The following is a 72089-nucleotide window of genomic DNA, read 5'->3' on the forward strand; positions in this document are numbered from 1 at the left end:
TTGTTCTTTTATTCCTTTTGTTCTTTCAGACAAATTTTATTATTTTTTATAGTTCAGTAAAATAGTATTTTGGTAGTTTGATTGATATGGCAATGAAGAAGTAAATTAATTTAGGCAGAATTGTCATTATTATTATATTAACTTGGCTACCCATGAGCAATCAATATTTTTCCAATTCTTTAGATTTAACTTTATTTAGTAAAAAAGCATTTTATAATTGTGTTCACATAATTCCTGTGTTTGTCTTGGCAAATAGATTCCCAAGTGTTTCATATTGTTGAGTTATTTTAAATGGAATTCTTCTTTCTATCTCTTACTTCTAGACTTTGTTGGTAATATATGAAAATGCTAATGATTTATGTGAGTTTGTTTTGTATCCTGCAAATTTACTAAAATTATTAATTATTTCAAATAGTTTTTCAGTTGATTCTCTAGGATTCTCTAAGTAAACTATTATCTTATCCTCAAAGAGTAATAATTTAGTTTCTTCATTGCCTTTATTAACCTCTTCAATTTCTTTTTCTTCTCTTGTTGTTAAGGCTAACATTTCTAGTACAGTATTAAATAATAGTGATGATAATGGACATCCTTGCTTTACCCTGAACTTGTTAATTGGAAGTAGACAAAAGTACAATGACTTGCCATTCAATGCTATATCAAAAGTCTTCAAGACAAGACCAAATGACCACTTATGAAGCTTTTATTTAGACTTAAGTTGAGTAGATGGCCTTGTAGATCTCTTTCAACACTAAGGTTCAATGTTTTTATAATTCATCAAGTACAAGTCATGGCAGTCTGACTTCATTTCCATTTTTTACAAAGTTATAAGATCATAGGATCATAAATCTAGAAATAGAAAGGACCTCAGAAGTCATCTAGTTCAACTCTATCATTTCACAAGTGAGGAAACTGATGCCCATAGAGCTTGAGGGATTTGACCAAGATCTACTTCTCATATTTACTAAATGACAGAGGGGATATTTGAACCTGGGTCTTGTGGAGAGGAAATAAGACTGACAGTTTGTGGGGGAAGGGGCCAACTGGGAGTGGCAGTGGTGTCTTGTGACTAGCACTTCCTTCCTGCTGGGAGTGGCAGTGGGGTCTTGTGACTAGTACTTCCTTCCTGCTGGGAGTGGCAGTTGGATCTTGTGACTAGCACTTCCTTCCTGCCAGGTGGGACTTGCTTCCTAGTGTTGGAGGAGAGAGGAGCTTATTCAGACCATTCTGGTGTGGTGTGCCGCCTTTTTCTTGGTTCAGCCTGAAGATTCAAGCCCAATCTCTTCTGAAGGTTAGAATTGTTCTTGTTTGCTTTCTGTCTACTGCTAAGGTTCTAAAAAAACAAAAGAGGACTGATATAGAGGAGACAGAACTGGGAAAACCCTCCGCCAGCCTCTAGGGCCTAGCCCTATACTCTGAAGCTAAAGATAAACTCCAATTCCAACTGGATTATTAAACTTTATATTATTTTAATTCGCAGTCAGATAAGTGGACTATCTTTTCTGGTCATAGAGGGAACTGAACTTCAGTTTCAGTCATTCAAAGACAAACAGACCTCATTGGACTCCTGCTGTTTCCTCTCAGCTGGGGGCATCTCCCTCCCTTGCCTCACAGGCTATATACCCTCTCTTCCTTTAACTCTCCTTCATACCCTGCTACAAACCTCCCATTTATCCCCCATTTTTCCAATCCCATTTCCTTTCCCAATAAATATTACAGTCTTCTGACTCAAAACCTAGTTCTTTGTTCCCTGAACCACATTGCCAAAAAGTCAACAAATATTTATCAAGCACTGACTATATGCCATTTATTCAACTAAGCACTAAAAACACAAAGAAAAACAAAAACATAGAGGCAAGTAGGTGGTTCAAATTAGATTGAGAACCAAGTCCAGAGATGGGAGGTCTTGGGTTCAAATCTGCCCTCAGACATTTTCTAGCTATATGTCCTTGGGAATGTAACTCAACCTCCATTGCCTAGCTCTTATCGGTTTTCTGTCTTGGAATCAATACACAGTACAGAGAAGGTGTGAAGAGAGAGTTAGATCCTCAATTTATTTTTAATGTATAATAAATCAGAAAACTTTAATTTAGGCAAACTGGGAGGCTATGATTGATTCTAGTGAAGTGAGAGAGAGAGAGAGAGAGAGAGAGAGAGAGAGAGAGAGAGAGAGAGAGAGAGAGAGAGAGACAGAAAGTGACAGGAAAAAGGACTATAAAAGATAGATCAAAAGGACAAGATTCATTCTTTGCTTCCTTGATTCTTCAAAAAGGACTCTTTCTCAGTTTGTGCTTTCTGTGGGACAATCTCTTCAGTGTCAGCTCTGGTGAGATTCTTAGTGGTCTTAGCCTCATGTGCTCTGAGGGCTCTCAGAAGTTTTTCAGTATTTCCAGGCTCTTCATATTTCAGCTTCTTAATTAGGACTTTGGATTCTGGTGAGACTCACTTTGGGATCTGCATTTGTGGTCTAGGATTAGGGTATTTGTAGCTGGGTGATTTTTTCCTACCTCCTTCCTATATTTCATATATCTACCCAGTTGTAAACAAAAGCTACTAACAGTTTTTCTGACGTAAGGGTTAATATTTTATCAATGGCCACCACAATCTTACAAAGGTATGGGTTTGAAAAGAAAAGGAAAAGCAGTCCTTGTTCTACAGGAACTCAATTTTATTTATTTTTTTATTCAAAGATAGTTTATTTTTCCAATTACATGCAATACAATTTTCAATATACATTTTCCAAAATTATAAAATCCAAATTCTCCCCACCCCCTCCTCTCCCTCTTCTCAGAGATGGTAAGCAGTTTGAGCTGGGTAATACACATATTTTGCAAAACATAGTCTCTTATTGGTCATTGTTATGAGAGAATTCTCATACAAAACCAAAATCCCAAAATAAAGTCATAAATAAATGTGAAAAAAAATAAGCTTTAATTTGCCATCTACAACCAACTCTGATAGTTCTTTCTCTGGAGGTAGATAGCAATCTTTGTTATTTATCCTTCATAATTGTCTTGGGCCATACATTGCTGAAAGTAGCTAAGTCTTTCACAGATTCTCCTCATACAATATTGCTGTTACTGTGAGCAGTGTTTTCCTGGTTCTGCTTATTTCACTCTGCATCAGTTCATGTAGATCTTTTTCAGCATTTTTCTTAAATTGTCCTGTTAATCATTTCTTAAGCAAAATAGTATTCCATCACCAACATATACCATAATTTGTTCAGCCATACTCCCATTGATGGACATCCCTATAATTTCCAATTAAAAAAAAAAAAAAACCTTTCATCTTAGAATTGCATTGGTTCCCAGGCAGAAGAGTGGTAAGGGCTAGGCAATGGGAGTTAAGTGACTTGCCCAGGGTCACATAGCTAGGAAGTGTCTGAGGCCAGATTTGAACCTGGGACCTCCCATCTCTAGGCCTGGCTCTCAATCCACTGAGCCATACAGCTACCCCCTAATTTCCAATATTTTGCCATCTCAAAAAGAGCAGCTGTAAATATTTTTGTACAAATAGGACCTTTTCCATTTTTTATGATCTATTTATCATATAGACCAGTAGTGATATTATAAGAACAAAGGGTATACACAGTTTTATAGCCCTTTGAGCATAAGGAACTCATATTTTAATGAAAGAAAAAATACATTATAAATAGCTACAAACACACTGTGAATAAGGAAATGGACAAAAGCAAGGGAAACATGAAATTTGAAGAAGATGCTTCTTGAGGGGCAAATGGAATATTCAGGACCTGCGGGGGATGGGAGAGTTCCATTAAGGTTCAAAAAAGCTGTTGGAGCTAGAAAGATTTCTGGTCTTCTTATCTAGGACTCTGAGAGAACTAAATAAGAGAGATATTCTTCTCAAACCCTTTTGCCTGAACTGAATTGAATGAAGTTTTCTTGCCCAACTGAAGACAACCCTTGGAATAGAGACTATATTTAGTGGAACTGAAAGCCCTATTCCTTGAAGAGATTTTCCTTGGCCAAGCCTTCAAGAATTGTACTTAGAAAGGAAATAGTAGGGACCTTTCCTCTTACCCTCTCCCCTCTCCCTTCCATTCAAAATAAATTAGATAATTTGAATTATAACAGAATTGATTCCGTCTATGCCAAGAGGGGAGGGGGTATTTTCAATCCATCAAGTTTAGAAGGAAAACTGTGGGTAATAAACTTAACCTCTGGTCTGACTGATTGACTCCATTAAAGTTGCTCAGCTTAGTGGAGGAAGAGGAAGTATCACACGGAACTCAGTCCTAAAAAACAGTTGCTCTCTGGTTCCTTCATCTTTTAAGTTCCCCTCACTATTGCAATTTGGCACCCCAGAAAAGCCAGAATCTATCCTAGGCAATTGAAAGAAGGTCGTCAGTTGGAACCCCAAAACAAGGGTAGCCATATTTTGAAGGGCTAGGACAGAGGAGTTTGAACAAGAAAGCATGATGCTACAATTGATCTTTTGGGCATCTGTACTAATGGCAATTATGATTTACTGGGTGTATTGTATTATTTACAACACGGTGACCAGTGTCATGATGGACACAGTACAACTTGTAGCCAACACAACGTCATTCCTTACCATGATACCAATCTCAAACACCATAGTTTGGAAGGTGGTGACCAAAGTATACATGATCCTCATGGCCATAGAGACCCTTTCTTACTTAAGGACCATTTTAAAGAAGCTAACACCTAGGAAAGCTGCACAGATACTTGTATTGGACAACAAATTAGAAGACTTGTTCCAGAAAATGTGCAGTGAATACTTGGCTAAAAGAGAAATGGACAACGCTAGGGAAGGGTCTGAAACACATAAAGATATGGTTGGGGACACAGTTGCTTCAGGGAAAGATACAGACAAGACAAATGACACTATGGCTAAGGACAAGGTTTCTGACAAGGCAGAGCACAATACCAGATAACACATCAACTGAGGTCACAGGGGCTCACAAAATCCTGACTTGTGATGTGACAAAAATTACTGATGGAGACTCTAAAGTACACAAGTCTTTCACCACCCAAGACTTGGACTCCCTAAAAAAATGATTTCCAAAATTCATAAACGAGCCCTATAAATGTGTTAAAGAGCTGAAACATGCCTTCAAAATCTTTGAATCTGATTTTGACAATATTGATTTGGTTATTATTATTATTTCCTTATTCACAACACACGATAAATATAGAATATACAGAAAGTAATTTCAAAGACAAAGTACCTAGTATTTCCCTAGTAATAAGGGAACCTAATTCCTCTTGTATTGGCTATACGTTTAGTGACCTAGTTAGTCTTCCTTAAAGTATTTGCCATATTCCCTCATGTTATGCTTCTATAGACAAGGAGAAGTGGTTTAGATCATGATACAATTAGGCAGATTTGGAATTGATTAAATGTCTAGATCAGCATTTCTCAAATGTTTTGGACTTTTTACACTCAGATATTACACTCAAAGAACCTAAAAAGTTTTTACTTATGTGTATTATGTCTATCTATATTGTCAAATTATTAAAATAATTATTGATTACTTATAAACTTATCACCTATTAAATACTAAGCTTAATACTAATAAACTCATTAAGCTTATTACATATTAATGTATTTTAGGGGAAAATAATTTTATTTTCAAAAATTAGTGCAAAGGGGGGGTTATTGTTTTAAATGTCTTCAATATCTAAACTAATAGAAGACAGCTGGATTCTCCAGCTTACTTTTACATTCAATCTGTTGTAATAGATTATTTTTGGTTGAAGTATATGAAGAAAATCCTGGCCTTAAATAGATATGCAGTTGGAAATGGGAGAGAATTTCAATAAACAAATAATATCTTGGTATTACTATGAAAATAGTTCTGACCTTGGGGACCTTGAAGGATGTTAGAGAACCCCAGGTTCCACAAACTATCCTTTGAGAACTGCTACTCGAGACCCAGAGAATAATCTTTAATGAGTTGATGTCAAAGTAGGAGTGCCTTGGGGACCTGTTTTTGACCTGCTTATGTTAATCAGTTTTACCTGTGTATTTGATGAAGTTCTCAGTGTCATGTTTATCAAATCTGAAGTTAACAGCAAGTTGAGTGGCATTGCTTGAAAGCTAGTTATTAAATTTTATTTTTAAGACCCTATTTTCTGTCTTAGAATCAATACTGTGTACATTGGTTCCAAGACTGAAGAGTTGTAAAGGCAAGACAATGGGAGTTAAGTGACTTAGCCAGGGTCACAAGTCTAGGAAGTGTCTGAGGCTAGATTTGAACCCAGGACCTCCCATCTTCAGGCTTGACATTCAATCCACTGAACCATCTAGATGCCCCCTAGTTGTTATATTTTCAATGTAAATATTTATACCACAGCAAGTTGCAAACAACACATATTTTTTTTTCTGATAGAAGTAGTTGTTAAACAAATAACAGCACCCTTCCCCCACCACATAGTCCCTTTGTGCTCTCTTCTAGTCAGATCATATCTGGAGTATTATGTCCATTTCCACAAGGATGGATGCTGATCAAATACATAAAAGGGGTTCACAACATTCCCAAATACGGCATGAACCAATGGCAATTGAGAAATGTTCAACAAAATAAATTACAATGCAATAAACATAAATAATGTTAATATGTGATTTCTAATGTATAACCTACAGTATTTTATGTAATGTTTAGTGGCTCCTGTTTCTATTTGAATTTGATGCCACTGCTGTAGATAACCCTGTCCTAAAAACCTTGAGGGATCTTTTTTATAATCTATTTCAGGGAGGGAAAGGGGATTTTTTAAAAAAGAAAACAAAATCAGTGATAATGTTATCATTATTGCCATTATTATGATAAAAATTATGATTAAATATTATGATAAAAATGTATCTACTATGTATTGGGTACTGAGCTAAATGCTTTACAAATATTATATCATTTTTCCCTCAGAACAATACTGTATGCTAGGTGTTTTTATTATCCCTAATTTAAAGATGGGAAAACTGAGATAGGTAGAGAATAAATATTTTTGCCTAATTTCTGGCAGATAAATGTCTGAGCAAGATCTGATTCCAGGTCTTCCTAGATCAAAATGCAGGGCTCTATCCACTGGGCCACCTCACTGTACTTCTTGAGGGGCATTACTACTGTCTCATGATTCATGCCAGAGAGGTGGTCTTAGTTTTCAAATTGTGAGGTTCCCTTTTCACTGGTAAAAATAAAGCATTGCAGAAATGTTGGTGAATTCATCCTATTTTTCTTTCTGTCTGTTCTGACTTCTTCACTGAAATGGCCAAAGAAAACGAACCAAGTTCCTTAAGTAAACATAATTAAGTCTGTTTTATTTGCCACTGAGTGCAGTGAATTTATCTAGCTTTTGTAGATCCTTTTCGATTCTCATCTCTTTAAATGCAAACTCTTCCACTTATTGCTTCTATGATTTTGGACAAATTACTTAACCTTTCTGGACCCTAATTCTTCCTCTATAAAATTAAAAAGTTGGAGTAGATGACCTCAAGTCCCTTCTAGATAAATTATCTTATTATTTATGTTCTTTGGGGAGTTGGCAGTTTGTGTGAAATTGGGGGTGTTGAAGAATTCTGTCATCCATTTGGGATTGTTTGCACAGGAGGGGAAGGAGTGCTTCTGTCTGGTGTAGCTGTTTATCTTGAGAGGGTGGATTGACATCCAGGTGGCTGTCTCAAAGGTGGATAGAGTGTTTTCTCTGCCAGAAACTCTAGGATATGTTTTGACTTAGAGCCAATTTCTGAAGGAGATTCTCCCTCTATTTTTTTTTTCTGTAATGGATAATGCCAGGTTTGCAGTTTTCTAGTGGCTTACTTTAGCATCCAGTGAGAACAGCAGTTCTACTCAAGCCTTCCTTTTCTCTCCTCTCCTCACCCTTTCCCAGCATCCTAAGCACACCCTTACATCAGGTTCTGTCTGTTAAGTTGTATCAGGGAAGAAGAGTGAGGTCCCTAATAAATCCAATCGGATAGCTTCCAGAGTTTTATCTTTACCTCTCAACGACAAGAGGGCAAGGGAAGGTGTACCCACAGAATATGTTTCTTGAGAGTAGGTTCTGTTTCTTTTTCGTTTGCTTCCTCTCAGACAAGCACAGAGTATTGCATGTAGTAGAGACACTTACCTACTACTAATGGAAATGAACCCACAAAATAATAACTGATGTTAACCTTCAGGTTTGCACAGTGTCCTACATAGATGATCTCAAATGATTTTTAAAGTAACTCTCCAAGCTAACTGTTCTTATGATTCTATTTCAGATGAGGAAAGTGGGTTTCAGAGAGGTTCACACTACCAGTAATCACCTGAGGAGAGATTCTAGAAAAGGGCTATAATGTTTGTTCAGTCATTCTAGTAGAATCTGACTCATTATGATCCGTTTGGGGTTTTCATGCAAAGATACTATACATATATATATATATATATATATATATATATATATATATATAATCCTTATGTCCCATTTTCAGAAATAATCTCATCCTTATTTGATTTTTAAAATTTTCTATGTGTTTATTTTTTTCTTTTTCATACAGAGCTATTAATTATATGAGGCCAGATTTGAACCCCGGAAGACAGATAAAACTTCATGATTTCAGACCCAGAGCTCTATCCGCTGTGCCACCTAGTTGTCCCTATTAGAATGTTTAATAACCATCTTTCTGATTTGAAAAAAAGAATAGCAGACATACCTTTTTAGTTTAAACTTAACTATTAATATTTATTCCATCATTTTTTTACTCACCCTTACCTTCTGCCTTAGCATCTCTACTAAGTACTGGTTAAAAGGCAGAACAGTAGAAAACACAAGGAAAATGAAATATCTGAAACCACATTTGAATCTAAGACCTCCCTGGACCTGGCTTTCTTTTCCTGAACTACCTAGCCACCCCTATTCCATCACTTTTTAAGTCTACAAAATCTACAACAAAATCAAGCTCCGATTTTAGCATTTGTTGATTTCTGAGGTGCAAAAGCTTCTCCCTGAAAATGTAATAATTCCTCTCACTAGCCCTCCTGGTTCTAGCTCACGCCTGATGCCTGTCTCTAAATCCTGCCTTCTATTCACTCCACCATGCTTCACCTTTCTTAGGAGAACTCAGGACCTGCCAAAACCAGCGATGGAGCTGCCCCAAGATCTTGGCAGATAAACTCCACAAAGACTTCGTTTTGCCACAGGTTTTTCCTGATGACCCCAAATTAGCCTTATTCTCATTGGCAAGCCCTGGAGCAGATTTATAATCCAAACTTCTGATGTGAACAGCTGTTTTGTGTGAAAGCAGATGCTGACAGGCAAGAATACACACTGATACAAAGAAACAAACATACAATCCGGTTCCTTTGCCTAGTCAGGGTGGAGATTTTGCTTTGAAATGAATCCAGATAAAATTCATTTCATTTTTTTGTTAATGGGGCCAAACCCAAGAAAACCAGCATTCTTTCCCCTTCTTTTTGACATCCTATGACAGAATAAAGGCTGCGACCCTGCTGTGTGAAAGCTTCTCTCTGTGTCCCTGTTTTTAATGGGAAAAAAGTTATCTGATCCCATGGTTCAAAGGCTTGTGAGTAGACAATCATATAACCTAGTGTATTCAATGAAGTTAAGATGACTAACTGCCTGAGATCTCTTCTGCCCAGACTAGGATCTTCCACCTCATCCTGTCCTTGACTTGCCTGTCTGTCTCTGAATTATTGCAGCATCTTTCCTCTTGCTCTACAGCTGCTCTGGATCTGCCTTGTATGATCGCATATTCTGCTGTGCCAAAAATTTGTTGTTGTCATTGTTTGTTGTTTAGTCATTTTAGTAAATAACTTTTCATGACCCCATTTGGAGTTTTCTTGGAAAAGATACAGGAATAGTTTTCCATTTCTTTCTCTGGCTCATTTTGCAGATAAAGAAACAGAGGCAAACAGGGTTCAGTGACTTGCCCAGGATCACTCAGCTAGCTGTCTGTCTGAGGCTGAATTTGAAATCAGATTTTCCAGACTCCAGGCCCAGGGCTCAATATACTTCACCAGCTAGCTGGACCAGTAAATTGGTGTTCATGATCTTTGCTTTGTCTCCCACAAAGACAGTCCTTGATAAGGTGATTGTAAAATGCCTACTTATTAGGCTTCCTCTCTTCATCTTTTATTCTGTCAAAATGTCCCAAAATAACCCTGTGATGTAATTCCCAGGTAGGACTTAGAGAAGAACTTCTATTCTTTTTGTCCACCCAGGTCTCACCTGTCCATTCTCAATTTATTCTCTCCGTCATTTTATTTTAAAGCTCTTCCTTCTATGTGACTACTTAAACCTGGAATACTTCTACTAGCCCTGAAGAAGATGCTGTCAATAGAATGGTTTCTGAGGCTCTAGCAAGAATTGATCAAATAGTGGTAATTTAATTCATGATACCAAAATGAGGCAACTTTCCAGTGCATGAGTCAAGCCTGGTGTGTCTCAGTGGCAGACTCTGAGATTCAACATCTCTTGGATGCCTCAAGAGTTTATTGCACCGAAATACAGGATTTCAGAGTCCATTTCTATTTCTCAAGTTCTGAAATTGCAAAAACTTTCCCAGAGTGATATTATCAAATGCGATATTTGCAAGTGCTTAGCACAGTACCTACCACCACTAACAGGTGCTTAACAAATGTTTGTTCCCTTCCTTTTCCCCTTTCCTCAAGGATAAATAAAGTAACAGACACATTTTATTAGGCACCTACTATGTGTCGGAGGATACAGCTACAGAGATACTTCTGGGTCATGAACATCACTTTCACACGACTAGCCAGAATCCCTCCCTTTCAATACTCATTCCCAAACTAATCTTCTGGGAACCATCTTTTCCTCCTTAATAAACAACCCACTCTTTCGTTATTTCTTAAACTATTTTCTGTAGGGGAAACGTGTCTGTTTATTTATCTAGCCTCTGCTTCAGAATAATGATGGATCTACCACATCTTTGTTAGGACCAAGTTAGTTTACATTTGTCTTTATTGGTATCGCACGCTAAAGAATTCTTCCTAACTTTCCATCACATTCTCGCTCTGCTGCTCATCAAAAGAGATGATGCCTGTCTAAGGCAATGCAAACATTCAAGGTTATAGAACCTTAAACTACTATATAGATGCTGGCTCTTATCATTATCTCATTCTTCCTCTCCAGGAGTTCAGTCAGCGGTAGTCCTGGGACATCACTCTGGCTGTAATTGTTTTATTTATGTATTTATTTGTTTTGCTTGATAGCTAATCAGAAAAAGAGCATTCACTATGAGTTCAAAGACTTGAGTTCAAATCCCGACTGGTGCTTGAAATCATTGCTACCTTCAGCACATCACTTCACCTCACGGTCCTCAGGATCCTCATCTGTAAAATGGGAATGTGAGATGAGATGGTCTCTGAAAGCTCTAACAGTGCTTCCTGTAGAATCCTATAGCTGTTGCAACAAGTGTGCTTTTTTGTAGCTGTATAAAAGTTATAGATATAAGCATCTTTTCCATAGGCTCACTCAAAAGCATTCTGAGCAGAAATCCATTAGCAGACAGCTCAAAAGGGATGAAATGCACTTTATCCTATTCCCACATGATTTTGATCTTCTCTCTTAATACTCTGTATTTTGAAATTGTTTCATTCTGTGTAGCTTGGAGATTACTAAGACTTGGCAGGGCTACAATAGGATTCAAATGATTAAAAGGATACTGAAATCTTTACAGATCCGTGTTATTTCCACATTACTTAGTTTAGATTCGCCTTTTTCAGTCATGCTCAACTCTTCAAGACCCTATTTGGGATTTTCTTGCCAAAGACACTAGAGTGGTTTTCCATTTCCTTCTCCAGCTCATTTTACCGATGAAAACCCTGAGACAAAGAGGTTAAGTGACTTGCTCAGTGTCATATAGTAAGTGTCTGAGGTCAAACTTGAACTCAGGTCTTCCTGACTCCAGACCTGACATTCTTTCTACTGTACCTCTTAGCTATTCAAATTTTTAATTTAGTTTGTACTAATTGTCTAGTTTAGTATAGTGGATTGGTGGAGTTCTCCAAAATATTTTGTGTTCTTCATTTGAAATACTGAGTATTTGTCAGCTGTTATCTCACAAAAGAGTGAGTTTTGGATAGTCACCAATTTATACTTGCTAGTTTTTACAACCTGTAATGATATGTTGTGCAGTGTCTACTTTTTCCTTGTGAAATGCCTCCTCTGGGGTCACTTCCCCAATTTCGACTTGCATGGGTAGAGCTAGTCCCCAGAAACTATGTGCTCTCAGAATTTAAAGGTAAAATTAAAGAATTGGGGTTTCCAATCTGTCACGCATGAGCCCTCACTAATTTGTTTCTTGTTTATCAGCTGATACCTTTAATGAATTTTACAAGGGGGATTTGCTAAACTAGAATAACAAGAACAATAGTTACAAGAACATTCCTAAAAAAAAACCTGAGGGCACACTCTTCTACAAATAACGAGGGTCTGTGGGAAAAGTGGTCACAGACCAAGTACAAAATGTGGCATTGTGGAACCTGGAGCAAACACGTGGGCATTTAGATACCTCCTAACTTCTGGTCCTGACAGTCTTTCTCTCCCTTCCTCTGAAGTCATCATAGTGCTCCCCTTAGAAATAACTCTGCTGCACCAGGAGGATTAATATCTTGTTAGAGCTGATATTCTCCATAGTTGATATTCTCCTCTTCTACAAGGGATCTTGAATCTTGATTTTGGAAGCCACTGCAATTTTCAGGTGGCCATTTGTCATCTGTCTGCTACCATTTTCCACTACTACGCCATGGCAACTTCTACTACCACCAATCATCTCAGACCACAGGTGGAACCTCTGGATATTGATGGGAGCTCTAGATATCTTGAATTCACAAGATGGCAAGGATACTTCCATCTCAGAATACCTATTCAGCTAATGTCAAGAAATAATAAACAACAGAGACCGATGCAACTACATACAAATAGCCACTATGCCCAGGTGGAAGACAGGGCAACTACATAGTCCCAAACAAAGCTCTTGAAGGAAATTTAAAGTAGGCCTGCTTTGTAACTGACAGGAAAAAAAGAGAGCAATGAAGAGGTCAGTAGCCCTTAGTTTTCTACTCAGTTTTGACTCAGAATCCACAAGAGTCATCAGTTCCTCCAGCTCCATGGCCAACTAAGACTTTTTAAAAATTATATAATATTAATTCATTTATCACAAATGGTAAGAAACTAGTTCCCTCTCAGTTCCCACCTGGTCACTTGGAGTAATCCAGGCAGTGAATATTTGCCTGTGATTAAAAATCTGTCCCTCATAGGTTGATCCACTCTTGTATTATCTATATTGATCATTAAATCTAGACTCCTTAAGTATAATCATTTTATAATTTCTTGTATCAGATGTAATCATAATTATCATCACAAATCCTCAGTGACTATGTTTGATGTCTCCTTGTTGATACACCACTAGTGAATTTATTTGGACACAGTTGTGCACAGGTTTTTGTACTCCACTTTTAGATCTGATCTATTTCATAGGTTTTATCTGGAAATAAACTATGACTATTCCTAAATTTAATAAATTATCCCCAACATATCCCCATTTTCAATTTCCTAATCTTCATCATCTTCTTCTTTATCTACAAACATAATGAGGCATCCTTTATCTTTTAAAAAGTAAAAAAGCACAATCCTTAAAATGTTTTCCTTAATCTCCCTCAAGATTCTGAACCACATTTCATCTTCCATTCATTGCCAAAGTTCCAAAAGAGTAATCTCCCCTACTTTGTACCTATCCAATACCCCGTGTATTTTGACTTTTGGCCTGTTCCACATCACATAATCTCAAGTCTCATGTCATAGAATCCATGCATGAAGAGATCCCCTCCATCATAGCCCCAACAGTGATTACCCAACCTTTTCTCCAAAACCTCCAGTGAGGTGAAGCCCTCTACTTCCTGAGGCAGTGCATTTTGCTTTTGAGTAGTTCTAATTATTGGCATCTTTTTTTCCCCCTTAACCTCATGCCTAAATATACTTCTTTGCAACTTCCATCATTTGCTACTAATCCTACCCTCTGGGATGGATCAGAACAAGCCTAATCCCTCTTCAACATGACATTCCTTCAGATCCTATCATACCTCATCCCTACCTCATCTCTTCTTTCTACCATACATCTCTAGGTCCTTCAATACATTTTCTTTCTTTTTCATATTTTTAAAATTTTATTTAATTGATTAATTTAGAGTATTTTTACAAGATTACAAAAATCATGTTCTTTTCCTCACCTCCCCCAACCACCTCCCATAGCCAACCCACAATTCCAGTGGGTTTTACATGTGTCATTGGTCAAGACCTATTTCCATATTATTGATATTTGCACTAGGGTGATCCTTTAGAATCTACAGCTCCAATTGTATCCCCATCAACCCATATGATCAAGCAGTTATTTTTCTTTTTTGTTTCTACTCCCACAGTTCTTTCTCTGAATGTGGATAGCATTCTTCTTTCTCATAAGTACCTCAGAATTGTCCTAGATCATTGCATTGTTGCTAGTAGAGGAGTCCATTACATTCTATTGTACCATTGTGTATCAGTCTCTGTGTACAATGCTCTCCTGGTTCCTTTCACAGGAAAGAAACTCCTTTCACTCCTTTCACAATTCCTGGAGGTTGTTCTAGTTCACATGGAACTCCTCCACTTTATTATTCCTTTGAGCACAATACTATTCCATCACCAGCAGATACCACAATTTGTTCAGCCATTCTCCAATTGAAGGGCATCCCCTCATTTTCCAATTTTTGGTCACCACAAAGAGGGCAGCTATGAATATTCTTGTTCATGTCTTTTTCCTTATTATCTCTTTGGGGTACAGACCCAGCAGTGCTATAGCTGGATCAAAGGGCAGACAGTCTTTTATTGCCCTTTGGGCATAGTTCCAAATTGCCCTCCAGAATGGCTGGATCAATTCACAACTTCACCAATAATGGTCCCTACTTTGCCACATCCTCTCCAACATTCATTACTTTCCTTTGCTGTCATGTTAGCCAATCTGCTAGGTGTGAGGTGATACCTCAGAGTTGTTTTGATTTGCATTTCTCTGAATATCAGAGATTTAGAACACTTTTTCATGTGCCTATTAATACTTTTGTTTTCTTTAACTGAAAATTGCCTATTCATGTCCCTTGCCCAATTGGGGAATGGCTTGATTTTTTTGTACAATTGATTTAGCTCTTTATAAATTTGAGTAATTAGACCTTTGTCAGAGGTTTTCATGAAGATTGTTTCCCAGTTTGTGGCTTCCCTTCTCATTTTAATTGCATTGGTTTTGTTTGTACAAAAATTTTTAAATTTAATATAATCAAACTTCCAGGTAAACACGGTTGCAGTTTAGACGCAGGACTCTTCCTCTCCTCAGCATCTACCAACATAGACTACCTAAAAAGGCCAAAAAAACTGAATTCATCTGAATGAAGGGATTCCACAGTAGGGCTTAGTATTGAAGGTATGTGGGATTTGGGCATTTCCACACTACAAAGGGGTGAAATAGCTTCTGCCAAAAAATGAGCTGATCTACCCTCCCCCACCCCACTATGGAGCCTGAGACTCAGAGCCAGCATGCTAGAATCAGCGAGCGAGTGAGAGGCACCTCTGGGTCCTGGGTAGCTGGCTAAGACCACCAAAGACCTTCCCCTGAGAGCAGCTACACTTGAGACCCCAAGAGGCCGAAGAGAGCAGACCTTGTGTGAGGAGATAGTGCAGAGAAGGGCTGCAAACAATAGAATCTTTCTTTTTGTTTTAATCCCTTCCCTTCTGACTTGTAATCTGGCTCATCTGGAACTCAATACTGAGTATTGGTTCCAAAACAGAAAAGCAATAAGGGCTAGGTTAAGTGACTTGCCCACGGTGATATAGCTAGGAAGTATCTGAGGTCATATTTGAGCCCAGGACTTTTACCTACAAAACTTGCTTTTTATCTGTTGATCCACCCAATTGCCCCTCTTTAGTACATTTTCAAAGGGCATAAAATGGAGGGCTTCACCATCACCATTGTCTTTGCTGCCCAGCTCTCCCATATAATAATATTCAAAAAGTCTTTCTCCTTGGCTAATTAAACCAGAGCAAATTAAGACTTGAGAACATCTGCCTTCTCTCTCTTGTCAGTTATCATCATTCAATTCACCCCGAGCAGTGTTTATATCCCCTCTTGGATCATCCTTAATTTGTTCCATTCACATGGCTCGGATCTGCAGGTCTTGAATTACTTATTTGAGTGCACACCTCATCTCTAGACGCAGCTAGCTAGTTGGTTCAATGGACAGAAGGTTGGGGTGGCAGTCAGAAAGATCTCGGCATGACCCTAGCTAAATCATTTACTCCTGTCCAAGTCACTTTCTTTGTCTATAAAAAGGGAAAGATACCAACTCTCAGGGTTGGTTTTGCTGCTGTTTTGTTATTCAATTGTTTTCAGTTGTATTTGATTCTGCACGTTCCTATTGGGGTTTTCTTGGCAAAGATGCTGGACTGATTTCCCATTTCCTTCTCCAGTTTAAACGGAGGCAAGCAAAGTTAAGTGACTTAGCAAGAAACACAAAACTAAGTGTCTGAAGCTGGATTTGAACTCAGGTCTTCCTAACTGCAGACTCTGACATTCTATCCATTAATACTTGTAAAATGCTTTGTACATCTTAAAGTACTATAGAAATGCTAATATTGTTATTTTCTTTTTTAAATAAAGAATAATTATCTTGAGAGCAGGATTTCATTGGGTTGTAATGGGAATCGGGTGGTATAATGAAATAAGCACTAACCTTGTAGTCATAAGATTTGAGTTCAAGATTCACTTCATGTATTTGCTGGTTATGTAAATGTCTTCAAGCCACTTAAACTCAGCTGCCTGAACTGAAAGTAGGGATAATATTATGTTACATACTTCAAAGAAAAGTTATGAAAAGAAATGCTTTCTACAACTTAGTGCTTTAAATAAATGTGAATTATCATTATTATACATTTTCTCCCCTGTGGGGCCATACAAAAACTAGGCATTCAATACATATGTATTTATTTAATTGAATTAGGTTGTTCCTTTTTATCTGTCAGTGTGGAGCTATCCTCTGTACAAACTTCTACCTCATTCAAAGGAGCTAATATTCGCAAAACACTTAGCATGATGCCTGGCACAGAATAAACATGTATTATTCTCTCCCCCCTCCCCTTCTGATGTCTTTCCTCCACAGAGTGCTGGGGGGTAGAGAGCAAGGCAATAATTGGATGAAACTTGTCCGTCATCACTTCCAAAATATTTATTTTCCTTAAATTGCCCATATTATATCATGAAGTAATATCATCCAAAATGCTCCATCAGCGTCTGTTCTCTGCTGTCCAAGCCATTAAACATTATAATTAATACAGTAACTTTGATTTCAATGTTCTCACTCCTACGGCAACGAGTCATTAATTTTACAAATGGCAACAGGCTTGCTTCTTCATTATGTCCCATTTTCATGGTGACCTTCGACTATTTCAAAGGGCACTTGACCTAAAGGTCCGTACATTTGCTACACTGGCTCCTAATCAAAGGCAAATACCTCTGGATGATCGCAAGAATATCAAGACACTATTAGAGGTTCAGAAGATGAGGGGGAAAGTACTGGAGTATAATGTACTGTAAGGCCATAAAGAATTCATAAAGCAAATGGTTTAGTGTGATTGCACGCATACCACTGTAAGCTTTGTTTATTTTAGCAAACAGCATGATGGATAAGTAGCTCTTGATTTCTTTCCTCCTGAGAGCATGCCTCCTATCTGCCCCCCTTTACCTTCAGAGCCTAGGAAATCAGATATACATTCCCTTTTCCCATTGTTGTCCTCTCCCATCCAAGCCACACCTGGTTTTCACAGGTGCTATGACAAGGAAATTAATTACACACACCTTGAACTGAGCATCTAGTCCCCTATGGCAGGAACAAAAAATCCCCAGAGTCTCTGTGCTTGGCTCATCCCCACTCCACCTGGAATGCCCTGGACCGTGACCCTGCCAATGGCTGCCTGGCCAATTATGCCGAGGGCCATGGCTGCCCTGCACCTGCGTGTGAGAGGAGCGGGATTCTTCATGCGTGGAGCCTCACTTGGATGCCTGCCTTGAGCCTCCTTGGGTGCTTTTGTTTTCTTTCTTGTCCATGCCCAAGGGAAGAGTTGGGAACTCTTCTGGTTGTGTCATGTGGCAGAAGTACGGAGAATGCCAGCCGCGGATCACAATGCTGTGCCCTTGTGGTCATGTTGTCTTTTTGCCTGTTGTATATTTGTATGAACATCTGATACATTGGCCTCAGGTATCTTTGCCCATCAGCCTCTGGTCTAAGCTAAATGGCTGCCAAGACGGCAAGAGGGCATCAGTACGTAATTTCTCCATCATGGAATAATTAGCAGGGGGCAGCAAGGCGGCTCAGGAGGTTGAGATCTAGAGAGGGGAGATCCTGGATTCAAATTTCTCCTCAGGCATGGCATCTCTGTGTGACCCTCTGCAAGTCCCTTAACCTCCATGAACGAGCCCTTCCCACTTTTCTGCCTTGGAACCAACACACAACATTGATTCTAAGATAAAAGGTAAGGGTTAAAACAATGAAGTAATTAGCGGAGATTAGGAAAATTAGGCAAAGTCAAGGGAGGATAAAGTCTGTCATATGCTCATACGTATGTACAATAGACATCCTGACAGTGTAATCACAGGGCACAGAATTGTGGCTCCCTGGCTGGCACCCAGCATTCCTGCCGGTGGTGCTTCTCCTGAATACACGGCTCTATGGTAGGGAGGTCTTGGACTGGCTGACGCTGTAGAGCTGCATCTCCTCTCAGTACTAATTCTAATGCTAATGTGAGTATTAGTAATAGTGAGCATTTATATTGCACTTTAATATTTGCCAAATGCTTGGCATATATTATCTCAGTCGATCCTCACAACAAATATGGGACATGGAAGCTATTATTATTCTCATTTTACAAGTAAAGAAATGGAAATAGAAAGAGATGAAGGTACTCGCCTATGATTAGAAAGCTAATACAAGCATACTTTCCACATCACAACTTTCCCTGTTGGGTTTTGATATTTTTGCAGGTTAGAATGAGATATCAAATGGGAATTTGGGGGAGTTTTATGGTAGCTGCAGATGACATACAAATGGCAGGAGATGACATAGAAAAAGTTTAGAGATGTGTACTATGTGAAAATATACACACAGTATTCTACTGTACAGTATGTGTATAGTATATGCAGTGTTCTATAGCATCAGTATATTTTATCTTTTAATACCATAAATATATGCAATTTCTTTTACTGTAAATACCCCATAAAAGAAAAAGAAACAATTCAGACTTGCTCTCTGGTACAAAGGGGGAGCCAAAAAAGTTTACTTAGATTTTACAGATCGTGGGGTCGCTGTGCCCATATCCTCCCTGTCCCTCCATGAAGGGATACCTGCAATTGTCTAAGGTGGGATTTTAACTCAGGCCTTCCTTACTCCCACATTTGAACTCTTCCCATAAGGCTGCTGAATAATACCTAATATTTATATAGCACTTTGAGGTTTGCAAAACACTTGATATATAGCATCTCATTTTATCTTCTCAATAGAGCTATAAGGGAGATAGTATGATTATCTCCATTTTATTGTTGAAGAAACTGGGACTCAAAGGCTAAAAAATTTGCCAAGGGCCACACAGCTAAGAAGTATATGAGGTAAGATTCAAACTTAGTTCTTCTTTCTTCCAAGAAAGAAATACTGGAGCCTATTAGACCCAAGGCCTAATAAGAATAAGGAAAAATATATTCATTCAAATATGAATTGATATTTAAAATATTTATTCAATGACTATTCTATTTTTTTAAACTACTCTGTGCTCAGCACCATGGTAGGCTTTGGAGATAATACAAAATTTGAAAAGACATAGTCCCCAACCTCATGAAGCTTATAGTTTTGTTCATATGATACACAGAGTGACATAATATAGAATAATGCATCCTAATTGATTTAATTCAATACACATTTATTAAGTACCAGAGAAAAGCACCATGGCAGGGTCTGGTGATAGGAGGCCAAAAAGTGAACCATTACTTATACTTTAGGCATTTACATTCTACTGTTGGGTTAACGATGGACTATAAATACTCTGGATGCTCAGTGCATACTTGAGGCTGTGCACTGAACAAGGATCAATTTCAGAAGCAAATAGCAGTTATGTGGCTCTGACCCCCAGAGCAAAGTGGCATATCAATTCCATCCTTGAACCCAGTCTGAAGCCTGCATCAAAATAATTAGGAGGGAATCCCAGACCAGTCTTAGACATTCCACCTACTAGTACATAGAGCTAAGTCTTAGCATAAAGTTTGAAGTTAAGAAGCAGGCTGAAAAAAAAGAGGAAACAAATAAACAAAAAGAATCCCACCATAAGAAGCTATGATAGCAACAGGGGTGGTGATGAAAATAAAAACCCAGGAGAAAAGGATAATTCCAAAATATTTACATGCAAATCCTCAAAGGAAAACACAATTTGGGCACAAGTTCAACTATACTTCCTAAAAGAGATCAAACTTAAAACACAAATTAAAAACATTTTTTTTTGTAATTGAATTGACTAGAAGGAAAAAAAAAGTTACTTGGATGAATGACTTGAAAAAAGAAATTAACAGTATAGTTCAATAGATACAAAATTTTATCCATTCATTGAAATCCTTTTAAATTAGAATTGTGGGGCATGTAGCTAGGTGTTTCAGTGGATAGAGAACCAAGCCTAGAACGGGATGTCCTGGGTTCAAATTTGAGCTCAGATACTTTCTAGCTGTGTGACCACAGGCAAGTCACTTAACTCCCATTGCTCAACACTTACCATTCTTTCTTAGAACTGATACACAATAATGATTCAAAGACAGAATATAAGAGGTTTTTTTTTTAATTAGAATAAGCCACATAGAAGATAATGACTACACAAGACAACTAGAAATAATAAAGTAAAGTTGAAATACTGAAAAGAAAGAAATTATAAGGCTTCTCATAATAAAAACAACTGACCTAGAAAACAAGTTGAAGTGATTTCAGAATCGTTAGACATGAATAGATGCATAGTGAATGAAATAAGCAGATCCCAGAAAACAATATACAAAATTATAACACCTTCTCTAAAAACTCACAAGTGAATTCACAAAATTATAAAGGTCAAGCATGACTGAAATTGTGAATCATGCTTGAGAGAAGTAATTGGTATGAGAGGACACTCCCAACCCATCCCTCTATGGAAGTGGGAGATTCACAGATGTTACATATTACACAGGTATTCAGGCTTTTTTGATGTATTGGTTTATTTCACTGTTTTTTTTACATCTTTATCCTTTTTGTCATCAAAATCCTACTTATTATATAAGATAACTAGAGGTACAAAAGATTGATAGCCTCAAAGAAGGTTGAGAAGAGGAAAGAGACGAAAAGGAAAAAGAGAAGTGGTATGCGAAGTCAGAAAAGGGAAAAGTCATTGCTGATTGGATGGGGAAGGATCAGAAAAGACTTCATTTTAAGGAAATAGAGAAGAGAGAACTAAATCAATGGTGAGGATGAAGTCAAAGATAACTTCAGCACTTTGAACTTGTCCTGGAAATACCACTACTAGATCTGTATCTCAAAGAGATCAAAGAAAGGAAGGTAGAATGGTGGGAGGAGGAAGAGCGTGGGTTGCAGAACATCAGAAAATGATTATTAAAAATTATGTCAACACATAATCTGAAAAAAGAGAAAAGAAAAAGAATTTTGAACACAAGAGACTGAGGGAAGAGTGGTACCCCTGACTTTCGGTAAATAAATACGTATTAAACACCCACTTTATGCCAGGCACTGTGTTAAGTGCAGGAGCTCACAGACTAATGGGAGACTACATGAAAATTACTCTGAACAAACAAGTTATACATAGGATAAACTGGAAATAATCAACAATGTGAAGAGACTATAATTGCCAGAGTTTGGGAAAGGCTTCTCATGAAAGGTGTGATTTAAACTGAAACTTGAAGGAAGTTAAGAAAGCCATGAGGTGGTGGAAAGGAGAGAGGATAGCCAGTGAAAATGCCTAGAGCTGGGAGACTGAGTGTCTTGTTCAAGGAGTAACCAGGAGGCCAGCATCACTTCTACCTGGTTGGATATAAGGTTCAAAAAAACTAGAAAGGTATGGGAAAACTTGTTATGAAGAGTAGATGGCAGGGAGCCACATAATTTATTGTATGGAGGCTGAGTGTTAGACACAGTCAGAACTACCTTTGAGGAAGATCACTTCTAGCTGAGTTGTGATATAAAATGAGGTCTAAGGACATTACTGCAATATTACTCCTATTGCATAATATTTGTTACATTGCAATCTTTTGCACTGAAGCAATGGGAAATATATCATGACAGGATGATTTTTTTTATTCTGATAGTAGAGACATAACGGCTCAACCACAGACCAAAAGTTCTTTTTAAAAGTTCTTTTTAATGTTTCATTTGATCTTCTCAACTAATTGTTAAGTACAAATATTATACTTATTTTATAGAATTGGAATTTGGAAATTGAGAAATAAAAACAGCTAGTTAGTGAAAAATCAATTTTTTTTAAAATTTCTGGGTTTTTTTTATTTTTTTTTTACCTACCACACTATTAAAAAAAAAAAGCTGACCATTCTCTCACTGGGAAGGCTGCTTGGTACAGTGATCAAAGCACTACCTCAGGAATTCTATTGGCACAATCCAATCCCACCTCTGCTACTTACTCCCTGTGTGATCTTGAGCAGGTTATTTTTATTTCATTGAGAGAGTTCAGTTTTTCAACTGTAAAATGAAGAAATTAGACTGAGAAGCCTTCTCGGTCTATATATGTAATCTTCTGAATCCCAGTCTACTTCATGATCAGCAAGAGACTAGCCAATATAGTGGCAAAGAAGACATGATCTTCGCATTATCCCAAGTTTGCATAGTTCAGGAATTTACCAGTTTATGTCTGACCTAATCTGAATAATTAAAGAAATACCAGTTATCTACTCCAAATGTTAGAAATTTCTGCCACATACACTTGGGAGAAGTTTTCACTTAAAGCATGAAAGTATATTAAATTTACCCAAGGTTCTACTACAGACATTATTCTATTTGTAGGGAGACTTTTAGGACAGGCTGAGCATTAAAAGTAAAGAAAAAAAATCAAGATCTGAATGAAATTTCAAAAAGTATAAAATGTGTGGCATTAAAAATACACGTATCTCATTGGAACAAACCAAAGGAGGCAATTTAATGGTCTACTGAGTTGTATGTCATCATCCCCTGGTGAGGTCCCCTTTGTAGTACCATTCCATCACCTCTTTACATGTTAGCTCTTTAATCAATTGTTACAGAGCTCCAGGATTCTGTGGAGTGGGATCTAAAAATAACAAACTTCTCCCCGAATCTGGTCCACACTGGAGTGAGCCCTCTCTTTAACAGTATTGCCAAAGATCCAAAGCAGTGGTACTTTGAAAGAAGAGGATGGGGATGCTTAGAAGAGGAGGAGAGGACCAGTAGCCTCCGAGTTCAGAGACTGCGCGATGCTCCATCTCCCTGAAAAGTCAGTAGGTTATCCTGGTAGCAGTATCATTATGAATGAAGCCTTGTTTTAGATTTTCTTCAAGTAAAACATCAAAATTGATCCTGGGTCTGGAAGGGCATAATCACTGAGACATGGCTAATAAAAAGAAAAGATCGCACTTGGTGGAAACAGAACCTTTTGATTAAGAGGATGTGCACAACTATGTGGAAATGTATGACAGAAGGATAAAGCTGCTTATATTTGGATGATTCCCAAAGCTATGTCCTCACTAGTGGTGCAGGTAATGAGTAAGATGTGTTTCCCTTTTCCTGTTTGCTTCATAGGGCAGCTAGTGGGTGGAGGGAAGGACCTGGAGTCAAGAAGGCTCCTCCTCCTCAGGTCAAATCTGACCTCAGACACTTACTCACTGTGTGACTCTGGCCAAGTCATTTAACCCAATGTGGGTTTTTAAATTAATAATCAATAACTATTATATTTTATAAAGGTTTTATTAATAATAACTAAAACAAAAGAACTGCCTGATTTCAGCCAGGTCATAGGAGAGAGAGAGAGAGAGAGAGAGAGAGAGAGAGAGAGAGAGAGAGAGAGAGAGAGAGAGAGAGAGAGAGAGAGAGAGAGAGAGAGAAATAGAGAGAGAGAGAGAGAGAGAGAGAGAGAGAGAGAGAGAGAGAGAGAGAGAGAGAGAGAGAAAGAGAGGAGTTTCAGCCACTTAAATACAATCAAGCAAAATGGGGGGATGCAGGAAAATGGAATTTTGGGAAATACTAAGGGACTTCTGGGAGATGAAGTCCAAAGGCTCAAAATCTCCATTTATATATCAATTAGACCCAGTTCTTCATTTGTAAAATGACTGGAGAAGGAAAACTCTGAATGACAGAATACATGGTTGGGTGTAAGATGTAAGAAGCCTGGAAAGTTGATGGTATGGGAGGTGGCAGGTGATAAAGAGTTTTGAATAACAAACAGAGGATCTCAAATTTTGGTCCTGCAGGTGATTAGAGTCACAAAGAGTTGGACACAACTAAAATGACTGAACAACAATGACAACAACAATTTACTTCATACACATACATGCATATATACATACAATGTGCATATGTATACTGTTATCTATATAAGCTATATACATATGTCCTTTTTTGTATTTTTATTTGAATTATATACACATTAAGGATGACTCAGAGATCTTGGTACAGTTTTAAATGACCAAAATTGCATATATATGTGTACATGTATATATGTTTGTATGTAGGTATATGTATATTATATGTGTATTTATGCATGTATCTATCCATATCCTAAATGTCTTTTCCATTAAATCTTTACATATAGAGGGGAAAATCTAAAAATTTAAGTTTAATTTTTAATCTTGAAAGTACATTACGACTTCTGGAACACCTATATTATCTTCTATTAAAATGTGAACTCAATAAATCCCAGGGGCTCCCCTATCACCTACAGGACCAAAATTTGAGATCCTCTATTTGTCATTCAAAGCTCTTTATCACCTGCCATTTTCCATACCACCAACTTTCCAGTCTTCTTATCCTTTACACCCATTCATGTATTCTGCAATCCAATGGCAAAGACTTCTGTACTGTTCCTGGAACAAGATACTCCATCTCCTGACTCCAGGCATTTTTATTGGCTGTTGTCCATGCCTAAAATAGCCTCCCTTTCCATCTCTGCTTCTTGTCTTCTCTGGCTTTCTCCAAGTCTCAGCTAACTGCCCCCCCCCCCTGTAAGTGGCCTTTTTTGATTCCCTCATGATTCTAGCTTCTTCCCTCTGTGGATTATTATCAATTTATCCCCTATATATTTGTATTTTACTATTTGCATGTTGCTTGGTTTGTGAGCTCCATGAGATCAGGTACCATTTTATACCTTTCTTTGAATCTGCAGCATTTAACACAGCACCTGGTACTTAGTAGATATTTAATAAATATTTATTGACTGATTTGACAGCTTTCACTGTCTTGCTTTTCTATTTGTATCCTCAGTGCTTGGCACGAAGCTTTACATGTGATAAGTACTTACTAGACTCCTTTTGATGTATTCTTTCATTCTTCCATTGAATGTCTCCTACTATGTGACCAATACTGTGTGAGGTCCTGGGAACATGAATAAAAAGAAAAGGACAATTTCCATCCTTAAGCAGAATACATTAATTTCCATTATGCATTTCTTAAGTTTAGATTTTTAAGCCATAAACACATATGTAAATCAATCAACTAATCAAACCATTAATTAAATACAGGGTAGTTAGGGATCAAAAGCACTAGCAGTTAGAAGGAATCAGGGAAAGCTTCATAGAAAGTACCTGAGAGTCCTTAAAGGTCATCTCTCAGAATCCTTTCATGTTATCGTTTAGGAAAGTAAGGGCTTTGGCTTAAATGCATCTCGCTTTTAGTACCACCATGCTATAGACGTTTACTTAATAGGGATGCTAATTAATGAACCCTTAGTGTTACCTAATTTCAAACATGAATCAGATGTGAATCTGGAATGAAACTGAATAATACTCATAATCATCTTCGGTTTTCCCACTTTGGTCTTTACTCTTGTAATTGGTTACCAGTCACTTTTAGGCAGCAACTTACATATGGTCCTATTACATAGTGGGGCAGCTAGGTGGTGAAATGGATAAAACTGGACTTAGAATCAGGAAGACTCATCTTCATGAGTTCAAAGCCACCAGCCATGTGACCCTGGGCAAGTCACTTAACTGTTTGCCCGTTTCCTTACCTGTAAAATGAGCTAGAGAAGGAAATGGCAAACGACTTGAGTATCTGTGCTAAGAAAACTCCAAAAGGCATCACAAACAGATGGACATGACTGAAAATGACCGACTGTTACAGCTGGTTACCAGTTACTTTTTTTTGTAGTAACCTACATATAGGCAGAGGATTATATAAGTTTGGAACATTGATTGCATGTGCTGCTGCTAGTACTAAAAAAAAAAAAAAAGAGTTAGCGGGGCTTTAATCGATTGTACAGACTGATATAAAAACAACTATTTAAGATGCCAAGTGTTTTATGAAAGATGGAAGCCTGCTGAATCCAGTATCAGGAAGACCTGGGAGTCAGGGGTTCTCTTTTTAGTCCTGGTTCACACAGTGCCGAGGTGGGTAGTCTGAGGTGATTTTTATAACCTTTCTTCAGCAAAAGCAGAACTGAGAGTCACCTTTTGGGGAGGTATGGTGAGAATTAACATTTGCAAAGTGCCTTGAGATAGACATGCACAGCCATAATTTTTCCCCTGCAAAATGTTGTCTCAAGTCATCATCACTCCTAGCCTTTTCAGTTAGCAATCCGTAACTCTGTCACCCATCCATGCCAACTCCCCTCCTCCCCCTTGCTGCCCTTATTTCTTATATTGCTGAGTTATGAAGAAACAGTTTTCCCTTGCTGTATCCGACAGCCTTTATATACTGATAGACCTGTTAAGTCCTGTTCTCTTGGCTGTCAGGAAAATTCCCGAATGACACTCTAATGAACTCCAGGAGTAAGCGGTCAGCATATCTTAATCCTAGTTCATCACAGCTACTTTCTGTCTTTCCTACAAGGCTTTAAAACATTTACCAGTTGACACCAGAGGAGAAAAGTGCTGTCTCAGTAGAGGATACATGCAGCCTTTACATTTATAATGAAGAGACATTCCTTGAAGGGGATGCTCACCAGTGAGCTTATGGAAGGCTCAAAGCATTTAGATGGTTCAACATAGGAAGGCACAAAATAATCACCTGACCTGGTGGTGGGAGGTTGTTGATTTTTAAAGAATATGCCATTTTTCAATTATTTTTAAAATAATATTTAATCATGTGGAAATCCTGTCACAAAGACTGTGAATGATTCATCCTTAGAAATAAATGGTACTATAAATGACATGGATAGTAATGCTGAAAATTATATTTAAAACTTAAGTCTTCTTCCCCAGTTAATTTTATTAATTATATAGTATATATATATTAAAATTATATGCTATATTACACATGACATCACCGTTAAAGAGCCTGCCTTAAATCCAGGAAGACCTCCATCCAAGTCTTACCTCTGATCTGTTATCACAAAGGGCAAGTCACTTAGTCAATTTACAATTCCTTATCCAATGCTATAATAATGATAATAATGATAATAATAATAGCTAATATTTGTTTAGTGCTTACTATTAGCCAGGTGCTGTGTTGAGTGCTTTTTAATTATCTCATTTGATCCACAGAATAACCCTGAGAGGTGAATGCTACTTTTATCACAGATGAGGAAACTTAGACACAGAGGCTAAGTGATTTGCCCAGAGACACACAGCTAATATATCTGAGGCCAGATATGATCTCATATCTTCCTAACTTCAGGCTCAATACAGCTGTGACACCTAGTCCTGAAGTCACCAAGAATTGATAAAGGGAATTTCATCATCTAGGAATTCCCTATACAGGTAAAATCATGGATCCAGTCTTATTCTTATTCCTAATTATAATAGTAATTGTGTGCAAAAATAGACACAATCTTCTAAGGCAGTATGGGTAACAGATGGACTGTTAGAGCTGGAGTCTAAAAAATCTAGGTTCAAATTTTGCCTCTATCAGTATTGGGTAACAGATGGACTGTTGGACATGGAGTCTGAAAGATCTGGGTTCAAATTTTGCCTCTATCATTTATTGACTGGCTGTATGCTTTTCCTTGGGAAAGTCACATCATATTACCTCATGATATCTCAAGTCCTTCTTAGGCATTAACTTACTAAGCCACAGATGAGTCGAGATCTGCCTTATTGGAGGAAGTTCCTACATTGACTTCTTCCTTATGCTTCCAAAGTCACAGAGTGCTGGATCTGAAAGCAAAAAGACCTGAGTTTCAATCTGATCTCAGAAACTTACTAGCTATGTGATCCAAGGCAATTCACTCAACTTTGTTTGCCTCATGCCCTTCATGTATAAAATAAGCTGGAGACAGAAATGGCAAAAACTTCTAGTATCTTTGCCAAGAAAATCCTAAATGGTGCCACAAAGACTCAAAAAGAGTCAGTAAGACCTAGGTTTGAATCCTGCCTCTGACCCTTATTACTTGTGTGACCATGAGCAAATCCCTTAACTGCTTTGAGCTACAAGTATTTAATCTATAAAATGAGGATATTAATAAAAGCAAAGGCCTCCACCTCATAGGATTATTGTAAGGCTTAGATGAGGTAATATACACGAGTGTTTTGCAAAATTTAGACCATACAACTATCAACTATAATTATTATATTCTCCCCTTATTCAAAGTCAGTCCTTCTGTCGATGCCCAGTTCAGATCCAACCTTTTCTGTGACACCTTCTCTACTGTTCAAATGAAATCTATGTATGTCCATATCGGTTGGCTAGAGGTATGGACATGCAGCTCATGGTGAGTATTATGATAAATAATCTAGTATCTAGTACAACTCTCCAAAAAGTATATTGTGATTTCTACTTGGAGGGAAGATGGAGGTGGGCTGTGTGGCTGGGAGCTTGTTTCTTCCCTCATCAACTTCAAGGGGGATATCAAAATAAATTTATAACTATCTGCTCCCTCAAGAATTATTAATTTAATAGTATGACTTTATTTAAAGTGAGGCAGTTCAAAACAGAAATCAATTCTATGCTCATTTGTAAAGGGGAATTTAACGCTCAAATTGTACTCACCAGTTTAGTCGCTCCACCCAAACTATGGTTATGCAAAAGACTGTCATAAACAGCCAAAAGTAAGTAAAGCAACTTCTCCAAGCAAAATTTCAAACAGAAACTGGAGTTGTAGTGTTTAAAATATACCAGAACATACATGAGTAAATGAGTTCTTTCCTGGGAGGGAAATGAGATCTTATCCCACACTAAGAAAGGGAACCTGATCTTCCCAAGTCAAAGTCTCTGGAGTCTTTAAGGAGGCAAAACTAGAACTATTGAGGACCCGGATCATCCTCCTTGTATAAAGCTTCCAAAACCTTTTTATGTGTCTCTCTCCCAAAGAATGTCTGGAGCCATGTCTGTCTCTCCCCTTTGACACCAACTTCTCTCCTGACTGCACAACTGCATATAATGCCCCTGGCTTAGTTGGTTATCTAAACACTAATTAAAAACTTCTTATTCCAAACTACATCCATACATTCCTTGCCTATAGTCAGTCAACCAGCATTCATTAAGTGCCCACTATGTAGCAGGCACTATGCTAAGCAATAGGAATGAGAAGAATTGCAAAAGACTATCCCTGTTCTCAAAAAGTTTACAGCTGTTGTCTGTTAAGTGGTTCCACTATCGGCCATAAATTCTGTTCTTTCTGCATAAGGTGATATCTAATCTTAATTAGGTAAAATATCATCTATTGTGCCAAAACTGTGCTATATTTACTGTCCAAGAGTTATAGTAGTCAGATGAGTTCAAACTTAGTCTCTGTTTATAAACTATATATGAACATTCAAATCAGTCTATCACAAATGCAGTAGGCATCTTTTAAATGCCAGACACTGTACTAAGCACTGGGAAAAAAATATAACAATGAGAATAGTCCTAGAACTCAAGGAATTTAGATACTACCAGGGCAAATCAAATATTGGGACCAAATTTCTTTTTATCCCTCAGTGATATGTTAACATCTCCACAACATAAAGTAGGGTATTAAGGAAGAAAATAGATCAAGAAAATGTATGCTGTAAATTGCCTTAATTCTTTGTTATAGGTTCCTTTGTGTCCAGGTCCTGCTCCCTTCTACTCCTACCTTCAACCACCCCTTTAGGTAATCAAACTGATTGATGTCTCTAGGCTCCATACTTTGAGGTACCTCCTAAGCAATGACTTAGAGAGGTAATTAGAATCCACCAACTAGTGGGTTAAAAAAACAAACAAACAGGGCTTAATTCTCTGCAGTTTTCATGCTCAACAGAAGAAGTAAAAGAAAATTAATTAAAATATATATTTTAAAAATCACTGTGTAACATAAGTTCCCAGCATCCTTTTTGAGACACAGCTATCCCAAACCACTGTCAGCATCCCCAAATCAGTTCCTAGATACATTTTCTATGACTAGACAATCTCTCTCATTATGAGGTGAAATCCTCCTCAGTGCTGGATTGAAGTGTTCTTAAAGTTTTTCCATTTATGACTAAAGTGTCCTTAATCTGCTTTCTTATTCATGGTCACAAGAAGTGTCATAGTCAAGTCAATTTAGAAACTCAGTAGCCACCTATGTCTCTCAATGCCACTTCATTTTCACTAACAGCTCTACAGCACAATAATCTCCAAAGCTTTCTGATCATGCACTTTTATTCTTAAATTTTCCTTTTCATGGTATGTATACCTGGAGGAATCATGGATTTCCCCAAAGACGGCAGTGCAGCTGCTGCCGTGGGTTAGGTTATAATTGTCTTGAGGCATCAATCCATAGTTAAGAAGGGAGAAGGTTGGAAGATCTCATAGTACTGGGAGAAAGTATTGAACTGTAGTAGGTAACAGGTAAGTGTCATTATGTAAGAAACAAGTCCTATGGTTGACTATAGTAGAGAGAGAGTGAGATTCCACCCACATCTGATGATAAATCACTTATCCTTTGTGGTAAAGCCTCAATCCCTTTGGCATCACGCCATGCCATCCTTCTCCACTTTGGGGATGATTGTTTTAGTGGGTGGCAGCTTCCAGTCTTACTTTCTAGTCATTTCCTGACCTGACTGTTCATCAGCTGAGCAGTTTAGAAATCTGACCACTTTGTACAGTTTTCCTTCATTAGTGGGGTAGTGCAAAGTAGTCAAGAGCAAGTTAGGCAGAAAGGGAAAATTCTTCAGCTATCATTACTTCATGAGCCAACTTGAATAAACTCCTTTGAAAATCCCTGCTGGCCAGTAGCTCTTGGCATTCCTGCCCTAGCATTTTTGGCTTTCTTGTCTCCCTGTCATTATGGGTGGGCTTAACCTGAAACACAGCTTCAACACGTTGTCAAACAGGGAATAGAAAGGAGGCTCTCCATACATAAAAACCTAAGGGCAAGATCTAAGAACAGGAATCCCCAATTTTGTGTGTGTTAAAGAGCTTTTCTTCTCACTTAAAACTTCATAGTTAATGGAGATATCTGGTCTTACATGCTATATTCATCAGAATCAGAGACAAGGCTGTCCATGAACTTTTTTGAAACACTTACCTTCCATCTTAGAATTAATACTATATATTAGTTCAAGGAAGAAGGGCAGTAAAAGCTAGATAATGGGGGAGGGGTAAGTGACTTAACCAGAGTCACACAGCTAAAAAGTGCCTGAGGTCAGATTTTTAACCCAGAATCTCCTGTCTTTAGTCCTGTCCCTCAAACCACTGAGCCACTTTGCTGCCCCCTGTCCATGGACTTTTGGGAGTCTACCTCCTAGTTTATTAGTATTTCTAGTATTGAGGCAGACAGTTGCCTCTATCCATCATCATTAAAATTAACACTTGAAATACCACTGAAGCAAAAAGTAGAAACTAGGAGGCTACTTATGTGATACTACTTATGTGATAAACCATCAGAGAGCTCTTCCTTGGAGAGATAAGGGTTCAGAGTAAAATCATATAGAAAAGAGAATTAGCAGCAAAAACACAGACACTCGTAGTCACTGTATTTGTGGATAAAAGCACATCTATTTAGTGTTTTTAGATGTAAAAATATATTATTCACAAATGCCCTGTGAGGCTATTTTTTTTTACCTTAAATATAAAGAAACTGAGACGCAGAGAATTTAATTGACATGTCCACAATCACACAGCCAGCAAATGTGAGAGTTGTGCTTTAAATCAATATTTCTATGAAATCTAGATCAAATGACATGAAAATTATGTAGCTACTACATACCTACGGACCCAGATGTAAAAACTCAAGTTGTAAAATGAGACAAACATTTTTGGACATGGCTGAAATGGGAACTTCTTTTACTAGACTGATATTTTATTACAAGTGGTCTTCCCCCCTCAGTTTAGAGAGAAGGAAGAGAATTGTAAAAAGGGAGTAGGAATAGGTTTTCCAACCTAAAAGAAGAAACAGAAGAAAGATTAAAAAAATCATGAGAACAGCTTTGCAAGTGGCTTCTTGAATTCATTATATAAAGGACAACAAGTTCTATATAGCAAATATGTACAGTTTTCTGTTTATTAGATTCAAAGTAAAAGAAAAAAATTGGTATCTATCAATGATATGGAGGTGATTCTAAAGTAAATAAATATGAAAAAAATAAACAATACATAGAAAATTTAAAAAGTCAAATCAGGATGACATTATTTCTGAAAGTGGGACACAAGGATTATATTATATAAGTGGATATTAGTAAAATGGGTAAAATTGTTGAAGAGAGATTCAAGATGGTTAATAAGACTTCTTTTTAAGGACATTAATTACAATATTTCTTCATCAATGAGTCCTCGAATCTCTTTTTGAAGCTAAATTACTACATTTTATAAGGTGAGTATTTGTAATTGTGTTTCTCCATTGGAAAAAACTGGCTCATATCATAACCAAATAATATAAAGGAGGATCAGATAGCTACATATCATTTTATTCCAGGATCCTGAGAGATGCCTAGTTAATTTTATTTACGAAGTAAGACTTCTTGGCTGCCACAACATCCGGCATAGAGATGGGCCAAGATGAGCCAATCCAGAAAGATAAATGTGTTTTCTGCTCTGTGTACCACTTTCTCTGTTGCCTCACTTCCCCAGTTCTCCTGCCACAGTTGTTCTAGCCAGCAATAACTAGCAATGTATAGAGCAGATTAAAAACCCAAGAGTTATGAGAGTGTGCTTGGTTTGAACTAATGAACAGATTTTTCCCTTGATTTGTAAATCTTGCTATTCATATTTAGGGAAATGACTGGCAGCGAATAAATTTGAAACGTCAAATTGTCATTTTTACAGTCACTTTTCTGGCCATAAGCACATATTAATTAGTGCAGTGGCAGTTTCAAATGTTGACAGTCTGCCAATTAGCACTGTTCTGCTTCTGGTTGAGGAGGAAAAATTAGAGCTAGAAGATGTTAGGAATGTGAGTACAAACAGTTCCAGACTAGTTTGTGTGTCCTGGGTGCTTACTTCCACATGGGTACTTAATTCTCCTGCATAGAATATTCTCCCCAACCCCCATCCATATTTTCTCTGTTCGTTCACATTTGTCTTATCCCTCCTTATTTAATTTAATTTCTCTTTTGCATTGCTTTTATTCACCTAAATTTCACCATTCAAGATATGTTTCCAGTCCTACCTCCCCTATGAAATCTTTCTTGACAATTAAAATCTTCTTAGGCCTTTCTCTTTTTCTGGATAACTTTTTAACCTGTTGTCTTTAGCAAACAACTGAAAATGTCATTCTGTAGTCTTGTTAACCAATAATTTGTGTGTGTAAGTTTATCCTTCTTAACTAATATAGTAGGAAAAGGATGAATAGTCTTTTAACCTGACTGAATATTATGACTAGATAAATTGTTCTGTTGAAAGCCTATTCCACACACACACACACACACACACACACACACACACACAATCTGTCAATCTTACTCTCTCTCTCTCTGTCAGTATCTCTTTTGCAGTGTCTATTTCTCTGTGTCTCTGTGTCTGTCTGTCTGTCTCTCTCAGCTACTATAAAAGCTATCCTAAATTCAAGATCTTTTATGGCAATTACCACTCACAGCTATAGTTTCTGAGCCCCCACCAATGTGTTTCATTTACTAATCCAAACAGAGGATTCACTAATTCAAAGTAAAAGACCTAGAGTAAAACAATATAGCAAAACAAATGATGAGAAAGATGTCTCCTGTATATATGTGTGTGTATTAGTATATTTTCTCAGAGATGGTGTAGAGGACACAGAGGATACACATGATTCTCAAACACACAGTATGAAGGCAAACAGTTTGATATAAGTTATGCATGTGCTTGCATGCAAAACATATTTCTTTATTAATCATGTTTTGAAAGAAAATGTTTTTAAAATTGCAAGAAAAATCAAGTTTTAAAAATGCATATGGGACTTTCAGGTAAACATGGAAGCAGCAGAGACCCAGGACTCTTCCTCTCCTCACCACCTACCAATATAGACTACCTCAAAAGGCCATAAAAATCAAATTCATATTAATGAAGGGACTCTACAGTAGGGTTCAGCATTGAAGATGGGATTTGGGCATTTTCACACTATAAGGGGGTAAAATAGCTTCCACCAAAATGTGAGCTGATCAACCATCCCCCACCCCACCTACAGAACCAGAGTCAGAGCCAGTGAGGTAGAATCAGTGAGTGAGTGAGGGGCATCTCTAGAGCAAGAGGGGGGGCACCTCTAGGTCCTTGACAACTGATTAGCTTCCCCTGAGAGCAGCTAGACCTGAGACCCCAGCAAGCTAAAGAGCTCAGACCTTGTTATCCACACAAAGATAGTGAGGAGAAAAGCAGTAAATAGTAGAAGCTGCAGAGACTCAAGAGGTGGCCTCAGGCAAAAACCACACTCCTTAGCTACATACACAGAGAGTCTGCCCTCCTCCTTCTAATTGAAAGGGATAGAAAAACCACCATAGTGATGGCAAACAATGCCCAGAAAAAACAACTTCCCCACAAAGAGAAAAAGAAGAAGAAGGCATTGACCATGGATATAAAAATTGGAGGAAAAATCCAGACTACAGAGGAAATAGCAGAAGAGGATATACAAATAAATGTATCCAAACCTTCCCCCCAAAAAGGAAATTGGCCATAAGCTCTTGAGGATTTTAAACCATAACTTATCAAAAAGATTGAAGGATTTTGGCAAGAAAAGAGGGAAATAGTCCAAAAAGAAAATAACAATTTAAATGACAGGAACTCCCAATTAGAGAAACTACTGGAAGCCATGAAAAGCAGGATAGACCAAAGAGAAAAGGAAAATCAAAAGATTATAGCAGAAAACCAGTCCTTAAATACCAGTAATAGGCAGTTGGAAGACAACGATCTTGCAAAACAGCAAGAATTAACAAAGCAAAGTCAAAACACTGACAAAATAGAAGTAAACATAAATATCTCACTGAAAGATTATAGACCATGAGAATCAGTCTTAAAGAGACAATTTGAGAATCATTGGTCTACCTGAAAACTCAGAAACAAACCGAAATCTTGACATCATACTACAAGAAATTATCCAAGAAAGCTGCCCTTATGTTCTTGAACAACAGAGCAAAATAGACATTGAAAGAGTTCATAGAACAGCCTCTACACTAAATCCTCAAAAGACAACCCTAAGAATGTAGTAGCTATATTCAAGAGCTTCCAAGATAAAGAGAAAATTTTACAAGAAGCCAAAAAGAGACAATTTAGATATCAAGGAGAACCAAGTAGGATTATACAAGACCTGGCAGCTTCCACACTGATGGACCTCAAGGCTTGGAATATGATATTCAGAAAGGCAAGAGAACTGGGTCTTCCACTAAAGATCACCTATCAATCAAAACTGAATATATACTTCCAGGGCGAAGTATGGGCATTCAACAAAATAGAAGATGTACAAGTATTTGTAAAGAAAAGAACAGAACTAAGTGGAAAGTTTGATATCCAAACAAAAATCAAGAGAAGCATGAAAAGTTAAATAAGAAAGAGAGGGGAGAGGGGGAAATGTTTTTTATTTAAATTTTCTTCTTAAATGGCTTCAATAAGTTCAAATTGTTTATATTAATCTGTGGGAAAATATTATGCATAACTCTCAAAAATTATATTCACTATAATAGTAATTAGGAGAATCATTCATAGGTAAAGATTGGGGTAATAAGGCGTATAAGATGATATGCAAAAAGAAAAAGAAAAAGGGAAGTGGCAAATAGGAAGATGACACCAAGAAAAACCTGAATGAATAAGATAAATAAGATAATCTATATCACACAAAAAGGTGCATGGTAAGAAGAGGGGCAGAATACTGTTATAAGAAGGAGAGGAAGAGAGTGCTAATAGGTAATACTTAAACCTTACTCTCAGTGAAATCAATTCCGACAGGGAAGAGTATCTAGAACTATTGGGGCATCAAATTTATCTTGCCATATAGGGAAAGTGAGAAGGGAAAACAGGGTTGGGGGAGACAGGTGGGGAGTACAAAAAGGGAGGAAGAGAGATTGGGGAGCAAACTTAACAGGACCTAAAATAAAAATTATAATATAATATAATATAAAAATAAATAATATAATATAATATAAAAATAATATAATAAAATAAGAAGGGAACAAAAAGGGACAGGGCAGAAAGGGAAGTATAATAAGGATGGGGATTAATGGGACTGATTAAAAATAAACCACTGGTTTAAAGGGATATATAGCAAAAGAAGAAAGGGCAGAACTAGGAGAGGATATCAAAATGTTGGGGAACAGACAAACAGCAAACATAACTTTGAATGTTAATGGGATTAACTCACCCATAAAATGAAAGCAAATAGGAGAGTGGATTAGAAACCAAAATCCTACCATATGTTGTCTACAAGAAACACAATTGAGGTGGGTAGAAACTCACAGGGTTAGAATTAAAATTGGAGCAAAATCTATTGAACCTTAACTGTGAAAAACAAGGTAGGAGTTGCAATCATGATATCTGGCAAAGCCAAAGTAAAAATAGATATGATTAAAAGAGATAGAGAAGGTAATTACATCCTGATAAAAAGCAGTATAGACAATGAGGAAATATAAGTACTCAATATGTATGCACCAAATGGTATAGCATCCAAAATTCTAAAGAATAAACTAGTGGAACTGAAGGAGGAAATAGATGGTAAAACTATACTAGTGGGAGACCTGATCTTTCCTCTGTCAAATCTAGATAGATCAAACCAAAAAATGAATAAGAAAGAAGTAAGATATGTGAATGAAATCTTAGAAAAATTAGAGTTAATAGCTATTTGGAGAAAATAAATAGGGAACAAAAAGAATACACCTTTTCAGCAGCACATGGTACATTCGCAAAGACTGACCATGTACCAGGGCATAAAAACATGGCAAACAAATTCAGAAAAGCATAAATAATAAATGTAACATTTTCAGATCATAATTCAATAAGATAATAATTAGTAAGGGTATATGGAGAATCATAAAAATTTAATTAAAAATTAAATAATATGATTCTCCAAAATTGGTTGAAGGACAAATCATAAAAACAATTAATAATTTCATTGAAAAGAATGACTATAAATGAGACATACTTTCAAAATCTATGGAATGCAGTTAAAACAGTACTCGGGGAAATTTATATCCTTGAGTTCATATATTAACAAATTAGGGAGGGCAGAGGTTAATGAATAGAACTTGCAAATCAAAAAACTTGAAAGTGAATAAATTAAAAATCCCCGGATGAAAACTAAATTAGAGATCTTAAAAATAAAAGGAGAAATTAATAAAAATCAAATATGAAAGAACTATTGAATTAATAAATAAGATTAGAAGCTGGTATTTTGAAAAAACAAATAAAATTGACAAAGTACTGGTCAATCTAATAAAAAAGGGGAAAGAAGAAAATTAAATTAATAGTATCAAAGATGAAAAGGGAGACCTCACCTCTTATGAACAGGAAATTAAGGCAATCATTTAAAATGATTTTATATTGTGAGAAAATTTGGCAGCTCAGTTTACGTTTTTGTGCAAGCTTTACCTCCGTCTTATAGTGTGGCAATGTTCAAACACCACATACCTTTATTTCTGTGGGGTACTGGAGAGACCCTCCGTTCTTCCAAAGATGATTTTATGCTCTTTTGAGGTAGTTCATTTCGTTCGGTGCCAGGGAGAGGAAGCGATTCACGTCTAGGTTGCAGCCATGTTTATCCAGAAGTCCCCTGATTTTTTGAAAAAGAAAGATTTTTAAACTATGCAAAAGAAAAAATTACAAAATGTAAAATAAATAATTTTGATTACATTAAATTAAAAAGGGTTTGTATAAAAACAATGCAATCAAAACAAGAAGGGAAGCAACAAATTGGGGGGAAAATCTTCATAACAAAAACCTCTGACAAAGATTTAATTACTCAAATTTGTAAAGAGCTAAATCAATTGTACAAAAAATTAAGTCATTCCCCAATTGATAAATGGACAAGGGATGTGAATAGGCAATTTTCAAATAAAGAAATCAAAACTATTAATAAGTACCTTTAAAAAGTGTTCTAAATCTCTTATAATCAGAGAAATGCAAAGCAAAATAACTCTGAGGTACCACCTCACACCCAGCAGATTGGCTTACATGACAGCAAAGGAAAGTAATGAATATTGGAGGGGATGTGGCAAAATTGGGGCATAATGCATTGCTGGTGGAGTTGTGAATTGATTATGCCCCCAAAGAGATAATAAGGAAAAAGACTGAGCTCTTTGTGGTGGCAAAAAATTTGAAAATGAGGGAATGCCCTCCAATTGGGGAATGGCTGAACAAATTGTGCTTTTTGTTGATGATGAAATACTATTGCGCTCAAAGTAATAATGATCTGTAGGAATTCTATGTGAACTGAAACAACCTCCAGGAATTGATGCAGAGTGAGAGAAGCAGAACCAGGAGAACATTGTACACAGAGACCGATATACTGTGGCACAATCGAATGAAATGGACCTCTCTAGTAGTAGCAATGCAATGATCCAGATTAATTTGGAGGGATTTATGAGAAAGAATACTATCCACATCCAAAGGAAGAACTATGGGAGTAGAAACACAGAAGAAATACAAGTGCTTGATCACATTGGTCAACGGGGATATGATTGGGGATATAGACTCTAAATTATCATCCTAGTGAAAACATCAACAATATGGAAATAGGTTTTGATCAGGGACACATGGAAAAGCCAGTGGAATTTTGTGTCGGCTACTGGAGGGACTGGGGAAGAAGAGGGAAAGAACATGACTCTTGTAACCAAGGAAAAAGATTCTAAATTGACTAATTAAATACATTTTTCAAAAAAAAATAAAAATGCATATAACCAGCAAACACTCTGATACAGGAAAATTCATATATACTACTAGAGAACTACTGGTGTCTTTTAGTTTGTCTTTGCTGTACTCTGCTACTATCTTCTGTGCATCTGTACTCTATTTTTTCAACTTCTTTGCTGAATTCCTGTGTTCTCTTCCAAAGTCAGCTAGACTATAACTGTGATGAGACTTTTTCTACAAAGAAAGAAGGCTCCTAGGCTAGAGAGCCCAAAGTGAAAAAAAAAGAAGGGAAATATATATATATATATAGTGATGCCAGTCCTATTCAGATTGTTCTTTAGAAAATCACCTAAGAATTTTAAGTCTATCTTTTTATCATTTGCTGCTGCTACTACAGAACTTTCAAACTGAAACTCTTTTCTGAGTCCAAAATAACTTTTAATTCCTACTATTCCTATGCCAGTAGGATATATGTGTATATATATATATATATATATATATATATATATATATGCCTATATAATTCCTATGCCAGTAACCAAATTGACCTTGGAAGCCTACTAAGCAAACTGAAAAGGGACTGTATGAGCTGATGTCAGGAAATCATTCACAACTCCATAATATCCCTGGTTACTGAGGAGACCTGAGGAAAGTGGGTGATGCTGATTAAAATACTCACTCTATTTCTCTCTAGCTACCAAAATCTCCGTACTACTTATACTTATAAAACATTAGAACAATAATATAATTTTATATTATTTATTATATATATTATCTATAGATATTTAGGTATCTTATTATATAATTTTATAACACTGGATCATCCTTAAGTATGCATACACAGCATCCTTCTCTCCCTAGCTAATATTCTCTAAGACAGAAGTTCTTAAATGTTTTTGTGCTACAGATTCCTTTGGCTGTTTTGTTAAGCCTAAATACAAAATAATAATTATCATTAAACATTATTTCTCAGAATAATTATTTCAAATGAATAAAACAAAACAATATTCTAAGATCTAAGGTTAATGAAAATAAAGACATATTTTTAAAAATCATGCAATGTCCCAGTCTCACTGAAAACCATTCATGGAGTCTATGAACCCAGGTCAAAAACCCCTGCTTTAACCAACAAAGAACATTTCTACAAGGCTGACTCTGTTATCCAAGTAGGTTAGAAATACCAGGAGACTACATGTTAGTAAATTCAGACACCAGAGAATCCTTACTACTTCCTTCTCGTTGTGGCAATGGTAATTCTTTGGAAAGGGTAGTTGAAAAATCAATTCCTGGTGGCACCATAGGAGATGCTTCTAATGCTTCTGCTATTGTCAAGTCAGCACACCTTTGAATTCAATCCACATGGTAATGAAACAAGAGACCTAATAGTATGATGAGAATAAATGCCAAATCCAAATAGAACCAGATCTCTACAGGCCACATACTGACATAAAAAACCCACAAATTCATATTATCTATGTTGTATTGTATTTTTCTTCCCATATTTAAATATTTCCCTGTTGTATTTTAACACATTTCAATTCACAAAGCAGTTCATGGGGAAAGTGTGACACCTATGATATAAATTATATTCTTACCTATCTTTTCAGTTTTCAGCTTGGAGATATTCAGGCTGAGCGGATAATAGGCTTAGGATTTCATAGCTAGTAAATAGCAGAGCTTGGTACTGAAACCAAATGTCCTAGGAAGAAATTACAAAGAACAGAAAAGCAAAGCTTTCTCTAGATTGGGAAAGTTATGGGATGACTTCAAGAAACATAGCAATCATAAACAGGACTGGTAATAACTAAACAACATATGTTCATTTTGTAGATCCTTAATCTTAAAATTCCTTAATCTTAAGAAATTTGTCATTGAGCCAGTTTTTTTTTAAGTGAAGAAACAGGTTAATGAAGAGAAAATTCCTCAAGTGTTTCTCTCAATTTATTCTTATACTATCTTTTATTTTTTATATTATCCTTTCATAAATATGATGATGACAGTTTATATAATAACCACAAAGTCCTTACACTCAATTGAAGCAAAAGTCAACCCATATAAAAAAATGTTTAATTATCCCTGACTTTTGGACAATGGGCATAGAATTATTATTGTTGCAGCAAGGATTCTTTTAAAAATTATTTTTTTCCAGATTACTTATAGATACAATTTATTTGTTACCATTTATTTTATTTTAAGAAATGTATAACAATATAATATGTAACACAACAATATTAGACACATGATTTATTGTAATAAATTATAATAAATTTACTTATGTAAAAGAAACAAAATTTCACACTACTTATTAGGTAGAACTGTCATTTAAATTATATTGGCTCTGCCCACCCCCAATTAATATTTACTAAATTATTTAAATATGACTTTATTTGTATAAAATAAGTTTATAAATTTATGTTCACATAGTTTCTGGATTTGTTTTAGAATATATACTACTAGGTATTTTATTCTATTGATGGTGAATTTAAATGGGTTGTCTCTATAAAACAATATAATTTTAAATAATCATTTTCTGATATTTTGCTATTGATGTTCTCTCCTCCCTATCTCAATCCCCTCCCCAAGACATCAGGTAATATGATATAAATTATACATATGTTATCATATAAAACATTTTCATGTTCATCGTTTTATGAAGAAAAAACTCATATCACACACTAGAGACAAATTCATGGAGGAAATAAAGTGAAGAATGGTATGCTTCAAATTTCATTCAAATTCCGCCAGTTCCTTCTTTGGTGGTAGATAGCCTTTTTTTTTTTGTCATGAGTCTCTGGGAGTTGTCCTGGATCCTTGCATAATAGTTAAGTCATTCACAGTTGATCAACATACTTTATTACTATTATTGTGTGCAACATTCCCCTTGTTCTGCTCACTTCATTCTGTATCCCTTTGTGTAAGTCTTTCCAGGTTTTTGTGATCATCTTATTTGCCATTTCTTATGGCACAATAATATTCCATTATAGTCATAATACTATAACTTGTTCAGCCATTCCCTAATTAATGAATCTCCCTTCAATTTCCACTTCTTGGTCAATACAGACCTTATAGTGGCATTGCTGGGTCAAAGGGTAAGCACAGTTTTATGGTCCTTTGGGTGAAGCAAGGATTTAAGATACAACTAGGAGCCATTCAAACAATTCTAAGGGAGGCTACAACAATAAAAAAGATTTTCTTCTAGAATGGTCTTGAAAACTTTTAAATATGAATGCTCAAAGATGTTTGCTTATTTTCCATGGAAAATGAGGTGCAGTTAAAGGATTATTCTAAGTATCTTGTGCTATACTCTCTGTAGTCTTTTAACTACATAGTGTGTAGACAATGTCTTCATAAGAAAAATGTGTTACATGTTAAATAACAAAATGATGTGTTTCTTCCCTGGCCTTACGAGTAATAGCATCACTTCTTTAAAAAACAAAACAAAGCAAAACAAGATAATAAACATCATGTCCTGACCTATGAACAACTTGAGTTCCTAGGGCAGTTTCTCTATTAGTCAACCACTCGGTGTCCAATACAAGATAAAGACCAGTTGGGAATCTCTGGCAGTTAATTATGTGATTTTATCATTCTGAAGGATCGGTTCAGTAGGTCTTTTAACAACAAAACTCCCTCTAAAGTTAGCCAAAATAATCAGAGGTCCATAATGGCTGAAGTCTAAGGTTATCAACAGTCAATATTGCTCTTCCAGGCTTATAATGAAACATGTTTGGGTATAAAGACTGGGCAAAAGGCTCCATAGGTGGAGAAAGAATTAAGGAAGTGTAGGTTATGCTGGTAAAGGAATTTCAGAAAAGGATCAGGACAACTCTGGAATCTAAAGGAAGAACTCTAGAGATAGGGAAAGAACTTCTTGACTCTCTTGAAAACAGCAAGGAGTTCTTTTTTCTATTTGTGCTCAATTCTGTTTTTAGTAAATTGAAATTTTTGAGGAATTGGCAATTGGTGCCTCAACACCATCTGCCTTTTTGTGACTGAACACAGTTGCTGTGTCATAGAGTGAAGTATCAGCTGGAAGAACCAATGTTTTATGTCCAATGAAACAAACTGTTACAGATTCAGTAGTTAATAAATGAATGCTGTTTTAGGAGTCATTCCCATGCTATTGGGTCCAGTGCCACAGAATATCCCTTTCCAGGTAATGGGGTGACCTAAGAATGATCATCTTTTTGAGAAATAATATATAGAAATTGAATAGCCTCAAGAAGGTTTAAAATCTGTAAGAAGGAAATTTAATTAAGCAGCCTTTCATTTGTATTAGCTTAAGAATACCTTTAGTTCAATGCCTTGCAACTGTGTGTTTTGTAGTAAGAATATAGTCTCAGGCAAGAGTCTGTGTATGTAACCAGATTAAGGATGTAGTCTCAGAATATTACCTGAGTTATCATCTTAAGTGTATGTGTTACCATATTAATCATAACTGAGTTACTATGTTAATCCCAGGTGTGTGAATCTATTTTATAATGTACTTTATATCAAGCTAATTCATTTAAGAGGCTATAGAGAATCTGATTAAGAGGAGGATCATCTGGGGATAGGGGTCCTCTTAGTGCAGGGGTGCTTGGAGTGCTCATGGGGGTTAGGGATTTGGGGGATTTTTGGAAAGAGGTGGGGTGCTGACTGACATGAAACTATTAAACTGTGTGTTTTGTAATTCAGGGTCTCAAACTCGACTGGGGAATCTGCAGACCTCTGACTTGCTCACCAAATAAAATCAGACTTTGCTTATAGAATACTTTGCCCTGTCTTTTTCTTTCACTTGGCACCCCATCAGTACTGAGGACTTACTCCAGAAAACCATAGGCTGTCCAACTGAAACTTCTCCATGGATCTTTTATGCTCAGAGGACACTATTGATGCTCTTCCCTTCAGTCAGATCCCCAACAGCTCTGATCATTGACTAAAGCTTCTACCCCGAGGAGGACACTGTTATTCTTGTCTTTAATGGGCCCTTTCCCATTATGCAGTCTGTTTATTTTATTTTTAGATCCTGTTTTAGAGATGGTAATTTTTTAATCTTATTAAACTTGGGTATTTTGGTGTGAACACATAGGTATTTTGGTCAAGAGTTCCCTTATTCTGAGGAAGAATGTTTGATTTAGTACTTAAAATTTTAAGGTTGTCTCATAACAGAGGATGGTTTCCCCTCCAGTAAAGCCATTCTCATCTAAAAAATAACAACAAAAAAAACTCAGGATCTTTCTTTTTTATGTTTTCAGTGAAAAGTCTCAGAGTAAAATTTACTTTGACAGGGACTCACTTGTTCAGTGGGGAGGAATAATTTCACTTGTGGTCTGTTTCAGTCTTTGACTTGTCATGAATTGTGTTAGTTTAAGAGAAACATTTAAAATTACTTATTTCACCTACAAGACTTTACTATTTGAGAAAGATTACTCAGAATTTTATTTTAAAATACTTCTGGGATTCTTCCTTTCAGGAATGTTTGTTTTGAGGTGATTGAGCCACCAATCAGTACACCAACACAACACAAATGGTTCCTACCATTCCCTGGATAACAGTTGAGGGAGTGACCCTTGGGAATACCCAAGAAGACCTCCAACCTTACAATTTTCAATCTAAGTCAACTTTGAGCCATGCTGAACCATTTTGACATTCCTATGCCTCTATCTAACTTCTGCCTAAGATTAAGCAAGGAACATTTAAAATAAAAGGATTTGTCTCACCATAAAGCTCTCTGGCATAAATTTCTTACTTTGTTTCACCTTATACCTCGACCTTTTTCATTGTCTCCTGTGATATACTCTGTATATGTGAAGATCAAATTCTATAATGTTTCTACCCTATCTGTCTGGGTATTAGAAAAAAATATTCTTCTCATCTCTTCTGTTTGTTTGTTTGCTTGCTTGCTTGCTTGTTTTAAAAAAAGGTTCTGTCATTCCCTATACCCAGTTTGATTTTGTTTGTGACCCCTTTGTCAGTACCAAGATTAGTATTTTCTGTCTCTCTCCTCTTAAAATGGTTTTGTGCTGGCTGTGAGAGGTTGTCTGTCCGGGTGAAGAGGTTGAGAAATGTTTAACTGCCAGGTCTTAAACTGCAAAAATGGGAAGTAAAAAGATATCTCTTGAGCAATTTCTCAGGAGAAGGGGGTGACAAAGAAACTTCCTTTCCAACTAGGCATGACTCAAATCTAAGTTATCAGATCGTCTCAATTTTTATATCTTCAAAGCAAAATGTTTTAAGGGGACCTCAGACTACCCCTCTAAAACCTGTATCCCGGGCATATGAAATAATGATTTGGAAAATGTTACTATCAGATTGTTCTTATTAGATTTCCATCATCCTCCCCCAAAGCTCTCACTTTCATTCATTGTTTAGCTCACACCAGAGAAACTGATCCTATTCCCTTGAAATTATAGAAGTGACTCCACAGTATATTATTTGAATCACTCTTTTTTCATCTGTGCCACCTTCTACCACTTCATAGTGATCAAACTGGAACGTCAGAACTGCCAAATAAAATTCCTGAGTCCAAAAGCGAATATTTGGACTCTGTCTCTGACCCTGCTACCCATAACAACTGTTCCAGCTGCTGTGAGTCAGTTAGGTAAAACATCCATTACACATAAAGAATCATCTAGACAATGGCCATATATTGTTGCAATTTCCTTTCTAGGCAACTCCTGTAATGAATACCAAGGCTAGTGGTCCTCATTTCTGCCTAGAACCAGCGTTCAATCACCCCATGCAGTCCAACTTCAAAAGACACTTTTCTGCAGTAGTGCCATAGAAACTCCTTCCTGTGGACAACCTTCAAGAAGACAACATTGCCATCACATCAGAACAATAACTGTTAAATCAGCAGCATCCTTCCCCAGTGGTTCCTGATACTTTTGCTCCAGCATCTCCATATTAATACATGTAGGAGGCTACAGAGAAGGCCATGAAGGGCAAGTTTCCCTCCAAGGCACCATGGATTTTTCCTACAGGTATGCCCACCATACCACTACCTTGAACATTATTTTCCCATAACCTTATTACTAAATTTGAAGCAGCTGGGTATTATTATTAAATTTGAGGCAGTAGATAGAGCACTGAACTTGAAGTCAGAAAAGCTTGACTTCCAATACTGCCATAGGCACCTCTATGACCCTGGGTAAATCATTTTATATTTCACTTTCCTCAACTATAAAAAATGGGCATAGTACCTCAAGAAATGTATAATAGAAGTTCCAGACTTCTGGGTAAACATGGCTGCAATCTAGAGGCTACTTGCTTCCCCTCCCCAGCACCGAACGAAATAGACTACCTCAAAAGAGCATAAAAATCACCTTTGGAAGAAAGGAGGGACTCTGCAGTACCCCCAAAGAAACGAAGGTACGTGGGGGTTTGAACATTCCCACACTATAAGGAGGAAGAAAAGCTCACACAAAAACATGAACTGAGCCGCCCCTTCCCCTTCCACCAAACCAGAGTAAGCTATCAGATCGCTCACTGGGACAGTGAGTGAGTGAGGAGCGTCTCTGTCTGGGGGAGCACACCAGGGCCCTTGGGATCTAAAGAGTGCAAGGAAATGACCTCTCAGGGCGGTTTCAAGGGAGAATCCTGCACTGAGTGCAGGGGGCTGTGTAGCTGAACTCGGGGAGGTTGCGCTGAGTATCTGGGCGGAGCTGAACACCTGGGTGGGCTGTGCTGATTGCCCCAGCAGTCGGGCTGAACCTGCTGCTCTAAGAAACCTTAGAGGCTGGGAAGAACTAGTCTGAGGCAACCTAAATTCATAGAAAACCCGCCCATATCACCCAGACCCCTGACCAAAAAAAGAAAGTGTTATAAAACCACTAAAGGGATGGCTCACATGTCCCAAAATCAAGCCTCCAAGAAGAAAGGGGGGAAAAAAGTGACTATTGAAAACTTTTATGGAGGGAGTACCCAAGAAGAAGAAGAGAATGAGGATGAAATCCAAACAAAATCAGAACATGCCTCCCAAAATGGAAACTATCCACAAGCTCTGGAAGATCTCAAAATGGAACTTACCCAAAAGATGGAAAACTTTTGGGAAAAAAATGGGAGAAAGAGATCAGCAGTCTGATAGACAAGACTTCAAAATTGGAGAACGAGCTGGAAGCATCTAATAGAAGGGCAGACAAAGCTGAAAAGCAAAACCAGTCCCTAACGACAAGAATTAAACAGCTGGAAGACAGCAAGCATGCCCAAAAGATGGAAACCTTTTGGAAAGAAAAATGGGAGAAAGAAATCAGCAGTCTGATAGACAAGACTTCACAATTGGAGAAAGAGCTGGAAGCATCTAATAGAAGGGCAGACAAAGCTGAAAAGCAAAACCAGTCCCTAAAGACCAGAATTAAGCAACTGGAAGACAGTGAGATCACAAAACAGCAAGTATCAATAAAGCAAACCCAAAAAATTAATGAATTAGAAGAAAACATGAAATATCTCACTGAAAAGGTCACAGACTTGAAAACAGAGGAAGAAGAGACAACCTCAGAATGATTGGTCTCCCCCAAAAAAACAGAGATAAACAAAAACCTCGATGCTATTCTACAGGAGATTATAGAAGATAATTGTCCACATATTCTGGAGCAAGGGGGCAAAATAGAAATAGAAAGGGGTCATACCTTCTATACTAAATCCCCAAAAGACAACCTCCAGGAATGTAATCACCAAATTCAAGAGCTTCCAAGATAAGGAGAAAATCCTACAAGAAGCCAAGAAGAGGAGCTTCAGATATAAGGGGGCTCCCATAAGGATCGCACAGGACTTAGCGGCTAACACACTAAGAGACCGCAAAGCATGGAACACGATATTTAGAAAGGCAAGAAAGCTGGGTCTCCAACCAAGAATCAACTACCCAGCAAAACTGACTACATACTTCCAGGGGAAAGTATGGGCATTCAACAAAATAGAAGATTTCCAAGCATTTGCTAAGAAAAGACCAGAACTTAGTGGAAAATTTGATATCCAAGCACAGAAAGCAAGAGAAACATGAAAAGGTAAATATGAAAGAAAGGGAAAAGGAGATAAATCTTATCTTTTTCTTTAAGTCAAACTCTCTTCTATAAGGACTACATTTACATCAAATTATATATATTAATATGTGGGGAAAATGAATTGTTTAACTTGAAAAAATTGTATGCATCATAAGAGTAGTTAGAAGAATCATACATAGGGAAAAATTGGGGCATCAAGAAGATTTGGTGAAAGGGGGGAAGAAAGAAAAAGGGATGGGGGAACCATCGATAATACTAACATTTACTTCAAGAAATGGGGGAGGGGACTAAATAGAATAATCTTTCCCATACAAAGATACACATGGGAAGGGGAGGGGAAGAACTCTCATATGAGAAGTAGAGGAAGAGAGCGTGAAGTTGTATTACTTAAACCTTACTCTCAGTGAAATCAAACCTGAGAGGGAAGAACATATAGATCCAGTGGGATCCTGAATTCTATCTTATCCAACAGGGTAAAAAAGAAAGGAAAATCAAGGAGGGGGTGTGGGGAAGGGGGTATAAAAATGGAGGGAAAGAGAGGGGGGAGGGGAAGGGAGCATAAAAAGGGAGGGGCCAGAAAGGGAAGCATATCAAGGGAGGGTATTAGGGGGACTGACCTAAAGTAAATCACGGGTTCAAAAGGATATAGCTAAAGAAGAAAGGTCAGAACTAGGGGAAGTTATCAAAATGCCAGGGAATCCACAAGTAACAATCATCACTTTGAACATGAATGGGATGAACTCGCCCATAAAACGTAGACAAATAGCAGATTGGATTAGAACCCAAAACCCTACCATTTGTTGTCTTCAAGAAACACACATGAGGAGGGTTGATACTCACAAGGTTAGAATTAAAGGATGGAGTAAGACCTTTTGGGCCTCAACTGATAGAAAGAAGGCAGGAGTTGCAATCATGATATCAGACAAAGCCAAAGCAAAAATAGACCTGATCAAAACGGATAGGGAAGGTAAATATATTCTGTTAAAAGGGAATATAGACAATGAGAAAATATCACTAATCAACATGTATGCACCAAATGGTATAGCATCCAAATTTTTAATTGAGAAACTAGGAGAATTGAAGGAGGAAATAGACAGTAAAATCATATTAGTGGGAGACTTGAACCAACCACTATCAAATTTAGATAAATCAAACCAAAAGATAAACAAGAAAGAGGTAAAAGAGGTGAATGAAATCTTAGAAAAATTAGAGTTAATAGACATATGGAGAAAAATAAATAGGGACAAAAAAGAATACACCTTCTTCTCAGCACCACATGGCACATTCACAAAAATAGATCATACACTAGGTCATAGAAACATGGCACTCAAATGCAGAAAAGCAGAAATAATAACTGCAGCCTTTTCAGATCACAAAGCAATGAAAATATCGATCCAAAAGGGTACATGGAGAGCCAAATCAAAAATTAATTGGAAATTAACAAATATGATACTCCAAAATCAGTTAGTTAGAGAAGAAATCATAGAAACAATTAATAATTTCATTGAGGAAAATGACAATGGTGAGACATCCTTTCAAACCTTATGGGATGCAGCCAAAGCAGTACTTAGAGGAAAATTCATATCCATGAGTGCATATATTAACAAATTAGGGAGGGCAGAGATCAATGAATTGGAAATGCAAATCAAAAAACTTAAGAATGAACAAATTAAAAACCCCCAGAAGAAAACCAAACTAGAGATCCTAAAAATTAAGGGAGAAATCAATAAAATCGAAAGTGATAGAACTATTGAGCTAATAAACAAGACTTGAAGCTGGTACTTTGAAAAAACAGACAAAATAGACAAAGTACTAGTCAATCTAATTTAAAAAAGGAAAGAAGAAAGGCAAATTAATAGCATTAAGGATGAAAAGGGGGACCTCACCTCCAATGAAGAGGAAATTAAGGCAATCATTAAAAACTACTTTGCCCAATTATATGGCAATAAATATACCAACCTAGGTGATATGGATGAATATCTACAAAAATATAAATCGCCTAGACTAACAGAAGAAGAAATAGATTTCTTAAATAATCCCATATCAGAAAATGAAATCCAACAGGCCATCAAAGAACTTCCTAAGAAAAGATCCCCAGGGCCTGATGGATTCACCAGTGAATTCTATCAAACATTCAGAGAACAACTAACCCCAACAGTATACAAACTATTTGACATAATAAGCAAAGAGGGAGTTCTACCAAATTCCTTTTATGACACAAACATGGTACTAATTCCAAAGCCAGGCAGGCCAAAAACAGAGAAAGAAAATTATAGACCAATCTCCCTAATGAATATAGATGCAAAAATCTTAAATAGGATACTAGCAAAAAGATTCCAGCAAGTGATCAGAAGAGTCATTCACCATGATCAAATAGGATTTATACCAGGGATGCAGGGCTGGTCCAATATTGGGGAAACCATCCACATAATTGACCACATCAACAAGCAAACCAACAAAAATCACATGATTATTTCAATAGATGCAGAAAAAGCCTTTGATAAAATACAACACCCATTCTTATTAAAAACACTAGAAAGCATTGGAATAGAAGGGTCGTTCCTAAAAATAATAAACAGTATATATCTAAAATCATCAACTAACATCATCTGCAATGGGGATAAACTAGATGCATTCCCAATAAGATCAGGAGTGAAACAAGGATGCCCATTATCATCTCTATTATTTGACATTGTACTAGAAACACTAGCAGTAGCAATTAGAGAAGAAAAAGAAATTGAAGGCATTAAAATTGGCAATGTGGAGACCAAGTTATCACGCTGCGGATGACATGATGGTCTACTTAAAGAATCCTAGAGATTCAACCAAAAAGCTAATCAAAATAATCAACAACTTTAGTAAAGTTGCAGGATACAAAATAAACCCACAGAAGTCATCAGCATTTCTATATATCTCCAACCAGTTCAGCAGCAAGAACTAGAAAGAGAAATCCCATTCAAAATTACCTTAGACAAAATAAAATACCTAGGAATCTATCTCCCGAGACAAACACAGGAAATTTATGAACACAACTACAAAATACTCTCCACACAACTAAAACTAGACTTGAACAATTGGAAAAACATTAACTGCCCATGGGTAGGACGAGCCAATATAATAAAAATGACCATCCTACTCAAACTTATTTATCTATTTAGTGCCATACCCATTGAACTTCCAAAAAATACTGATCTAGAAAAAACCATAACAAAGTTCATTTGGAAGAACAAAGGATCAAGGATATCCAGGGAAATAATGAAAAAAAAATACAAAGGAAGGGGGACTTGCAGTCCCAGATCTCAAATTATATTATAAAGCAGCAGTCATCAAAACAATTTGGTACTGGCTAAGAGACAGAAAGGAGGATCAGTGGAATAGACTGGGGGCAAGCAACCTCAGCAAGACAGTATATGACAAACCCAAAGATCCCAGCTTTTGGGACAAAAATCCACTATTTCACAAAAACTGCTGGGGAAATTGGAGGACAGTGTGGGAAAGATTAGGTTTAGATCAACACCTCACACCCTACACCAAGATAAATTCAAAATGGGTGAATGACTTGAACATAAAGAAGGAAACTATAAGAAATTAGGCGAACACAGAATAGTATACATGTCAGACCTTTGGGAAGGGAGAGGCTTTAAAACCAAGCAAGAATTAGAAAGAGTCACAAAATGCAAAACAAATAATCAGGAATACATCAAATTAAAAAGCTTTTGTACAAGCAAAACCAATGTAACTAAAATCAGAAGGGAAGCAACAAATTGGGAAACAATCTTCATAAAAATCTCTGACAAAGGTTTAATTACTCAAATTTACAAAGAGCTAAATCAATTGTACAAAAAATCAAGCCATTCTCCAACTGATAAATGGGCAAGGGACATGAACAGGCAGTTCTCAGCCAAAGAAATCAAAACTATTAATAAGCACATGAAAAAGTGTTCTAAATCTCTTATAATCAGAGAGATGCAAATCAAAACAACCCTGAGATATCACCTCACACCTAGCAAATTGGCTAACATGACAGCAAAGGAAAGTCATGAATGCTGGAGGGGATGTGGCAAAGTAGGGACATTAATTCTTTGCTGGTGGAGTTGTGAATTGATCCAACCATTCTGGAGGGCAATTTGGAACTATGCCCAAAGGGCGATAAGAGACTGTCTGCCCTTTGATCCAGCTATAGCACTGCTGGGTTTGTACCCCAAAGAGATCATAAGGAAAAAGACTTGTACAAGAATATTCATAGCTGCGCTCTTTGTGGTGGCCAAAAATTGGAAAATGAGGGGATGCCCTTCAATTGGGGAATGACTGAACAAACTGTGGTATATGTTGGTGATGGAATACTATTGTGCTCAAAGGAATAATAAAGTGGAGGAATTCCATGGAGACTGGAACAACCTCCAGGAAGTGATGCAGAGCGAAAGGAGCAGAACCAGGAAAACACTGTACACAGAGACTGATACACTGTGGTACAATCGAAGGTAATGGGCTTCTCCATTAGGGACAATGCAGTGTCCCTGAACAATCTGCAGGGATCTATAAAAAACACTATCCACAAGCGGAGGATAAACTATGGGAGTAGAAACACCGAGGAAAAGCAACTGCTTTACTACAGTGGGGAAGGGGATAGGACTGAGGAGAGACTCTGATTGAGCACTAGTGCAATACCAACAACATGGAAATGAGTTCGAACCAAGAACACATGAGATACCCAGTGGAGTCATGCATCGGCTATGGGAGAGGTGGTGGGTAGGGGGTAGGGGGGAGGAAAAGAGAATTATCTTTGTTTCCAATGATTAATGTTTGAAATGACTAAATAAAATAACGTTTAACGAAAAAAAAAAGAATTTAAGTTCCCAAAGCACTATTTTGATTTTGTCTCTATTTTCCTAGCATATAGAGTGCCTTGCACACAGTGTTTGATAAATACTTGTTGACTGAAAAAAAAAGAAATGTATAATAGTGTTAACATTAAATGCTTATTAAAGTGTCTGATATATACACTTAATTAGTGCTTATTTACTTCTTCCAAATTTTTATTGAATTGTTATTCAATTATTTTATTGAATTATTCAATTATAGCCAATATTCTTTGGTGTGTTTGATGACTCCTAGGAGGAATTAAGAGAAAGAATTGAGGAAGAGTTTTGGTGTGTTAAAAAGCCAAACCTCATCTTAAGTTATAAGTGTCCCATTGTGACATCAACTGATCAGTGCCCTGAAACCAGAATATCTCAGACCCAGGTCTAGTTTGAGTCTTTTTTTCTTCAGTCCTTAGTCCTAAGAAATGTCATTTTTAGAACACAGTAAGTCTCTGTTCACATATGATTTTTGTAAATTGACCATTCGTTAGCCACAAAACATCCTTCTGATGACTAGGAGTATCAGTTCTAATGATCTCTGATCTGTTAACGTGAGTGTTCATCCATCCCAACTCAGCAGCTCACCACCTCACAGATACTAACATAAAATAAATGGTCAAAAGCTAGTTATTGGTTAATGGGTGATTGATTGAAGTGAACCCACAGAAATAAAAACTGATAAACAATACCTTGGATCTTTTAACACTAAGATTTTCAAGGTACTTTTAAAGCATGTATTATCCTTAAATGTTTGCAAAAATCCCAAGAGCAAGATGGACAGGTATTATCAGTGTATTTTACTGATAGAAAAACTAAAGCTCCGATAAGTTAGCTTACTTTCCTAAGGCCATAGAACTATTAAAGTAATAAAATCAAGACTAGATTCTATGCCAGGCCTTAGCCAAACTGTATCTTCAGGGTCCATTTCCCCATTTGGCCATGCCAGTTATGAGAAGAAGTGCATCCTCTTCATGTTTTTATGGCTCTCATAACTCTTGCATGGAGCTTTGTTAACAAAAAAACAATTCTTGCATACAAACCTAAAGTCAGGTCTTCTCATTTCTGGTAATCAATCAAGAAGTACTTGGTCTCAATTTTTGAGTCACTCATAGCCACCATTATTAACACAGATACGTACACACACATTTTTATAGCAATGCAAGTTTAATTTACAGTTATTCTTCGTAATCATTTTTTCTGTAAAACAGTTCCATGCTCTGATACTATGCCTTTTAGTAATGCAATAATGTCTGTTATTAATCCTATCTATTTTCACTGTCTTTATCATTTACTGAACTGACTCTTTATCATCTAATAGTGCTTTCTCCATCTTATTTTCCACTGGAAGTCAAACAATTAATTATCTAAGCCTCCCTTCTCATCCATAACACATGAATAATTTATATGAATGCTTGCAAAGGGAACCTATGATAGCCAATGGCCAATTCACCTTTGCATCATTTTATTTTTGTTCCTGTGCTGGAGGCAGATTTCACTTCTTATTTATCTCTAACTTCTTTCTTGTTCCTGGAAGAAGTCTTGGAATCTCTGCAACACTACACATTTCCTTTGTCTCTGGTCAAATTTCTTTGTCTAAAGTAGAAAACAAGATAAAAGTTTTTTTTTTAAATAGTCACAGTAAAATTTTAATAGATTTGGGACGTTTTTGTTAAGCTACATCATAGTTTAAAACCTTTATTATCAACTTAGTTTTTTCTCACAAAATAACCCTAATGAACAATGCACAAAGCACAAGGAATTCTCAAGAAAAAAAATTTATTTCCTATAGTAATAGTAGTAGTAGTAGTCTCTCGGTAACCGAGGATGACGATTGTCTTTGTACGTTTTCATCTGTGATGTAGATGAGTGTGCACAAAGACACTTGTGCGTGAAGGAGATTTAAGTGGAAAAGTCGACTCACAGAGACAGTCCCACTCTCTCGGCATTAGAAGGGTCCAGTGGCACAAAAAATCGTTACACCTGGAGACTTCCTCAGCTGCATTGGATGGCCGTGTTGTCTTTTGTGCTCCAACACGCCCTAAGCACTCCACAGTGCTTTGCTGCGTCGCCCTCTCAGCTGTTGAACCTTCTTGTTGGTTTCTTCCACCTGTTCAGTTGAAGCAGTCTTCACATGCTGGATGAGCAAAGCCCTGGTTCACCAGGGGTCTATGACCCAATGGCTACCCTCACAAGGTTTAGCCAGCCTGTCTAAGCCGTTGCCCGGGGTGTGGCCGCTGCTGCATGCTAGCAGCTACTGGGAGCCACAAGTGAGAGCTGGGTGTCAGGTGAGGGTCAGAGGCTGGACAGCTGCCCTAAGAGGGCAGGACAAGCCCTCCATACCAGAGATACCACCCCTCCCTGAGCACCCCATACACCCCTATTTCCTATAGACCTTATTTAAAAGCAGGAATAACCTGAAATTGTGAAAGTCTGTAAGGGATGCAAAGAGAGGCAAAATATAGTCTCTGATCTCAAGGAGTTCAAAGTCTAAGGGCTAGAAGAAGGTGGAGGGGATACAACAGTTATGGGGAAATAAGATAAACAAAGGATAAATTAGGGGTAATCCCCCAGAGAAGGCATTAACATTAAGGACAATTAAGAAAGGTTTCTTATGGAAGGTGAAGTTTTAGCTAAGACTAGATAAATCTCACTCATTTTAATGGAATTTCTTTTTCAATCTCCTTAAAAGTTGTTATATATTCAGAACATATGACATATTTTTATGATTGTTAATATGCAGAATATTCCATATGTTCTGTATTTTTAAAATATAGGATATTCCATATATTTTATATATTTCTCAATCTGTGGAATATTCTTTTAAAAAATTTTTACTATGAATAAAAAACTGAATATCCAATATATTTGTTAATATACAGATTGATGATTTTGATGGTTTGTATTTTGACCCTTCTACTTCACTAAAATTTCTATTGCTTTGATTATTCTTTTTAATTTCTAAGGTACTCTAAGTAAATATCATTGCAAATAGATATTTTTATCCTTTTTCCCCATGCTTTTTTCACTTAATTTTTTTTGGTCTTATCACTATAGCTATGGCCATTTTTTCTATAACAGCATCAATACTAAAAATCTTTTTTTTTCAGCCAGAAAGTTTCTGAGACCAAATATGATCCCAATTCCTCCCATCTCTTGAACTAGATCTCCATCTCCTGAACCATCCATCTGCCCCTGATTTTGAGTTTTATAATTATTGAATTAGAAAGGGCATGAGCTATTGGCAGAAAAAAAAAAAGAGGTAAGGAGAAGATAAGTGGCTCTATGGATAGAGAGCCAAGTCTAGAAATGGGAGACTGGATTCTGGCCTCAGACTCTTCCTATCTATGTAACCTTGAATAAGTCACTTAAATCTCATTGCCTAGCCCTTTTTGGTGTTCTGCCTTAGAACCATAATACACAGCATTGATTCTAATATGGAAAGTAAGGATTTTTAAAAAAGAAAAAAATGAACATATGTAGATTAATTTTGCTTTTGATAATTCATAAGTCTTTTACACATTGATGAGTCCATTCAATGTTAAGAAACATTTACCATTCTCACTAACCTGAAACCAGTTTTGAGTTATCTTTTCTTTTACCTAAATATTCTTGGAAACAATTCTAGTATTTATCCATTAAAAAATTACAATATTTATCTGGCTTCAGACACTTCCTAGCTGTGTGACCCTGAATAAGTCACTTAACCTCTACTGTCTAGCTCTTATAACTCTTCTGCCTTGGAACCACAGTATTGATTCTAAGATGGAAGGTAAGGGTTTTTAAGTAATAATAATAATAATTCTTATCTTTTATGGCAGCTTCCAAACCATGACACTTACACTCTGACTCTCTTCCTGAGGTTCATAATTCATAGTCTTCTCTAAGATGTCAGACTCAATTAAATGGATGAGTTTTAACTTTATCTTCTAGGATAACAGAATTCTAGAGTTAGATTTTAAAAGGATTATAGAGGACATCTAATATAAAACTCCCATTTTGCAGAAAAGGAAACTGAGTCTTAGAGAGTTTAAATGACTTTTTCTGAGTGATAGAGCTAGCATGTCTAAATTGGAATATGATCCCAGGTCTTCTTGACTTCCAGACCAATGCTCTATCCACTACTCCATACCACTATATATATATGTGTGTGTGTGTGTGTGTGTGTGTGTGTGTGTGTATGTATGTATGTATAAGAAGTAAGGAAGGAAGGGCAGTGACACAGGATTATTTAATTCCTTGAGCCTTCTATTTTGCTGCTCTTGCTGAGCTCAAGCAATGTTTATTGAGCAATGCAATAATGTGCTGCTAAAGGTTTAACAATCAGGATCTTTGGGGATTTTTTTCTTTAAAAAAGGCCTCTTTTGATCAAGAATAAAGGAAAAACACATACCTGTACCAAAATATTTTAGCAGATCTTTTTTGTAGTAGCAAAAAATTAAAGGTTGGATGAACCACTTGGAGGTTGGATGAACAAGTTATGATGGAATGTTTTGTACCATAATGAACTATGAGCATGATGAGTTCTGAAAAACTTGGAAACTTACATGAATTGATGCAAAGTAAAGTAAGTAGAAACAGAAGAAAACTATAAAATGATCAACTGTGAAGGATTAAACCATTGTCAGCAAAGCAAGTCTCCAAGATAACTACAAGGGACTCATGAAAATACAATCCACAGCCAAAGAAAGAACTATTGAAATATGAGTGCAGGTTAAAATATGCCATCTTCCTCTGTATATCCTTCGTGAGATTTCTATTGAATATGTGACATATCATGACATGTACAATATGGAAATTTGTATTACATGAAAGTATAAGTATGACCTATATCAGATTATTCACTGCCTGACGAAGCTAAATTTTAAAATGTCAAAATGCCTTTGTCAAAACTTATTTCTACATATAACTAAAAAAAAATAAAAAACATTTTTAAAAAAAATCTTTGTTTTTTTTTTCTACTTGTAGCATAAATTCATTTACCTGAAGTCTATGTGATAATACTATTTGTGCATTAATTTCAACATTTCTTCCTTGTGGTGATATATGGATTTAAAAAATTTTTCATTTTCTTATGTTTTCAAAATTCTGAGGATTCTTTTATAACTTTGTTAAATGTATTATTCAGAATTTCCATTTTATTTTGGTTTACATTGATCTCAATTACTCACAAATAATCTGTCTCCATGCTATTTCCAGATAAATTATAATTATTGAAAAAGCATTTTCATTCTTTAGAATTTTATCTTGATATTCTCTTAACTCAAGATATTTCTTTATTAAACTAGGAGTTTCCTTCAGCTCATTCTTACTGTTAGCTTCATCCCGTTAACTTCTCCAATAGAAATTGGTTGGCAAAGGTTCATTCTTTCTTCTTGTTGTTTTTAATCTTTTCCTATAGTGGTTGAAGTTAGTGTCACTCAGATAGAGTAGGAGACAAATTCTCAAACTGAGACCTCAGTCACCAGCTTTAATGTAGTTAACAAGGTTGAAAGATGACAGCTTCCATTTTTTTTTTCCTCTCCACAATTCTTGGTCTCGAGATAATTATATCCTGAATCATAGTCTTAGGGAGGATGACTGAACCTAGAAGAATATGTTCCCTGGCCCCCCCTATATTTTTAAATGGGTGCTACAGAGAGTTAGGTTCAAAATGATTTCTTAATTCTGACCTCCACTATATTCGGTCTTCCAAAACCTTGAACTGTGATGCCAGTCTAAGCCTGGCAACTCCATCCATGACTCAGCTCTCCATTGCAGTGCTGGCATAGGTCCTTCTCTCTGCTACTTTCCTAGAAAGATTGGGTGAGCTGGTTAGATAAACAATTAGGCAAACTTCCTTCTCACATTCTTCCCTTTCTCTCACTTATGAGTACGGAAGGGAGGACCAAAGGGTCTAATTACCCTACAGCCATTCTTCTAGACCTTCTCTCTCTCATTGTCTCCCATCACTCCCATGATCTCAAACACAGACAATGTCTCATACTTCACCTAAAACGTTTAGACTATTTACTTAGAGTTCACCCTTCTCCTCCTTCACTCTAATGCCAGATAAAGAGGTGGATTTTCTCCTTGCCAAAGCTAAATTCTCTAAATGCACACTGGATCCCACTTTCTCTTTACTTTTCCAAGACAGTGCATGCACTATAATTCTTTCATCTGACCGAAAACTAGGTGGTTCTGTGCAAAGTCAAGAAGACCTGGGTTTAAATCTGACCAAAGACACATACTACCTGGGGACTCTGAGAAAAGCACTTAAACTGTTTGCCTCAGTTTCTTCAACTGCAAAATATTAGGTGACACAGTGGATTGAGTTCCAGACCTAGAGACAGGAAGTCCCATAGGCATTTCAAACTTAACATGTGCAAAGTTAAACTCATTAACTTTCCTCTAAAATCCTTGCTTCTTTCAAACTTTTTTGAGGTTACTACCATCTTCCCAAGTTACTCCATGTCAGCAATCTTGATGCTAGTCTTCATCTTACTCATATTCATTAGATATCTCCAATCTGTTGCCAAATTTTGTTATTTCTACACTACAATATCTTTCACATATGTTATTTTCTCTATATTCACGTAGCCAGAACTCTATTCTTAGTTCTTAGCACTGCTGACATGGAATTTTGTAATAGCTTTCTATCTGGTCTCCCTGTTTCAAGTCTCTCCCCACTCAAATTCAACCTCCACTCAGCTGCAGAGGTGATATTTCTAAAGTATAGATGTAACCATGCCAGGTTCCTGCTCAATGAGCTCCTGTGGCTTCTCATTAAATCCAGAATGAAATATAAACTCCTCTTCTTTAAAGTTCTTCATGAGCCAATCCTTTTTTACTTTCCCCGTCTTCATCCATATTATTTATTCCCCACCATGCTTTCTAAATTTATTGACTTACTTGCCATTACTTACAAATAGCACTCCCTAGTTTCCTTCTTCACCTCCATCTTTCAATTTCCTCTGTTTCTGTCAGGATGTCTCCAATCCCATCTTCCAATCTTTCCAGCTAACCCCTTCTCCTCTCAGATTGACTTTAATCAGTTTTTATTATGTTACCTAGTTATTTTCATGTTGACTTTCATATTAGGATATGAGCCACCTGAGGCGCTGACTCTTTTTATCTTGCCTTATATCTTCAGTACTTAGAACACTGCCTGTTACATAGTAATATCTGAATAAATAATTGCTGATTGACCGACTAGAAATATTAGCTCAGATTCAGAGCTTATATGTGTTCCTTTGGGGGGGAAATTATACATGTGTGTGTAGCAGCATATGTGTATTCATTTTCATTTTGGTAGGGATTCCCTCACCAGCATTCTTCTTTTATTTATAAACCCTTACTTTCTGTCTTAGAATCAATACTGTGTATTGGTTCCAAGGCAGAAGAATTGTATGGGCTAGGCAATGGAGGTTAAGTAACTTGTCCAGGGTCTCACAGCTAGGAAGTATCAGAGGACAAATTTGAATCCAGGATCTCCTTGTTCTCTGTCTGGCACTCAATCCATTGAGCCACCTACCTACCCCTACCAGCATTCCTCTCAATTATCTGTCCTGTTTGTTGCTCCTCTGCTTCATCTGGTGCCATTTTTCATTGTTTATCAAATGATTCTAGATATAGATGGGTTTGGTTGGATTCTTACACATTACCATCTTGCCAGAATTCCTTAGCTACTTTTTATTATTTGTAAAGCAACAGCAATCATACTCTTCAACCAACCCTCTTCACAATGCTTTGGAAATGAGTTTGTGCTCTATGCTGATGCTGCCTTTAGCTATTATGTCTCCCTGATTGGTAAGTATCTGATAGCTGAGATTTCAAAACCCATTATTGCTTCCATGTTGTGGTTAGCATTTTCCGGAAAATAATGACAGAGGAAAAAATTTTGGTGTCTGGCCACTTTCAATGTTTTTGAATTCACAACATTTTAGACTGATTACATTAAAATTGTAATTGCATGTAGCATTTTTTATCTTTCTCTTTTTTTTTCTAATTCGGTATTTTATTTTTCTCTGGTCTGATGTTAACTGCATACTGATACCTGATTCTAAACTAACTGCTACATCTGTAAATTGTCATTTCCTGTCTGTCAAGGTATCGATTTCACTTTCTGTGAATTCATCAGTTATTTGTCATATATGGTGCCTTGGGATTCTGTCTTTGAAGAAAGTATTCATGATGCATTGACATGAGCCTTTTGAATATTCTACTATCCATTAATCTCTTTCACTTTTTCATACAAACTATATTTTCCAACATAATTCTCATCATGTTCCCCATATGTTGACTTAGTTTGGATAATCTATTCAAGAAATACAATTTTTCTACTTCATTGTCTGCAGTATGTGTTGGTGTACAAAATGGCGCATAAATTATCATCCGAGTCATTTGATTATGCTCCAAGTCTGGATGTGAGGGGGAAGAAAGATAGAAGCCAAGAAAGTCAACTGACCCATACATTTTCTTCTTGTCTTTGTATGCATCGTGAACCCAACTTCCCTGACTCCTTTCAACACCTCCCACCTAACTGGGCTACATTTATGATATAGAATTCCACTTAGCTACAACTTTTTTATATCCTGGATTTATATTTTGGTTTCAATTATTTTACGAATGCTATACTGATGGAATACTATTGCACTATAAGAAATGATGAGCAGGTTAATTTTAGAAAAATATAGGCATCTACATAAAATTATGAAGAGTGAAATTAGCAGATCCATGAAAACATTAAATATAGCAGTAGAAATATTGCTTGAAGAATGACTTGTGTATTTCTACCTCCAGAGAAAGAACTGATAAATAAAAGTAAGACATAGTTTTTCGTATGTGCCTACATCTTTTTGTCAAATGATGCTTTCTCTAATTGGGGTAGAGGAGGGAGGAAATGAGTTAAATGGGTATTTTAATGTGTCAAATAAATAAGTAAATAAGTTTTAAAAAAGAATGTAAGTATATATATATATATATATATATATATATATTGAGAGAGAGAGAGAGAGAGAGAGAGAGAGAGATGTGTGTGTGTGGTTCATTTGGTTTTCTTCCTTCAGTGACATATCAATTTTCTGATTATTACATGAACACTTACTCTGAGTTCTGAGAATTAAATCATTTGCTTCATAAAATATTTCCTTCATAGTTCAGCTCAGGTGCCAACCCCTTCATGATGTCTAACCTAATTGCCATTGCTCCACCTCCAATTCTAAGAATCATCCCTTGGAAATTATTGTTGTTCAGTCATGTCCAACATTTTATGACCTTGTAGACCAACTATCCATGGAGTTTTCTTGGCAAAGATACTGGAATGGTTTGCCATTTCCTTCTCCAGTTTTATGCAGGCTGGAATTAAATGGCTTGCCCAAAGCCACATAGCTAGTAAATGGCTGAAATCAGATTTTAATTGTGGTCTTTCTGACTCCAGGTCCAGTGCTCTCTCCATTGCATCACTTACCTGCCCATTTCCCCTAAGAAATTATTTTTGCACTATTGAGGCAAGTAAGTGACCTAATCAAAAGAGCCCTGGACTTAGAGTCAGGAAGACTAACATTCAATTCCTGTCTCAGATGCTTACTAGCTATATGACCGTGGGTTAATTAGTAACCTCTCTCAACCTTAATTTCTTCTTTTGCAAAATAGAAATAATAATAGCACCTAACTTACAAGATTTTTACAAGAACCAAAATGATTAATACACATAAAGCACTTTGTAAACCTTAAAGCTTTATATAAATACTAGCTATTAGTATTAATTAGTATGTTATCAATGATGTTATGATTATGAAAAAAATTGGTTATTACTTAATGTAATAATATAAAAACTATTATTATTAAGCAATAACATTATTTATTTTGCATTAATTTATCTGGTTATCCAGTAAATATATCAGATATATCTGGTATATTTTTGTTTATCTGATACCAAAAAATATGGTATCCAATAAAATATAAGCTCCTTGAAGGAAAGGACTGTTTTAAATTGCTGTTTGTACTCTCAGAACCAACAAATATTTTAACACCTTCTATTCTCTTTGACACTTTCCTTCCAATATGGAAGGGAAAAAATGGGTCTGGTAGAACAGCACAGAGATCTGAACTTTTTTTGGGGGGGGAGGGGTGGAGGATAGGGTCATTTCATGGATTACTATGACCAAAAGCATTTATCACTAGATCAGTCACTTTCTTTGCAGTGGGGAGCTGGTTCTCAGTGGGCAAAAAGATATCCTAATGAATAGCTTAGTACCAGGCACCATAATAGGAGTAGTATAAATATTTTGAATATTTTATAATTGCTTTAAAGATCTTTCTACAAATAAAGTTAGATGAGAAAACCACTTTATTATAATTCTACCTGGATATCCCAAACTCAAGCTAAAAACCATCTTCCCCCTCAAACTGATGACTTCTCCAATTTTTTTGTCAGTGGCAAACTGTCTTCCATTTTCAAAGCTGCAATGTTATCTTTTATCATTCCCTTTCCCATTTCTCATATGTAATCAATCACCATGGGCAAATTCTTAGCCTCTTTGAACCTCAGTTTTCTCTTCCCTAAAATAATGATAAAATATCTACTTCATATAATTGTTGAAATATTATATGTAAAGCATTTTGCAAAATTTAAAGCACCATAAAAATGTTAGTAGGTTTTTTGTTATTGTAAATATTATCAAATATTGTTGATTACTACTATCCCAATATAGACTTTCTATGTTGTTGTCTATATTGGAGTAATAGTAATCAACAATACTTGATAATACCTAGGCTGGTATAATACAGAAGGACCTCATTTTACAGTAACTCAACACACTTGAATTCAGGTAAATGTGATTTTCAATTATAAAAATAATGGCTGAAAAATACCTAAATTAAAGTGTTAAAATTATAGGCTAAATACACAACATTTTCCCATGAGACATAAAGTCCCAAAACAGTTCTCCCAATCATGTTCATTCCTTGCTCTGAGAAACATCTGTATGAGTCATTACATTTTCTCGTGCCAAATATTATCTCTTGCATTAGTCTTTGCCCAGAATTCTCTCTTGTAATAAGTTATGTCTGGATCAGAGCAGTACTGCTCTTTATTTTATTAATCCTATTTAGTTATTAATAATGGCCCCAAAGTATAAAAGTAGTGATGGTGATAGCACTGATAAGCCTTAGAAAAGTCATATCGTACCTAGATATGTTTATATAAGAAATACTTAATAAATAATGGAGTTAACTATTACATGCCATTTTCAACTTACATGAAGGATCCTGAAAAGTTTTGGTCGTGTAAAACGAGGTCCTACTGTTTAGTTTTACCTTATAAAAGGTCCTGTCCTACTATATCCAGTCTTTTCTGTTTCAATTCATCCTTCACACCACTGCTACACAAATCTTCTTTACACATAGATCTGGTCATGTCAATTCTCTACTCAAAAATCATTAGCTGGTCCCTATTATTGACTGGCTAACACTCAGATTCTTCAGGTTGCCTTTTAAACCTCTTGTAACTCACCAACACCCTTCCCTCACAAGCCTCATCCTTCTCCATTCCCACAGTTCTTCCTGTGGCTCAGATTTGTTAACAACTCCTCATCCTCTCCCCATCCTATACACCAAATCACTTGCTGAATCTTGCATTTCTATCTCTACAATATATTTTCAGATTGGACTCCTCTCCACTTACATAGTTGTTGAGATCCATTTTGCCTCTTGACTAGATATTCACAATGGCCTTCCTATCTCATGTGTTTCAGTCCTGCAGTCCATTCTCCCCAATACTGCTAACATGATTTTCCTTAAGCATAGATTTCACATGGTTCACCAATACCAGTGACTTCCTCCTTCCTCTAGGATAAAATATTAACTTCTCTGTTTACCCTTTAAATCCCTACATAACTTAGCTCCAAACTATTTTTCCATCTTCATGCATTTCTTTCTCTCTTACACTTTGCAGTATAGCTAAACTGAACTTTAGTATGCTCCTACACAGAATACTCCATCTCCTATTTCTCTTTCTCTGTAATGGCCACCAATCATGCCTGGAATCATGAACTCATCACTTCCAATTCATACAATCCCTTTCTTCCTTCGAGACTCAACTCAAGTAGTACTTTCTTCATAATTCCCATCCCAATTCCTCTTACTACTAAGGCTTTCTCCCTCCAACTTCCTTGCAAATAATGTCTTATCTCAAATACCATTCTCACAAATAAGACACATGTCTAGGAGCTGGTTATATCTCCCACTCATTATTCTAAAGGTACCCCTGGTATGCTGGGGAACTCTCTAATGTCAATACATACAGCCCCTTCCATTATGTTCTCTCTAATATTATCAATTAATATTATCAGAATCATTTTAGCTAAAATTAATTATTTAGCATTTTTAAGTTCTCCTTATACACCAGGCACCATACTAAGTGACAAGCAGAGAAAGGTTAAAAGTCCTCATACTTAAGGAGCTCACCGTTTAATGGAGGAGACACCATGAAACAATTGTATACAAAGAAACTACACACAGGATAAATTTGAAATAATCAACACAGGCAAGGCACTAGGGTTAAGAGAGATCAGACCATCTTCCCACAGAAGGTGAGATTTTACATGGGGTTTGAAGGAAGCCAGGAAAGCTAGAAAATAGAAATGAGAAGACAAAACATTTCCATCATGGAGAATAACCAGAGTAAATGTCCAGAACAGTATGAAGTGGTGAGGAAAACTAAAGAGGCCAGTGTCACTGGATCACAGAATGGATGAGAGGAATGTAAGGTATAAAAAAACTATGGATGATATATAGATTATGAATGGTTCTTATCCTGAAGGTGATTGGGAGCCACTGGAGTTTATTTATTCATGAGGAGGAGAAAGAGCAGACTGTATGATATGATTAGATCTGCCCTTCAGAAATATCACTTTTACATTTGAGTGGGGGACAGATTGGAATGGAGAAAGATTCCTGTCATAGGGAAATGAACCAGCAGAATATTATTGCCATAGTTCATACATGAGATGATCAGGTCTCTATAAGAGTGATGGTAGCATTAGAGGAGAGAAAGGGCATATGGGAAAAAATGTTATAAAGGAGCTATGAATTTGTGTCCAGTCAGTCCTTGAGTCCCAATTCAGACACTGCTCATTAGCCAATGTCAAAACTATGGGGACACTAATGGGAAGACGGAAATTCCAAAATCCTCTAGATCTTTTGAAGATTACAAGATCCTCCTCTGGCCAAAGTAGTGGGAGAAGAAAACAGCTGAGGGCTCTCCTTTTCTTACTTTGTGGCTTTATTAGAAAATCAGTTTGCTCCAACCTCTCAAATGACTTTTATCCAAATTAACTTGATAATTCATCAATTACCCCTGGGATGGGAACAAATTCTTTGACCTATCTAAACCCTTCTGTTAGATGTTCCAGTTCCAAATATATTTAGCATTCAATCTAAAACTAATGATTGAAATTTATCTGGTTTTTTATCACTTTGAGTCACATGGGGTAGTTTATTTGATTTCCTTAATATTCCTACCCTTACGTTAATTACTTTGCATTTTTATTTTCTATTCTGTATATACATAAGCATGTGCATGTCTCCTCCATTTAAATATAAATTCCTTATAAGCAAGGATCATGTTATATATTATATTTCTATTTCCAGATGCCTAGCAAAGATTCTGGCCTATAGTTAGCTCTTAATAAATGGTTTTGGTTGCTGGTTTAGTTAATTGCTGTCCTTACCTCCAGAATCTCTGTCCCTGTTTTTGCTCATATTTACTATTCCCTATATACAAGATCATTTCTTTTCTTCCTTCTCCTCCCCCCTACACAGTTTGGAACCCAAGTCCATCTTTTAAAGGTTAAACCAAATGCTCTATCTTCCATAAAGTCTTTCCTATTTTCTACAACTTCTCTCCCCATTAGGAAAAGCTTTTCTCCAGATCTCATGTAGGACTTGGTTTGCCTCTGTGTAATATAGGCATCATACGTTATTATGTCACATTATAATCGTTTGTGTTTGTGTCATTATTGCATGCCAGCCAGTCATTTCTATGTCTTATCTAACGATAGTCTCTCCCCTGGCACCCGACATAGTGCTGTGCATTCAGTAAGCTGATGTCTCATAAATATACATTTATGCAATTTCATTGATTTAAAATCTGTATTATAGTAATAGGATGTACTATGTACACCACCCCTGACTTAAGAAAGCTGCTAAATATGTCGAGTCAGTGTTTTCTACTACTAAGTGTTCACAAAGTTCCTAACAATACAACTTCTTCATAATATTTTTTGCAACTACATTGGGAAATTAGGCAATAGAGATATTCAGGGTCTATTCAGTATTATTACAAAGCAGAGTCATGGCCGTATTGGCAGCAGGGATCAATTCTATAAAAGAACCATATGTCCTAGTGGGCAGAGGTAAGAGCTGGCTCCCTTCTGAGCAATTCCGGGGACTCACATTATGGCGGCAGGCAACTAACTTAACTATCCATTCCCTTTTATTTCTCCATATGAAAAAATCTCCAGGAAAATTAGCAGCCATCTCCATTAAAGAGGTTCTCAGGAAGCTAATGAGATCAGGTCTGTGAAAGATTTTAGAGCCCTGTAGGATGGAGGGAAATGTTTAAATAAATTCAAAGTAGGATATCTGTCCTAAATTAGACTGTGAACACTTCTCTGGAAGGAATTCCCCACTTTAGGACATGGGTGTCCTGACGATAGCCATTCACTGTTCTGCTTATGGAGTGAAGGTCAGTTTGTCTGTGGGGGTTATGATGAGCAAAGCATTTAGCTACTGGTGTGGGAAAGCTACTATTAAGCTCAACTCCTGAATATTTAAGCTCTTTCTTGACAATGAAAAATGGACGCTAGATTTTATCTAGCTTTTAGAAGCTTTATGGTTCCTTGCCTATTTTCCTTAGCAGAGAGGAAACTCAGGGGCTAATTTGAACATCATCCTAATTTGTCACATTATTTTTTTCCCAAGGAATGAAGTCAGGAACTATACATAATTGCAAGGTCAAAATATCACCATATGTGTGTGATTTAAAAAAGCGAATCCTCACAAGAGCTTTCCAAGAAATATGTTTAAGGAAATAGAGCTTATTAAAGCCATATTACCCAAGATGGATTAGACTTATATTCCTTTAGTAAAACTCTTGTTTAAGGAGAAATGGGCAAAAGGGAAAGAAACAGAAGCATGTGTCGCTGTGGGGATTAGCTAAAAAATGGCACTTTAAGCCAGCCTGTGTGTTCATGTGAGCTATTGTAAGAAAATTGTTCAAACATTTTGGGTTCAGCTGAACTCTAAGCACATTCTGTGGAGAATTTTCTCTATTTTAAAACTCTGCATTTTTAAAGGGACTTAACCCAACCATTGTGCTCATAGCTCTCATCAAAGGATGCTTTGAATACCTCTCCATTCTAGAAAAAAAATGTTCCCAGTCCTTGATCCATTTCTTTGAGCAAAGAGAATATCTTTTGTTGGCTACTGACAGCTATTAATTATCCAGGCTAATGGGCAATGGAAATACTGATTTCCCCTCCCCATTCCAGTAGCTTTAACCTCTTTCTTAACCCAGTCTTTCACGAGACCTACTATTAGGTAGCATAAACTATCAGAGAGAGTCTCTGTGTTCATTTCCCCCTACCTGATCACTCCATGGAAGAACTTATTAGTAATAGGGTGAACATCAAGAAAGAGAAGAAAGAGACAAGAGGGCTGGATAATGCACAAATGAGAAAATTGAGCCTTTAAATAATTGATAACTATCTGTCTAAACTAACTCATTGTTTCAAGTTAAGTTGGAAATTTAGAGCAGGGAAGGTAAAGAGGAGTTTTAAAGTGTCACAGCTCATTTTTTTTTCACTGCTGATGTCTACCTTTTTTTAACTTTCTGAAAGTAGGAGGGGAGGATATAAAGGACTCCTTTTGAAACCTAGAGATAGAAAAGAGCATTAACATATGTCATAGGCCAACCTTATTATATCAAGATTTTGTTTTCTATATTATATACAATTATTATCTTACAATTACTTTCTATCCTATTCTCTATTCTTTAAATAATAACCGGTACTTCTTCAGTACCTCAAGACATGCTCTGTGTTTGTCTGTTCACACAATTCCCTGTGCCTGCCAGTGCCCACCTCCAAACCCCATCTCCATCTGTTGACGTCCTTCAAGGCCCAACTCAAATCCTACTTCTTAGGACCATGGATCTTTCCATGGTGCCTGGAAGACATTTTCCCTCTAGGTGATCGTATACACTTTATGTTAATTACATACATTTAGCATATTATTTGCATTAAATTCATCAATTTATTATGCTTTATCATGCCTCACTAAAGCATAAGCTTTGTGAAGGCAAAAAACATTTTTTTATATTTTCTTTAGAGTCCAGTTTGTGTTGAACTGGTTCACTGACAGTAGTCATGGGAGTAGTTGATTTTACTGTTAAGACTTACATTTATATAACACTTTAGGGACTTCTGGGGGCAATATAATTTTGGGATGAATGAATATTATATTATATGCAGTCATACGATTTGCATTGATTAAATATGACAGGCAGATTGAGACCTCTATCACTTCCCACACTGCCAAAAATCATAATCCAGTGAATCAGAATGTCAGTGTTAGAAGAACCAGTCCTCTAGACAAACTCAAAACGACCCCTATCACATAGCTGACATATATTCATCCAGTTTCTGAAGATCTCTCCAAGGAAAGATCGCATTGTACAAAGTTTCAGTTGTTTTGTTTTGTTCTCTGAATATCAAGCCTAAGTTTGATTCTTATGCCCATTTCCCTCAGTGTTGTCTTCCAGGACCAAACAACAAGTATAATCCAAATATCTAACTCCCCCCAAAATAAATTATAGAAACAAATTAATGTTTTATAGACTTGGGTGAAAAGTAATTTCAGCATAGTCGAAAATGTACAGTATGCCTTTCAAATTGTGATTATTCAGTCATTTTTCAGTAAAACCCATTTAGGGTTTTCTTGATAAAGATAATGGAATAGTTTGCTATGTTCTTCTCCAGTTCATTTTATAGATGAAGAAACTGAGGCAAACAGTGAAGTAATGTGCTCAGTCACACAGCTAGTAAGTGACTGAGGACAAATTTGAACTTGGGAAGAAAAGTCTTCCTCACTACAGGCTCCATGCTCTATTTACTGCACCCCTTAGTTGCCCTTTCCTTTTCAAATAAAACCCTTCAAATACTTTTTGAAAACAGCTATCATGTCCCTGAGCCTTCACCAGTTAACATCTCCATTTTTTTCAACTAATCTTCATATAACATCTACTCCAAAACTTTCATCTGCTCTGGTTGCTTTCAAGGCCATCAGAGTCCTTTCAAAACTGAAGTAGATGCTTTTTAGTCAATCTGGTGTCAAAAATACCTCCCCTATCTTATACTGGCAAAGTTGATTTTTAAACCAATGCAATATTTTACATTTTCTCTTCTGGATTTCATCTTATGTAATTAAGCACAATCTTCTAGCCTGTCAAGATTCTTTTGGCTCCTGTCTGTCATCAAATACATTTATAATATAGTACAGTATTGTACAGTACAATATAATAAATACAATGTGGTACATTATAGTACAACACAATACAATATAACACAATTCCACATCTCACTACACACACCCCACCACACCATATCATAACATACCATACCATAGCCATAGCATAACATAATATAAAGTAACATAAACATAAACATAAATATAAATATAAGTATAAACATTTATTAAGTGTCAGACACTTGGCTAAACATTGAGGATTCAAATAAGAAAAAGAAAGATAGTTGCTGTCCTCAAGGAGCTTACAGTCTCAGGGAAGAAGACAATGCCTAAAAGGAAGCTGGAAAATGGAGAAAAACCTTAAGGGTCCCTGGTTCTCTACAGAGTTCAAACTAAGCAGAGGTGCAGATGGAAAGTAAGCATTGAGCTAGAAAGTCTAGAACCTTTCCTCTATAAAGAAAAAACTTCAGGAAAAACTCTAGTCAAAGGAGGGAGTTGGGAAGGTATTAAGTATCCAAGGCTGAGTTAAGCAGCAGGATAAAATTTCAAGTCATCAGCTTCTCTTGGGAGGGCATCTTCTTCTGTGATGTTCAAACAAAGTAGAGCTGCAGATTAAAAATGTTTAGCCATCCCTCCCAGCTTTGTATTGTTTGCAAATATAATCAATATGGCATATATGCTTTTTTCCAAGTCTTTGTTTAAAAAAATGAATAACAGGGTTCAGGACAGATCCTTGGGACATTCTTTTGGATACTACCTTCTACAAGATCATTAATACTTATTCCTTGAGGCTGTCCTTTCCACAAACACCAAGTGTATCTAATTGTACTATAATCTTATCTCCATCTCTCCACCTTTTCCAGAAGAATAGCACAGGATAATTTATTAGAAGTTTTGCCAGAATCTGAGTAACCTGTATTTTCAACATTCCACTCATCTACCAATTTAGTGATCCTATCAAAAAAGTAAGGTTTTGATATGACATTTCTGAAATAAGTTGTCTTTCCTCTGTAATCATAACTTCCTTTTCCAAATGTATGTTAATCATTTTTTAATGATGCAGTCTAGAATTTTCCTAATAACCCAAGTCAAATTGTCTTGCTCATATTTTTCAAAGTCTATTATTATCTTTCTTTTTAAAAATTCAAAAAATTTTCCCATCTCCAGACCTATGGTCCCTCTCTTATTCTCCACAATCATTCAAATATCACTGAAAATCGTTCAGCCACCATGTTTCCCATTTCTTTCAGTATCTGATAACACGAATCATCAGGGACATGTCACTTAGGGTCACATCACTGCTAAGCCCTTGATATATTCATCTTGTTAATGGATCTACTGAATATAGCATATATA

At 36.6% G+C, this 72089-nt stretch overlaps 1 long non-coding RNA gene across 1 annotated transcript; it reads right to left on the minus strand.

Annotated features, from left to right (window-relative positions):
• Positions 1-16698: 16698 nt before the first annotated feature.
• Positions 16699-41408, minus strand: LOC103096739 (uncharacterized). Its single transcript, XR_467715.3, has 4 exons — positions 40981-41408; positions 38165-38306; positions 25566-25639; positions 16699-16841 (listed from the first exon to the last, which is right to left on the minus strand). It is a non-coding gene; the product is annotated as an uncharacterized LOC103096739 (long non-coding RNA).
• Between the last annotated feature and the right edge of the window lie 30681 nt (positions 41409-72089).

Source organism: Monodelphis domestica, chromosome 4, assembly GCF_027887165.1.
Source record: "Monodelphis domestica isolate mMonDom1 chromosome 4, mMonDom1.pri, whole genome shotgun sequence".
Taxonomy (NCBI): domain Eukaryota; kingdom Metazoa; phylum Chordata; class Mammalia; order Didelphimorphia; family Didelphidae; genus Monodelphis; species Monodelphis domestica.